Source organism: Arvicanthis niloticus, chromosome 2 (genome assembly GCF_011762505.2).
Source record: "Arvicanthis niloticus isolate mArvNil1 chromosome 2, mArvNil1.pat.X, whole genome shotgun sequence".
NCBI lineage: Eukaryota > Metazoa > Chordata > Mammalia > Rodentia > Muridae > Arvicanthis > Arvicanthis niloticus.
In genome coordinates, this window is record NC_047659.1 from 24474834 (window position 1) to 24546922 (window position 72089).

Genomic DNA, 72089 nt, shown 5'->3' on the forward strand with positions numbered 1-72089 from the left:
TTTTGTAATCTGGCATGTGCTCAGGAACTCCTCGTGTGGTTAAAGGGAATTAGACTTTGCAACAGTCAACTCAATCCTTATTTTAGTTTACCTTGGTTATGTCCCAGAGACCCATGGAAGATGATTAACATATAAACTTGAAAAATAACTCAATCAATTCTTCCTGTCTCTTCGATTCCCTTCACTCTCCACTTGTCCTTTCTCTCCCTTTTTCTTCTCTTTTTAGTCTTTTGTTTACTAACAACTGATGACTTCTGAGAGAAGAGATAGGCCTCTTAGGGATAGTTCTTAAATTGGTTTTCCAGTACAGAGTCACCAACCCTGAAACCATACAAACACAGACAACAAAACAGATTCAAAAAGTCATTTTTATGCATTTGTGCATATGCATCCATCACAATAATAACTGGGAAGACTTAAATTTGATGAATTTGAGAGTGGGAAGGTGTTGGAAGGGGCTGGTGGGTGCAAAGTGGTAAATTTGTATTTTAATGCAATATATAAAGAATATATAATGGAATTTATATATTTACAGTTTAAAACATATGAAGTATATAATAAAGTTAAGTTGTATTTTATATATACGTAGTCTTAACTGTATGTCAACTTATATTAATATCTAGCACAATCATATTAGCTGTGACCAACCATTTTCTTTTGAAATACAGTAAGTCCTAAATAAATTTGCTTTATATATATATGTATATATGCATATTTATACATATTATGTGATGTAATATATTCATACATAGTAATTCATATTTATACATAATTCTGAAGGTAAGATGTGGTATAGAACCTCATTGGGTAATAAGCTATTGCTATGGAAAACCCACTAATTTCCATATAAGCACTGTGACATGTATTGTTTTTCAGTTACATTGGGCAATACAAAAAAATCTGTACTTTAAAGGGCCCAATGTTGCTACTTTCTATGGAATTTCCTTATGCTGAATGATACATGAAGTATTCTTCTAAAAACTCATGTATTTTGTAGGAAAAATATTACAGAAATATATATATATTTCTATCATCTATGTACCTATGCATCAATGATAGAAAAGATAAAACTATTGTTGACTACAAAGCATTCATCACTTTGTTCATAACTAATGATCTCATACTGTTGATCTATTAGAAGCTGCAGATACTATAAATTTGAAAATAAATGTTGCACATTCTGAATTGTTAATAATTTTCTACCCTGTGTTTCTTAATATTATTTTTTTAATATTTAAAACCAGAGAAAATATCAACTTACTAATATTTTAAAATAACATGGAATTTTCTTGAGTTACTTCATGAGAACCCTGATTCCTCTGCTATAAGATGTCTAAACATGACCAGAAGAACCAGTCGACATGGCCTTTCTTCCATAGGTATCTGGTTGACTTTATTTAGCCCAATGTATACTGACATTGATAATCATTTGTTAAATGAAAATAGTGAAACTTTACTTCATCCAAAGTTTTAAAGTCCTATAATTAAAAAAAATAAATAAATAAATCTCACCTCTTTCTAGCTCAGATATTCAAAATTGCAAGTTTCACATCAGTGTTAAAGTGTAGGAGTGCAGTAATAATGTCACCTCTGGCTTCCCTTACAGTCACATCAAGGACCTCTATATAGGTTAAATGTATGTTAATTACAGCAATTGAAACACTAACCTCCTGAAATCTCACAGTATTGGAAACAAAAAGTTAGAAGCCTGTATGCTTTCCTTCATAGACAGAGCCTATATCCATAGCTGGTTTAGAGAAACTAAATGGAAGAAAATGGCTGTCTAAAACATCATGGGATTAAGGTTGGTCTCTCCACTGGTACTTGCAGAGGACGAGTATCTGAGGCTAGATGCAAGCATGAGTCAACAAGTAAGCGACCAGCATTTTATAGCAATTAACTGTTCATCCCTTGGCCTCCAGATAGCTACATTTTCATGCTGTAGATACCTAGGTCTTTATAAGGAAACTGATTTCTTTAGAAAAAAGAAACAGAAATACAGAGATGCTGTTGTTCTGTTCAGAAAAATATGTCTAGAACAGTGGCAACGCTCTAGGTAAAGCAGTAATTTGTGATTTTATAAAACTGAGGTTTCCAGACTTGCCAGAGAAAATTGGAATCAGCAGGAAGCAGCGTTTTAATCTTCAACACCTAGATTCAAATTACAGAGCTGGAGAACAAAGGAGTAGATAATAACAAGTCAGCCTACACAGTTTTACTGATATTGTTATTCAACTATACATGGCAAATGGAGTTTTGAATTGAAAATGTGAGTTCAAGTTAAATTAAAAACAACTTCAAATAATGGGCTGCATACCTTTAATCTCTCAATTAATACAAGTCAAACCAAGTAGATACTTTTATGTTAGCATTATTTATTACTGCTAAGATGTCGTGACATTAAGCTAGACCCAGTTAAAATGCCATTTATATACATTGGAAAGAGTTCTTATGGCAGTAAGTTGTGAGTGAATTTTGATCTTTTTTTAAGACCTGCTAAATCTGAGATTTCTTTAAATGTAAAATTTTAAAATTATGACATGTTTATTAATTTTATACTGCTCTAGCTCATGCGAGTTATCTTTTTTCCCTTTTTTTTTCTATTGCATTTGTGTACGGACAATACTAAAATGTACACTTAAAACAGAGCAGTTATTACATTTAGATCAAGGGCTGGATTGTTCCCAGGTGAAGGATTGAGTATGAAGAAAAACACCACGTGAGAACAGTGAAACTCTCAAGCTTGCAAGAAGTTGAAACATGACGCAAATCTTCAGTTCTTTAAATAAAAATGAAAAGTCCACAAATGATTAATCATTAAATTCGATTAAGTAACCATCCTTCTGATTTTTGAGTATCATTTGCTTTCCAGCATTGGAAACTGCTGCTGTAAGTAGCCCGAGCCCGGAAGCTCTGAAGCTCAGTAAACTGTGATTTGTTAGCAAAATGAATGCAAACTATCCAAAGAAGCCACCGTTCCAAGAGGACAGAGCTAGCACCGCTTGTTAATGAGGAGTCTCATGTACTGTTTGTGAGAGCTCAAGGGAAAAAAAATGGAAGCATTTTTGCATCTTCTTTCAAAATCCGTTGCTTACAAGCTTCTAAGTCCACTCCCCTTCTCCAGAACCATGAAAAACAGCAGTGTTTCTAACTTTTCACCTTTCAACCAACTTGTCCCTGCAGTATTCACAGTACTAATGAAAGAGAGTCTTGACAATGTCACTATGGACCACCCCAGAAGTGGAGTTCTGCCAATGTAAACCATTATTGCAGTCCTGACTGCTGGTCTCCTGCTGTGAGGTCATTCAGAAACTTCCTCTGCTTCCCTGTTGCTCACTGTGTCTCTGAAGAGTGACATCCCCGTTGAACCTCATGAACTGAGGAGAGCCCCCTGCTACTGATTCCCATCCAGATCGCCATGGACAGCATCCACTTTGATGCTACTGAATGAACTTTCCTTTCAGGACAAACCAAAGAACAGTCAAAGGGAAAACAACTTAGTGGTGGCTCAGAAAAGCCCTTAAACTAAGAAGGTTCTCACTTTCAAGTTCCCTCACATCCCAGGCTTGTAAAAGCAGTGGTGTCCTTGAGTGTTAGTTAATAATAAGAAGCTTCCAAATAATGTAAGATGTATGCTTTTAGCCATATTCACATTTAACTTTTGGAGAAAAAAAATATTTGATATAAATTTAGTCCTAGTTTGTGGCATTAGAAGAATTCAGAAAAATGGATTGTAAGAGTGTTATTCTATACTAAATAATTCTGACATGCCCCACACAATTTGTGTGGTGTACATAGTATTTAATTAATTTTAATACGTTTCAGCACACAGAGAATGTGAACAAGTGTTCAGCATAAATAAAATACAGTCTGTCTAATCATTTATTTCTTAAAATTACAGAGAACCATCAGACACGTCAATATAATTCCCACATCATGCCTGCTTACCTTTATTGAAGACAGAAACATGTTTACCTTCAAGTTTTAATAAAGATGTCTTCTCTCTCTGCTAAGTTAGACAATCTGGTCCTCAAGGTTTTTATTTCATTCACTGTATTCCGTTTCTTAGCATTATTAGTTGAGGCTTTATCCAAGTTGAAGGATTTTCTACCTTATTCATACATTAGAAGGAGAAAAGATAGACACATTTCATGTCTAAAATGCTATGGGGAGAAATGTATGGAATTTGTTTGGAAAAGGGCAATGATATGTTGGTAAAAATTTAAAAGGTAGCTTGTTAGTAATCAAAACCAATATAATGACATCAATGGCCCCCAAATTCAGAAAACAGCACTGGGAGGCCATCAGGGACCAACAGGATGAGTTAAAGATATAACTGCCAAGTAACTCTAGTTTCAGCTTTGTGTATATGCCTATGCCTGTATGTGTGTACATGTATATGCCTGTGTGAGTATGTGCATGTATGCGTGTGTGTCTGAGTGTTTACATCTGTGCATTCATGTGTATGCCTGTGTGTGTGCATGCATGTGTGTCTCTATGTGTATGCCTGTATGTGCCTATGTGTTGTGTGTGTGTGCATGTGTGTCTGTGCCTCCGTGTGTGTGTGTGTGTGTGTGTGTGTGCTCATGCTCGCATGCATGTTTGTGTGTGTGCATTGACACACGCATGTGGTATCCTTTACTACTGTGCTTACATTTAACAGTATCTTTGCTCAAGGCTAATGAAAATGTAACCAAGATTGTTAGGATAAAAGGTCAAATTAGAGTTTCTAAGACCAAGTTGGTGAACTTCTGTTGAATTTACTTTCTCATTTTTTCATGACTTGAAAGAATGACTCATACCAAATATTGCCCCATACATGAGATTACAGTGCATATATAGAAATATTTTAAGGAAGTCTATCACCTTTTATTTCTGGGAAAAAAATTAAAGCAGCAATAATAACAAACTATTCTTATTTTATTAACAGTAAGACAAGGTTGTGAATAGTGATAAGTCACTGAGGCAAAACCGTTGAGCTCAAATGAAAAGCAATACGAGGGTGAGAACAGAGAGAGAGAGAGAGCAGAAACTGAGACTGAGACTGAGACTGAGTAGGCAGCAAGTGATCAGGGTTCCAGTCTTACTGCAGCCTAACTTACAAAATGGGACTCTTTTAGGAACTTGGGTTTTGTGTCAACTTTTCTGAATCTTAGGGCTTGGCAATGAATTCATACTTTAAGCATTCTGTGTAGGCCAAATAAACCGTGAGAATGGGAAAGGTCTTTCCTATCAGCCATCGACTCCAAAGCGCCCCAGTCATTCATTTTAAATAATATGATGTGGCATGTAGTATGTTCAGTTGGCAGGCAGGTATTATGAGGGGCAAACATACCCAGATTTGTTTTACTGATTAACTAATTTATATCCTGCCTTGTTGCTATACGTATCTGAGATGATTTGTTAAAAAATATAGTATGATGGAATACTGATTTGAAAGAAAGAGTCGAGCTGGGCAGTGGTGGCGTATGCCTTTAATGCCAGCACTTGGGAAACAGAGGCAGGCAGATTTCTGAGTTCGAGGCCAGCCTGGCCTAGACTGAGTTCCAGGACAGCCAGGGTTATACAGAGAAACCCTGTCTTGAAAAACAAAACAACAACAAAAAGAAAGAAAGAAAAAGGAAAAAAAGAGTCCTGGAGAGGCGGTAAAGAGAAAGGACACGAAATATTTTAAGATTGCTTAAGAAGAAAGAAAGATTCACTGAGTTCCAAAGTAACTGCCAAAGCAAAGGATAAACAAACAAACAAACAAACAAAAAACACTCTCAAAGTTTATCTACATCAGGTAGATAAAGATGAAAGTTGGATAATAAGGTCTGCACAGGGTCTTCATGGGTCTCGTCAATCGAGTATCTTGTCCCTGTACAAATGGAAAACAGTAACATGTCCATTAACTGAGGCCCATGAGAAAATCTCAAAAGCACAATATCCACATACTCTTTCAAAGTACATTTGTCAGACTGTACTATCCCTTCCCTGTGTCTGCCCAGAAAACTCAGTGAAGAAAGCTGCTCATGATCTCACTAATGTGGGTAAAGTTTGTGGCCAGAATTTATGTTCATAACATGAAATCTATAAGAAACAAATCTAAGTTTATATTTCCTAAATGCATGTAATGTATGTGAGAAGTACTTAGCGATGTGTAAGATGTAATAAAAATGTAAAACCGTAGCATGCCTTCAGTGAACTTCTCTTTGAATAAAGAAAATATGCAACATCTTCTGAAGTGGGGGTAAGTGCTAAATCATACTGAAAAGACATTCAGAAGCCCAAAGGTAACTCAGAGAAGTAGTGAATATATATTTGAAATTATGAGGTGAAAATAGGTGTGTGTGTGTGTGTGTGTGTGTGTGTGTGAGAGAGAGAGAGAGAGAGAGAGAGAGAGAGAGAGACAGAGAGAGAGACAGACAGAGAGACAGAGACAAAGAGACCGAAAGAGACAGAGACAGAGAGAGAAGCAAGAAAGGGAGGAGAGAAAATCCCAAGCTATTTATGAAATGACAAAACTTGTTCACATCTCTGATTTAAACAACTGCTTGCTGTCCTTCTGTTTTATTAGCTGCCTATTTGGGGAGATGGACATGGTTTGCATTCTGAACTTAGCTTAGGACCTATGTTCTAAGCAAGGAGTACATGATCTCAGTTTTTAAAATTAAAGAAAATATATTCTTTTTAGAAGGAACATGCAGATCTTAAGAACAGAGATGGCTTGAACTTAGATTAAATAATGTTTCAGTGTTTTGCATAGATGTCTTTCTTCCTTCTAACCCAAATCTTACAAAGAAGCACCGCTGTCTAATGGATACATGCACTTAACATATAAAATTCAGTATTTTTCTAGCTATAGTGGTACCCATCTATAATTTAGAGTACAGGGTATTAGATAACTATAAATTCACAAGTTTGAGGGCATTTTAAACTAATTATTGAGTTTCTACCCACCCAAAGCTGCATATTAATACTCTGCCTCAGAGAAACAAAAATTGATTGAACCAACAAAACAAAGATAAACATCAAACAACAATAACCACAAAACTTGTAAAATGTTTTGATTTGAATTTTCATTACTTATACGTGGTCTCCAGAAACAAGAGGTAATTTCATCCTAGAACATGTTTCTAGAGAGAAACAAGGGTGTCAAACATATCAAAATCTCCATAGAAGAAGGTCAATGGATCAGACTGTGAGGACACAATAAAAGAAGATAGAGGCAGCACCCCTCATTTGTTTGTAATTTGACTAGATGATACTTTCAATCTCTCTCCCACATCCTCATCCCTTCCCACCAAAATCAGTACTAATCATTTTAATGGAGAGAAATAAAGCACCTGTGGTGCTTAAAAAAAAAAAATGCCCCACACAGTGATGCAGGGAGTGGTCCTAATAGGAGATGTGGCCTTGTTTCAGTAGTTATGGCCTTGTTGTAGGAAGCTTGTCACTTTTTCTTCCTGCTTCCAGTGGATCCAGATATAGAACTCTCAGCTTCGTCTCCAGCACTATGTCTGCCTGCATGGCCACCGTGCCTCCTATCATAAAGATAATGGATCAGATGTCTGAACTGAAACCCAGCCCTTTACTTATAAAACTATAAATGTTTTGTAAGAGTTATCTTGGTCATGGTGTTTCCTCACAGCAATAGAAGCCCCAGCTAAGTAAGTACCTGTCAAAAAGATGATGGGCAGGTGCTCCACCAGTGATAGCAGCCTCAGATTTCAGAACCAATGACGTTAGAAAGACATAATGTTCCTCCAGGTTTAAAGAATCAAGGACAAAATTTTCTGAATTATGAGAGACATGGAAGAGGCTTACATTGACCTGGGATTGGATTTAACTGAAACAAACAAAAACAATGTTAAAAATAAACCCATTAATTAAGGCTCACAACAATTCTTTAAGAACATCTTGGGTCTTTTCTTAATAACAGAGTTTTTAAAGCCTGCCATGAAAGAAACTAAAAGTAATGAACTTAGTTTTCCTTTTAGCATACAATTATCATCCTATTAAATGTAAATTTAATCCCTACTTGAGACACATCATTTTAATTGTGACCAAAAATATTACAGGCATGCTGAAGCCTTCTAATTAAATCAGGTGGCCTTATTTTAATGAAGAGAGAATTTGGAGGCGATACCAATTGTAATGACAAGCTGATGGCTTCTTTTTAAAAGTCAACATGTCGTTAGCTTTTGGACCAGAAAGTGTAATTATTCTTAAAGTAAACTTTAAAATTAAAGAGTATCTACACATGACATAACCCACCCCCCAAATCAATGTTTTCTTTTTTTAAGTGCTATTTGTAGGAGACATAGACTAAACAAATTAAAATATGTGAGAGCACACCTGGTCCTTATCTGACTAATAGCTAAATGTTGGGATAAGAGCTTCATAAACTTATCAACTACTTTCCTGGGGCAGTTAGTGTTGTCTTGTGGTTTATTTTTTAAGCATCAGGTTATTCTTAGTAACCACTTAGATGTTTGAAGGTTTGCTCTGTGGTTATGGAATAAAATATAAATTATTTACTGCATCAGGGTATGAAGAAAAGAGTTAAATTATCTCATTTGTAATAATTCTATTTGAAATCTGTCCTCCTGGACAGACATTTCAAGCAACAGTTCCCAGCAAGCATATGGGAAGGCCCAGTGGAAACACTCTAAGGTAAAGTAATAATGGCAGATGCTGCATGTCTGGATGGTGTTTATGCTGAAGAGTCCCCCATTCCTTGTGTTTTAAAATTATTCGGTTGTAACCATTTTCAGATCCGTTTACTTTGGCAATGTATTCTGCTCTCCAAAGGTGTCTGCATTTATTTGACTACAGCAAATATTTACTTTAGTAAAGGGCAGCTTAACCTTTGTTTAAATTTGAGGTGAGTTAAAGGTCATTGTAATTATTTGCTGTATTATTTGTGTCAGATTTGAATTACCATGAATACAGCACATGCATTGCCCTTTATTATGAAATAAGCTAAAGGAAACTCAACTTCTGCATCCAGCCAGCATATTTTATGGAACCAATCAGTGCTGCAGAACATTGTCAAGGTTCTCTCTTGGACTGTGATTGACTGAAAGTGCTTGAGGTTAAGGTCCTTTCCCAGAGGAAGGGAAGGCGGCAATTTAACATGGCAGTCCATTCCTACACCCCACCTCCAGTTATGTTTTTGATGGCTAGCAGCCAGCATCCGGACAGGGTTCAAGGCTATTAGTGAAAAACTGCAAGCAGTTACATTAGAAAAATAATGTGTATTCAAACAGGACAAGAGAGGTGGGCTGCAGACCAGAGGGCACTCTCAGCAGAGAAACATGGGAATCCTCAGATCTTCAAAGGAGACAATGAAAGCCAAAGCAAGGACAATAAAACATACAAAGTCAATGGGCAGTAAAAAGATACTGTGAACATTTTGTACCAAAGTGGGTTACTGTTTAGAAGTGAGTGAACCTTCACTCTTGATCTTCCGTCTTCAGTTATGAAGAAAAAAAAAATCATGTATCATGACACATTGTTCCTAACTTTAAACATAGACACATTAGGTCAACCATAGATATTTATATATGGTTCTGCCGATAAGAAAATATCAAAGTCCAGTTAATTACTGAGCTGCACTAACAGTGCAGGGTTTTTTACCTCGTGAGACACAGCAAAACACAACCTGCTTTTACTCATCGAAGGAGAGTATCATCCTTTCTGGTTTGTTATGTATAAAAACAAGTATTGTGTTTATAATACTTAGAAAATAACTGACATGGTTCAGAATTCATTATGTACTAGCCATAAAATGCCATTTCATTTCTCTGTGTGAGCTCATTGCCAGCAGGTACCTGTGAGAAGAGAAGTCAGGACCCACTGTGCCTCTCCGAGGCACAGCAGGAGGGTGAGTATAGACAGCCTGAGAAAAACAAAATGGAACCGGGAGTCTTGTTGAAGCAGGAAGTCACTTTATTACATCAGTCTCTCACTTTTAAAGAGCAGATGACGAGGGGTATGGGTGATCTGGTGGGACCTATGAGATTATTTTACATCAGTGGTTGCTGGTCAGGCAAGGGTTCAGCCAGGTCATTTGGGTCTTGCTGAGTCACTCCATAGTGGAAGTGATCAGGACAGGCTATAAAATTTGAGCCAGGCTCAAGCCGTTCCTCTAGGCCCAACAACTCTAGTACTAAAAAGTTAAAAGCATATTAAATACAAACTTCTTTTATAAGGTAAGGCATAGACAAAATTGAACTTCTCTTTATAGTATAAAAATTGAGAAAGAACAAGATTTGGTGGTCTTATCCAGCTATCAATTTGGTCCTGTTATGATTAATGTGGCTGCAAAAACCAAACATCTCCATATGAGAAACAGAAATCAAGACCATCTGAAAACACTGGTGCTAATGATGATTACTGTGATCCAACAGTTAACCAGCAGGTTGGTGCAACTGCAGGATAGATCTATATTTGTGTATAACCACAATTTTCTTTCCAAAGATTCTTCATCTTTCATTCTTTATTTTAATAAATAAGTTACCTGCAAATATGCTATTACTAATAGTTAACCTATTCTTAAAGTCATGATTTTGATGTTTATATTTATCATACTTTATAACAATGTACCTAGATATTGTAAATATTTAGTAATTTGTCCTTTCAATCCCAGAATCTCAATGGCTTTAGTAAGGCCTGCTCTACCTACTCTATCATTCCACACACAATGTCTAGAGTTTCTTTACACAGTTGTGCATATATCACAATATGATTCTAAGCATCATCAGCACTTCCAAAGGAAGCATTTTCTTGGCACCCATCCTATTCCCCAGATGGTCATGCTTTCAGTACTATGGTCTACATTTTTAACCTATAGCTTTGAGATAATGAGCAGTTTATATATTTCCAGTATATATACTTCAAAGATGTTTTCCACTAATATATATCCACAGCATCTATCAGTTCTATTTTTCTTCTTGTTGCTGATGAACACATTATTCCATTTTATTTAATGTATTGCATGGTGTTCTGTTTTAATTAATGGTAATTTGAGGGCTTTGCATGTTGAGTCTGTAGATGGCTTCCAGCATGTAATGAGAGCCTTGCAGTATGAAGATAAAGCCTTTTGGTACTATTTACTCTTTCTAGTATAGATAACTTTCTCTCTCTCTCTCTCTCTCTCTCTCTCTCTCTCTCTCTCTCTGTTTCTCTGTCTCTCTCATATATACATATATATAATGTATATGTATGTATATATTATATGTATATGTATGTATATATTATATGTATTCATATGTATATATTATATGTATATATATATGATGGCATGAATTTAAAAGTGAGTGGAGAACATGAATAGAAAAAACTGGAGGGGGAAATAGTAGAGGTATAAAAGATATCAATACAATATTCATGCTATTTATTTCTTAAATTCTCAAAAATTTAAAAAGGTTAAAAATGTAAGAACTATCCATTGAATATAATTGTGAGAAGTATAGAAAGGCATATATTCTTTTCTTGTAGGGATGTACTCTAATAAGGTTTGGTTGAGATCTTGTAGGAAGAAGGACTCCATGTTCTCAGATGCACCTGCTCAGACTATAGTTCCCATGATGTTCTGGAATTAGAGGCTGAACTATGTTACTTGGCTGAGACCAAAATGTGTTATTCTTTTAGAGAAATAGTAAGTTTTCCTGATTAAATGTTTTTAATTGCTTTATGTCCTTATTGCATTCTGAGTAATAGGAATTCTACCACATCTGACTAAATTACTGCCATAAAAGTTCTGGGCCATAGAATAATACTCACCTCATTTTACTAGAGGAAAATTGTGATTTTCATCTGCACTGTGACCCACAGATTCATGTCACAGATGAGTCTTGATAAAAATGTCATTGGCTTAACCTCTCCACCATCATGAGCATCTAAGATTTATGTAATACACGATTCTCTAGTTAGCTGTAGGAGAAATTATCTTTTAGAAGACTGAAAATTAAACAATAACCAAAAATAATATAACAAAAAGAACTTTGATATACAGTATCTGAGCAGGTCAATATATGTTTGGGCAACTTTATAGAAATGTATGCTGTGTCTGATTTTTATAAAAGATCCCTTCAAGTGGTTAAGAATGTTACTTTTTAATTTCTTTGAAAGTCTTATATGTGTGCTGGCTAGTTGTTTGTCAACTTGACACGAGGAATAATCAATTGAGAGGAGGAAGCATCAGTTGAGAAAATGCTTCCATAAAATTGTAGTCAAGGCTATAGGGCATTTTCTTCATTAGAAATTTGTTAGTGTCGACCCACCATATCATGCCGCTCTGAAGATGGTGGTTCTAGGTTATGTAAAACAGCAGGCTGAGAAAACCATGAAGAGCTACATAATAAGTAGCACTTCTCCATACATTTTTTTTTTTGTAATTACTGGCTCAAACTTGGCCAGGCAATTCTGTCATGTTCCTCCCAGGGATATAACAGGGGCTGATGGTATAACCTGCCACTATTGTCTGTCCATGCCAGTTGTGGCATTATCAGCTGGGATGCCTGGCAGGCACATGCCGAAGTATTCCCCTGAGAAATCATTCCATATAATAGGCCTGTCAAAAGGGAGGTTTATTTGGTTGAAGGGAGGGGAGGGAGGACTTGGAAAAGGGGTAGAGGCAGACAGATGGAAAAAGGACCATGAGGACAGTGAAGGGGAACAGAAAAGGACAGAAAGAAGGGCAGAACGAGAAGAATAAAGGCCTCTTAGGAACACACAGAACCAGAGAACTAGAAATAGAATGTGTGAGAGAGGGGTATAGTCTTTTTTATATGCTGCCACACTGGGCTCACATCTGGCATCAGCAGGCAATGGCAGGAGGTTATGATGTAAGCTGCTAGGTCCCTGGGAGGAGACCAGGGGAATCTCTTGGAATTTCCTGTAAGATGCTGCTTGAGTTCCGGTCTTGACTTTCTTCAATGATAAACAGTGATATAGAACATAAGCCAAATAACTTTTTTGCTACTCAAGTTTTTTTGATTATGTTATTTTATCACAAACAATAGTAACTCTAAGATAATATGAAAACAAAATGATCTATCTATTTTTTATACTGGTAACAGTTTATAATCCATGAAAATGGATCAGTCTCATGACTGAAGTAGCAGAATTCAAACCTCTGAATCTCTGCAGTTTATTAAGCTATACTTTTTTTTAAAAAAGAAACTTTGCTTAGATGTGGAAGTTTTTGCGTAAATCAAAAACTTCTGCATCTAAGTAAGAATAAAACAATTTCAGGCTTCATAGCACTCAGAGACATTTTTTCCACATCTACAAACCTTAGGGAATTGGATTCAGTACTACTAGGTCTTAAGTAAGGCTGCATTTTAAAATGCATCATCTAGTTTAAACTTTTACAGGTGAATCATCCTACACCACTAAGTGAGATGGATCAATTTTGTCAGAGGTATCCAGATAACTACTTCAATAGCAATACTGGGTTAGAGTGAGATGTGACACCCAATCAGAAAATATCTGCTTCCTAATAGAGGTGCCCTAAGCAACTTATATGAATTTAAGACAATGTGTTGGTTTAATGCAAAATCATACAGTGTGTTTGTTTATCTTTCTGTCCATACCAAAGCATGTGTATCATAATTAAAGGGATAAAAGAGAAAAGTAGAAATATGTGTGAAAATGAACTAATGGCTTTCATATGAGCATATCAGATTCATGTGATTCCTTCCTCTTAACCCCAATTAAACTGTACTTGTAATGAAAAGATTCATGTGATGTTTAACTCTGTTAACTTTTAGGATAAGAAGCAAAGAATACATTTGACAGACAGTGGCTTACTTTCACTGACAGACAACTGAAGACTTCTTTTATCTTTCTCATCAAGGTCATGTCCTGTCCTGAGAAGAGAATCCCCGAACAGCAGTGCAGCTGAGCACATGTGTGGCTACAGTGTGGGTTCTCATACTGTATATCAGCTTTGGTAACACAACAATTGTGAAAATGCAGTAGAGCACTATGGACTGGAACTTGAGGTAAAGAATACCAAATAAACACAATGAAGAGCTCTCAGCAGATGGAAGCCCATTTTGAATTTATATGGATGCCCAAGTAGTATTAAAGAAGCAAAAATGATAAACTTAAGAGCCCCAGATGTTTTATTGCTAACCTAGTGAAAAGAAAACAACCCAGCTTACATGGTAATGGTAAAATGCAAGTAGCATGAGTTAGCTATTGTAGAACTCTTTCAAATTATTTCTGCATCACATAGATATGTTCATAACAGAACATAGAGAACATAGAAATTTATTGAATAAGCAAATTATTAGCTACTGAAATAATCTCATTTTGGAAGGTCTTGTGAATCAAGAGGGGTCAAAAGGTTACATTTAAGCCAAATGGTGCCTTCATGCCAACATCAAATAATTACAATGGTACTGGACTATACTCTTTTCTCTTATCAACAAAGAAAGCCCATCTGTCAAAGCATATGTCAGTTTGGCCAGCCTTTAAAAATTAAAACAAGATAGGACACAAAACAAGTCATATCACACCAAGTATATCTTTCTAGACTTTAGTGATCAAGTTGCCACTTATTGCATCAAACATTGCATTTTATCGTTTAAGCAGTAAAGTCCTCATAGTAACACAGCTTCTGACAATGATTATAACCTCAAAACTGGAAATAGAATTTTAGTTCTGGTAAATGATGAAGCTGATCAAATCATTGGCTAGCCAACTCTGTTGCCCACTTACCACATTTTTCTTTTTTTCCAACAGTGAAGAAAAACAAATACTAACCAAAATGTATCAGGGGATATCTAGAAAAGCCTCAGCACTGGCCAGCTATCTAATCAGCGGGAGGCTCTGCTTAGTTCTGGCCTCAACGTTTCTCACTAGAAGCAGCCAGAAGCCATGCACACCACAGCTAGTAGTGGCCAGAGGCCAGGCATGCCACAACTAGACCCACCAGACATGAGCATCCACAAAGCTCAGCTGAACCCCAGACAATATCTTCCATACTCACAATACCCAGTAGAATGAAGACTCTTAATGTTTAAAGATTATTCGATAGATTTATATATTTGGAAATGCTCAATTAACAAGATGCCCACACAATTAGAATTGTTACCCAATATCTAACCTTTTGATAAGTTGCTATCCAGGACTGCTCTCCTACTATCCATCCTCCTCCATGATCGATAACCTTTTCCTCCCTCCCCTTCCTCTTTTTCTCCCCTCCCCTTACTCTCTTCTTCTCCCAGCTCCACCTCCTCTTCTACTGCCTAATCACAAAGCTCCACTGTGAATACAATGTAGCAAAATAAATATTCTGCTACACCAAGTCTTGACCCTTGTATACATCAATTTGTCTTAGAAGAGAGATTGTGTTCTCTTGATGAATTCCTCTCTATTCTACTCTATTTTATCATCTTTAATCCTAACAATTCTATTTGATAAATAAGAGCTAAATTACATATTTTGGTTCACAAATATGTCCTAAAATGATTTTCTGGATGAAATAGATGTTCTTTCTTTACAAATATCTCATACACTAATACACTGTTCAAAAATCAAATGTTTATGTCAATCCCCAATGCTAGTCTAGATCCTTTTAGAAATATCTCAGCACTTAACATTTCTCAGGCCATTGTTCAATACTTGATAGATTAGGAGAGTCTTTCTTTAAACAAATAATAGCATGTTAACCTATTACAACTGTTAGAAAAACAGAGTTATGTAGGGGGTGATTCTAATGCTAAGGTCTTGTTTCCCAAATGGTTCTCCATCCATCAGTAAAAAAAACCCATAAGCCAATTGCTGAGTGGAAGATACAAGCAGGACTTCCAGGTCCCTGGAGGAAAAGGGAGATGGAAGAAAAGAGAGACAGAGTTCACCATGCTTTGGAGAGAGGAGAACTAGGCATCCATGTGAGGTCTCAGGAGGAGCAGTGGGCTGTGGCCCCTCCCATAGGCAGGTGGTCAGAGATGTTTAGCATGGGTTAGATTCAACTGGCCAACTGAAGTTTAGGGCAGGTAGGGGAAGTGGAGATAAAAATATTAAGGGAAAACTTTTCTAGGCAAGAGAAAGTATTGTTTAGCAATAATGTCATAAGGCAAGTTGAAAAGTAACAATTGTGTGTGTGTGTTTTATTTGTGAATTCAAGGGAAGTTGGGAGGGGGTTGGTAGCATGGCTGCTTCCCAGAGATAAAAAGGGGGTATGGGAAAGCTACACACAACAGAGTTACTTTGGATGGGTAGACATGAATAAGGTAACTTATTGCTGACAAGAGGGTGATATTTAGAAATTCATGTTCAGTATCAACTTTGGATGCCTTAAATTGAAATTGCTTAAGTACAAGTCTTTAGGTGTACTTAACACTGTGAGGGGTTCTCCATCAATAATATTAATACTTATGGTGCTTATTTGATTATATTTCTTAAAATATAACCACAAACATTTCCTAATATGACTTATAAGGCCTTTAAATTATAACTTTCTCTATTAAGATTATACTGCTAGGAGGATCTTTGATGTTCCATAGGTAATGGGGTAATAGGAATTGGGATCAAATCATTTGGATACTGTCAACACAGGTAAATACTCAAGATGGATACTAGTCATTTTGACATGCTTAATTAAGGTAAGTCTAATTATGGCCTACATGGTGGTTTGAATTAAAATGACTCCAGTAGGCATGTATAGAGTGTCCATTATAGGAGGTATGACCTGGTTAGAGTAAGTATGGCTTTGTTGGATGAAGTGTGTCACTGGGAATGGTCTTTAGGGTTCCAAATCTCAAGCCAGGCACACTGTCACTTTCTTCCTGCTGCTTACAGATTGAGATGTAGAACTCTCAGCTATGTCTCCATCCCTATGTCTGCCTGCATGTTGACATGCTTCCTACCAATGATGATATTGGGCTAAACCTCTGAACTATAAGACAGCCCAGTTAAATGCTTTCTTTTAGAAGGATGGTCATAATTATGATGTCATTTCAGATCAATAGAAACCCTAATGAAGATAGCCTATCATGTAGTTTATTGAAAAATTTACTTTCAAAGGTATATCAATTTCTGCTTTTAAGCAATATAAACACCCACCTCTTACTACCTTATAGTGACCAGTTATATTCAGTTTGTAAGTTATTTTAGTTGAATATGTTTGAAAGTTTAAAAAAATAGTTTAATTAATCTGGTGGGGATTATGAAGGGGAGAGTTCAGTCAGTACAGAATTTATCTTGTAAACATAGGACCTTGAGTTCAATACAAAGAATTCATATGAAAGTTGGTTATTGTGCTACAGACTTTCAAACCCAGTTGTAGAAAAACAGACAGGAAGATTTCATGGATTGACTGGCTAGTCATCATACCTACTTGTTTAGTTCAAAGCCAGTGAGAAAAATTTCTTCCATGAGACATAGCACCAGAAAAATGACCCCCAAATTTGTCCTCATGTTTGTGTTCATGCATGTGCATAGATTTGTCCCTTGAAAACACACACACACATACACACACACACACACACACACACACACACACCTCTAAATCTCTAAATATTGACCTCCCCTTTTTTATTTCTTTAAATTTAAAGAATGTGATAGGAATCATGAATTAAATATGTATGCATAAGTCAACATTTTAAAAGAAGTGCAAGTATTTCACTGACCAAGGGATGATTAATTTGGATGCCACTTATTTTATTGAAAGAAAATAATTTATAGTAATGATGCATTTGTGTTAGGAATCCAATTAACTTGCAAATGTTTTCATTTTAAAATATGTGAAAAAGTTTTCAAACATGTTCTTCCAGTGACTAGACTAGTAAGGTGGAACATATACATGTAGTTATAGTTTCTTGCAAACAGAAGCAAGAAGGCCACATTCTTTGTCACAAAGCTGAAAGTCTGCCTGGACAACATGGTAAGACCTAGTTCCAGAAAAGGAAGCAAAGTTTGGGAAGAACAAGGGACAGGAAGGGAAGTTGGTTTAATTGAAAATATACGTTGCCTTCTCTTTCTCTTATGACATAAACAAAGATCAACTTTTAACCATTAACAAAAAAATTTTAAATGAAAGTGCCTATTACAGCATCCTAGAAATTGTTTGCTGAAATAATACTAGTTACTTTTTGAAACAGGATTTTTTTTTTAAATAAAATGCTCTAAGGTCGAATGAATGAAAGAACATGATGCACTCACATTTCAGTACAATATGAAGCAGAGATATCTACCTATAACTAGCTTGATTGTAGGTTTATTTTATCTGAATTAATCACGATGACAAGTTCCTGTCTAGTTTTGAAAGATAAAAAGTTAGTGAATTTATAGTGAATAGTCTGTTTACTCACAAATGAATGGAGATCCAGAATTTTAACATCCTCTTCTTAAACTATGAGCTGTGTATCTGCTTTATGAGATGTTCCTACACAAGCTGGCTGTTCATCAATTTGGTGTCCATACATTTCTTTGAAAGCTATATTATAATTAGAGTTTAGGTTAATACTATTCAGTAACCATAAAACAGACATAAAATAATTATAACTCATTTAGTGAAATTAGAAAAAGAGCAATTATTAGACTCCCATTGTGAAGCTTTGCTGTGAGGGATAGATAATCTATCTGCAAGATGTACTTTAAGAACACCATTTTCAAAGAAATAAACGAGATAGATTACCACTTTGTTTTTGTGCACTTGAGGCAGAAGGGGTGGGGCAGAAAACTTCTGTTATATTTATGAGTTGCCAGAACTTTTGTGCTGTTTTAGACAAAGAAAAAAAAAAAAACAACATAGCCTTCTAAAGCATCGCTTCTCAGTCTAATATTTGTGAAGCTATGGAACGATGTCTGAGTCTGATATATATATATATATATATATATATATATATATATATTCCTAAGAATAAAAAAAAAATTGTCAGAAGTCCTGAAGACCAGTCTTTCATTTCCATTTGCTCCAGAGGTGCTTATTATCTTAACCATCAAGAGACCTGTACTGGGGTTAAGTACTGCTGTACTGCTGTCATTATGCAAGGGTACTCCTCCTGGCATAGGTGTGTTCACCGCACTAAAGGCAAATGAGAAGAGATAATGTAGAACTAAAATGCAATTTACTGAAAAGGCTTTTCCTGTATTCCCTTATATAATACTTGGTTTTTCAACAATTTTTTTTTTTTTTGTGATAAGAAGACTCTAATGTTGACTGAAGAAACAAAACTAAAATAATAAAAAAATAAATAAAAATAAAATGTCTTCTCTGTTTGTATCTATGTATCCACTGATCAATATCTCTGTGCAACTACCATTAACCTATCTTTTTTATAAAAGTTATGATTGATCTAATATATTTATATATTTTATTTTCTGTAGCTGCTGTTGAGAAGCAAGTTCATGGTAAAGATGTCATATTTTTAGACTGAGAAGTATAACAATAAAACAGAAAGACCTTGAGACACAGCTTCACCAACTTCATGTGGCAAAAAGAAGGAAAATAAAATCTCTTCGTCTTGGCATAAAGTGTTGAACAGACTGGAGAGATGTTTCACTGGCTAAGAGTTCTTACGTCCTTCCCAGAAGACCTGAGTTCAGTTCACAGCATCCACACTGGGAAACTCATAACAACCTGTAACTCCAACTCCAGAAGATCTGATGCTGTCTTCTGCCTATGTGGACACCTACACACATCTGTCATACCCATTCAGAAACACTCTCGTAAAAATAACTTTAAAACGATGAGAATTATGATGTCCTATTACCCTTCCTTACTGTTAATTATCTGCTAATATTTGCCTTATGCTACACAGTTGTAAAATCTATGATATGATTTCATTGTAACAGGAAAAATGACAGGCATTACAGCTGGGAAAATGTTGTAAACAAAAACAAAATTAAAAATATAGTGAGAAACTATGTAAAAGCTTACCACTAATTTTACTTTTAGAACAATATATATAATTTCTATTTTGATATCTTGTACAAGGAAAGCAACAATACAATCAGAGAATATCTCTGCCAACTCTAAGCAAACAAACAAACAAACAAACAATGTGAGGGTGCGGGTATTTTTCAGAGAGGACATTTGTGTCACTTCATCTATTTGCATGTGTATCTTTTTTTTCATACTCACACTTTCTGACACTCAGGAGTCCTATATTAACACAGGGTCACAATGATCACTAGACAGATGCTGTTGAAGTCAGGATGCTGTGTTAAGATATTCCCCAAAGGCACTGATGAATTCTGCAACAATGGTTACCGGTGACATTTAAGAGAATGTAAAGCAAGTCATTGGTTAATTTCACCATTCACTACTGTTTCTTGGAGGGTATGAGCTGCTTTTGTTTTTCCACCTCCACATACCAGTGCCTCAGCACTGGGCCATGTTAATTCATCCTGGAAATGAATTTCAGGCATCATAATTTATTCTGAACCCAAAGAAATTGAGACTTTTAAGATGAGTTCAGTCTTGCCAGACAAGTAAGGGGAATTAATTGCATGAAAATGCAAAATTAAAAGGAAATGATGAATTTGGCTAATTTCCTCGCTTTCCCATGTTCCAATATTTCCCCCTGACCACTCTCCAGGAGTGGTGCTGAACTAACAGCTCTGAATCATAGGTTTCAGAAAACTGGAGAGCGTTTATTTTAATTCTTATAGAAAAAAAAAAAAAAACAGACTGATGAACAGTCGTCCCAAAGATTTAGAGGACTCATTCAAGTTTTTAATAATCCCATGTGGCTTTAAAATATTTTAATAGTTTCTCTCAACATGTTTCCAAGTTTGCAGCTGTGAAATTAGTAGGCAAGTGGCACAGGGTGTTCTTATTTGTTTATTTATTTAATATTTATTTATTTGTAACAGAAATATTTTTAGAGACCAGGTAAGAATTTAATAAGAAACAGAATTGCACTAATAGGAACTGTTTATTATTTGTTTAATCAATCAAATCTATCAATTATTTATTTAAAACAATAAATTTGTTTGATTTAAAAATTGAAAACACTGTATGTCTATAAAATGTCAAGGCAATTACTCCAAAATTATCAAATTATATATTGTGTTTTAGAAGTATAAAAGGCACATCATAAAATAACAAACTAACTCATCGTGACAAGTTCTTCCATATTTTCTGTGTCTTTCCTGCCTTGCTTCTCCAAAAGATAATTGCAGATATAGCCAAAAATTGAAGGTTTTTAGATAAGTAACTATTTTTCATTTTTATATTTATTTTCTTTATTTTTCAAATAAGTTGATGCCCTGTCCACAGAATAGCAAATATTTTAAAATTATATCATATATTTTATGTGATATATACTTGTAAAATTTAAAATGTACATAATTTATTTGTATATAACTAGGTACCAGGCACTTAGATTATATTATCAGGCATTCATAAAGTTTATATAGAAATTAACTTTTACATGCACAATAAAATCTAATGTGAAAAAATCTAATGTGAAAGAATTAAAAACCTACAACTTAATATGTTCTTAGAATATTTTAAATATTGGCATCTGTCTTCAGACATGACTGAGACTTTATTATAAAATGACACACGTTTCATTGTGTGAGATATGTGGTCTCTATGTATAACAAAACATCCTAACATGATCTTACAATTTTCTTTGTTGTACATGCAAATAAGGACCATACCTTTCAAAAATTTATGTTTTCAAAATTTTGATTAGTTTTATTTCTAAAAAAACCTCAATAAAATATTTTGAGATGAAAGAAGTAAACTCCTGAATCCCACACATATGCTGTAAAAAGCTAATTAATAAATTTGTGTTATTATTAAAAATCACATAATGTACCCATTTCTTTGATGTAGAAAAAACTTTGCTCTTTCAAAACAATCTTGCCTTCTATATTTACTGAATCAGGACATAGTATGACTTTTAAGCTAAAGCAAGTCAAGAAATAACCCACTTGTTAGATGCAAACACATATCTAAATGCCATCCCTTTATAATCACTTGCCAGTTTAAAAGGTCAAAACTTTTTATTTTAGAATAAATTTCACCTATAACATGGATAGTGACATGAAAATTTAAAATTAGCTAAGCTAATTAACATTTAAAACTACAAATGAAATAAATGTTCAGAAACATCTAGAAAAATTTTATGCATGGGACCATATAAATAACCTTTGAAAAATATAGTTAGGTTTGCAAATTTTTAATATATTAGTTTATGCTTTTATTAAGACACAGTATAATCTTAGTTGTTTACAATTATATCAACTGCAAAAAAAATTAAATAAAAATAGAGTGTTAAAGAGAATAGGGGGAAAGAAAAGAAACAAGAAAATTGAAATGGTGAGACAAAAATCCAGGAATTGGGTAAGTACTTCTATTATATATCTCTATCTAAATAATGTAGACATATACGTAAATATACATGTAAATGTATAATATATATTTATCAAAAGTATTTTATTTATGTCTGAACCAAAACCAAATCATGTTAAAAATTTGTGTATTCTCAATTTTCCTTGTATCTCAAAAACAATGTGTTCGTTGTCTCAAGCACTGTTTGTGGTACTGGGATTACTCATGTGAACTACCATGCTTGCCTCCATCTTTGTTTGAAGTAAATGTTTCACTTGACACATTGCCAAAACCAATCTTGTCATTAATTCAGAACATTCAAATCGTCTCCTTTGTATGAATGGTGTAGAAGATGAATGTCTTGAATTCATCAGTTCCACCTGGTAAGTAATATGCACTGGCAGACTGAAGCTGACAAACACACACAGGCACACGCATGCGCGTGAACACCCCCCCCCCACCCCCCGCCAAACACACACATCTTTAAATCTCCTCAAAATAAAGACATCAATTAACCATTTGTTTTATAAGCAGGAATATATGTATTTGAAGCAGTGAATAACTTTTCTGCATCATGAATATTTCCTTGGGTCATTATTTAGCATACTGAATTCCTGTCCTAACATTCTTCACATTTCACTTGAAATGCTTGGTCCAATCTATATTATCTCTTACCTTTGCCAATTAACATCAATAGTAGTTCTGTTTATTAGCCTCTCGGTACTTGCTGATGTTTCATGCATAGCGATACTTACATTTAATTGATCTGTAAGTTTCAGTTTAATTATGAGGATCCATGTACCTTCAGTACTTTTTCCTCCTGTGATTACTGCAACATTTTTCTCCATAACCTCTTCAAAATTCTTAATAATTTAATCCCTTAATAGATGGTATGTTTTAGGAAAAAGACTTAGAGAATATTGTGAATATTCTAATGTGTTTTGATAATATTTTATTAATTCCTTCAGAGTTTCATATAGTGTATTCTTTTCATATTTATTCCCCGCTTTCCAAACTCCACCAGATCCAAACTGCCAGCCTCCCTGCCACAAAATTACCTGATCTCTTATTTTTTGTTTTATTTTAAGTGCACTGAGTCCAAATGATGTGGTTGCCCAAATACTCTTGGGTGGGGGGGGGGTCAACCTAAGAGTGTCTTTGACCTACTAGGGGATATACCTTTATACAAACTGATTCTCCCACAGTAGCTTTTTTTTTCTTTTTTTATTAGATATTTTATTTACACTTCAGATGGCATCCCCTTTCCCCATTCCCCCACCCCCACCCCCCTTAGGAAACCCTTATCCCATGCCCCCTTTTCCTTTTTGCATTTATACATTTTTTAAAAATAGTGTTAATCATAGGCTTTATAAGTTTGGAATTGTTCAATCAGAGGTGTAACCCACTGACCAACCTAGATATAAATCTATCTTTGACTGGTGGAGATACTTGAACCTCTGCCTCCCTGTCTCCCCCCTTTCTCTCTTTCTTCACCTAGCTTCTCCTCTCTTTCTTCTTCTCCTCTTCTTACTCCTTTTCTTCCTCTCCGTACTCCTCCTACCTTAGCTCCTCCTACACATCACCCTTCCTGTTAAAATGAAACCACTTTCCTTCTACAGACAAATTACTGTCCAGAAAAGGACACACTTGCAGAATAGTCGACTGATTATATCTGCCTAGACAGAGTAATCAGCCCTTAATAATTCTGCAGCACTAAGGTCTGTCAGATGATCCTGGGCCAGAAGGCGGAAGAACAGATGCTCCAACATTTTGTAGTAGAGCGAGTGTCCAGGTGTTCAGAGGTCTCTATAAATTGGCTAAGTTTTAGAAACTATGATTTGTGCTTCCCACAATTATAGTTAACTCAGTCATTCTGGATTTCTGATGGGGTTGAAAACATATAGCCATTGACCTTAAGAGAAAAGACTTGAGTGGATGGTTGTCAGCTGACATTCATCCTAAAGCCAGGTTCAGAACTACATGTTTTAGTTAGAATAGATGACAGAGGAGCTGGTTAGTCAACAAAAGGATGGACTGGGTATTAGGACTATCCTGTACCTCACTGGTACAAATTGGCATAATTATGTTCTAATTGTATTTTGAGAGAAAAGTTTCATTCCACAGTAGCTTTCAATTGTCAATATCTCCCCAGTCAGATACAGAATACGTGTTCATCCTGCCCTTGCCCTGTGCTGAGTTTTGTCTGGATTGAGCTTGTACAAGTCATGTGTCTAACTATGTCTAGAAAACACTATTTCTACAAAATTTTTAAAGTATATCTTGTAAAATAACTGAAACACTGGCAATGTGATGAAATAGATTTTACTGAGAAGAAAATACTTTGGTTTGAAAACCACAGTTTGTGTATACATAAAAAGAAAGTATCTAAAGAATGCTAAGAACTTTTCATAATTTCTATTTCAATGTGAAAGAGCTAATATGACATCTGAAATAATTGCAGTTTGCAACTGTGACATGTATCAACATATATATTTGTGATCTACCCATATGAATTTCCACCAGGATTGCTGCATTATCTAGCCAATTTTATCATTTGAACCCTGAACAACCACCATCACATTCACTATGCATTCCACTCTTTGGATATCTTAATAGTCATCAGAATTTCAGAAGGAACGATGTTTTCTGTCTTCTTTCATTCTAAGACACAATTCAATTTTTATTCATGTATATTCATTCTATACTTGGACACTTTTGTCCAACGGTGGAGTAATATAGAGTAGGTGATTCCATAATAAAATATCTAGAGATTCTTATGTGAGCTATAATTCACTATAAATTTATGTTTTTAGATAAAACTTCATAAATATATAAATAATGGTGATTCTCATGTACCAAGTGGGGAAAATCTGGTGACAAGAAAGGCTCGTAGAATAATTTTTACTTTGGGTCTTGAATTATATCCTAGAACCTACTCCTTCATATCTTGTTTTCTCTTTTGGTAGCTCTTCCATTTCTTCTCTTGTATTAGAGCCTGTTTCTTTGGGACTCCAAAGTATATTGAAGACTAGCTGAGACATCCAGCCTCATAGACAATTACTAGATTCCTGGACTTTTATTTATAGCCAGCCATTGTTGAATTAGCTGGACTACAGCCTGTAAGTTATTCTAATAAATCCCTTTCTATATATAAAGAGAGATTCATTTTACAAGTCCTATTACTTTGGGTCACCCTAACTAAAACATATGGGTTGTCTTTCTGGTCTTGGCTGGCCCCACTCTATAGCTGCCACGGGTCTTGGGCATCTGACATGATACTGGCATCTCTAAAATACTGAGGTCTCTCGCTACAACTGGGCTACACATTCAGTAATAACTTCTGGGCTGTCTTCATGGTTCCAAGCCTCAAATTCTCTGCATGACTCCTTCAATTCTGGGCCTTCACCTTCTACTGAGGCTCCACCTTTACCAGTGACATTTACTAATCTCTCACAGTGCCACACTTCAAGTATTCTCCATGACTCTTTCTTGCTTTCAAAACCAGTACCACTTGGTTGATTCTTATACTGTGAAAGTTCTGCTTCCAGCATGAGGTACAAACTTGGAAACCTCAGGCACACGGCTCCTGTAAAATGACTCTTATAAAACATCTTGCAGAAACTTTCATCTTAATGATTCTGGTCCCCTGTTAATCACTATTAATTTTCTTGTATCCACCTGACCAGCATTCATTTACTTCCAGTAGTTCTTGCTTCTTGCTAATCATAGCTGATTCTTTAGACCCAATTATCCAGAACTAGAGACTTTGAGAAGTCTCTAGTCAAAACTGAAAACAGCCCTGAGTATTTACAGAACTCTCAAACTTTCTCTACACATTCAAATTCCAGGCATCTATCTGCACTGAGCTCAACATTATTTTCCAAGCTCAACATTATTTTCCAATTTTATGAGAAGCTCATAAAATTGGAGCAGTTGGCTATTTTAGGCCAAAGTTCCAAAATCTTTTCACAATTCTCTCCCAAACTACATGGTCAGTTCAGTCACATCAATACTCAATAATCCTGGTACCAATTTCTGTTTTAGTAAGGATAATTATTACTATGATGAAACAATGTCACTAAAAGTAAGTTAGGGAGAAAAGAGTTTATTTGGCTTATAATTCCTCTTAGAAGACAGATATGCTAGACTCCTATCTGCAAGTATAACAGTATCATTAAGATATCAGGAGTTGGAGCTTGCCCAAGGGATGGGTACGTTATTGTTTAGCTCGTTCCTCAGTTTTCTGTTCTATCCCCTTCCCCACTACTATCTTCCTTTTATTTATTTTATACTGGATAAATTTTGGGTTGAAAATTGTGAGTCGGTTAGTGTCCCTATTGCTCTATTGGCATTTCTTCCTGACTATAGAAAGTGGTCTCTTCAGGTTCCACATTCCCACTGCTATGAGTCTCAGCTAAGGTCACCCCGATTGATTCTTGGGTGCCTCCTCTAACCTAGGTCTCTGGTATGTCCTCTAGCTGCCCACCCTGTCAGTTGGAGATTTCTATTCATTCTCATGTCATCTGGCCACCTTTCCTGTTCCTCCCCACACCTAATCTGAACTCCCATCTCCTTCCTCATCCTGTCTCCCAATCAGTTCCCTCCACCAGTCTTCCTCTTATTACTATTTTATTCATCCTTCTAAGTGAGATTTAAGCATTCTTGCTTGGTCCTTCTCTCTTATTTAGCTTCTTTGGGTCTGTGGAGTATTTAATAGGAATTCTGTATTTTAGGGCAAATATACACTTTAAGTATGTACATACCATGCATGTCCTTTTGGGTCTAAGTTACCTCACTCAGGATGATATTCTCATGATCCACCCACTTGCTGCAAAATTCATGATGTCTCTTGAATGTCTGAGAAGCACTTAAAAATGTTCAAAGTCCTTAGTTACCAAGGAAATGAAAATCAAAACAACTCTGAGGTTCCACCTTCTACTTACTGGTCAGAATGGTTGCAATTAAAAATCAAATGATAGCACATGCTGGTGAGGATGTAGAACAAGAGGAACATCCCGCCATTGTTGGAGCAATTGCAACCATGCACAACCACTTTGAAAATCAATTTGGTATATTTTCAGAAAACTTGAAATAATTCTTCCTCAAAACCCAGCTATATCACTCCTAGGAATATACTCAAAACATGACCCACCATCTTACAAAGACACTTTCTAAACTATGTTCATAGCAGCTTTATTTGCAATAGCCAGAAACTGGAAACAACCTAGATGTTCCTCAGCTGAAGTATGGATAATGAAAATGTGTCACATCTACAAAATAAAATACTCCTCGGCTATTAAAAAAAGATATCATGGAAATATTTTTTTTAATTGAGGGTCTCTCTTCTCAGATGACTTAAGCTTCTTCTAACTTGCAATGTAACTACTCAGCACAATGATAATCTCCAAATGTTAAAAAAAAAATCTTCTTTAGTGAGGAGTATAAACTACACTTGTGTGTATATATAATTATAAGTATTTAGAATATTCAGCATTGTTATATTAGGAAAATATAAAGTCAAACAATTGAATAAGATGCATAAGTATAATAATTGAATGAGATGAATATAATTAGGATGGGATTGATAATATGAATTGTTAGTAAAGATTTAGAAGATATACCATCTAAAAACTAAAGCCACACTTGGAAATAGGTCACCAGAATCTATATTTATATCTTTATCTACATCTATACCCAGATTATCTATCTCTCTTTATTTACATATAGAGATATAGCTACCAACAAATATGTCAGCAAAAATAAGGTAACACTTCATCCAGAAAGGGCAACATATAGAATTTAAGAACATAATATTTTGTTCATCTGGTCTAGAAGGTAACTCATAAGAGGTAGACTGATATATTGACACAGTATTCCAACATGTTTTAGAGAATAATTTATATTGCATGTTTTAAAAATCTTTATTAAAATGTATAAAACATATAAAATATAAAAACATTTAAAGAACTCAAAACACTAGACATTACTAAACCAAATAATCCAATTAAAAAGAAGTACTGATCTAAACAGAGAATTCTCAACAAAGGCATCTCAAATGATAGAGAAGCACTTACAGAAATGTTCAACATCCTTGGCCATCAGGGAAATGCAAATCAAAACAACTCTAAGATTCTATCTTATACCCATTAGAATGGCTAAGATCAAAGGCCCAAGTAACAGCTCATGCTGCCAAAGATGTGGAGTAAGAGGAATATTACTCCATTGATAGCTGGAGTTCAACCTTATGTATAGCAATTTAAAAATCAATACGATGATTTCTCAGAAAATTGGGACTCCATCTACCTCAAGACCCAGCTGTACCACTCCTTGACATATACCAAAGGATGCTCCCAACATACCACAAGGACATTTTCTCAACTCTGTTTATAGCAATTTTATTCATAATAGACAGATACTGAGAACAGTAGAGATGTCTCCAGCCTATGAGTTAATTAAAGTAAATGTGGTACATTTATACTATAGACTATTACTCACTATAAAATTCAACATCACGACATTTGCTGGTAAATTGATAGAACTAGAAAAGATCACTTTAGTGACAACCAACATTCAGAAAGACAACAAAGGTATATGCTCACATACAAGTCAATACTAGCTGTAAAAGATAAACATGATGGCCTTGTCAGGCATCAATGAGAGGAGAGGCCATTGGTCTTATGAACACTCTATGCCTCAGTGTAGGAGAATGTCAAAGTTAGGAAGTGGGAATGAGTGGATAGGAGGAGGAACATCCTCATAGAAGCAGGGGAGGAGGGATGGGATCGGGGTTTTGTTGGGGGAGGCTACCAGGAATGGGGATAACAATTGAAATGTAAAGAAAATATCCAAAAAAAATAAAACCCAAAGTGGACCTATAGAAGATAAGTGACAAGTAAGGCTCAAGGTGGGGACATATGAATCTTCCTGGGAAGGAAAAATAAAATAGACCATGTTGAGTAAGGGAATGGAGAAGACAGGAGGGATCCTGTGTGGTCTGGGGGTAGGGGTGCAGGGAGAGAGTATGGGGAAAGACGACTAGAATCAGAGGTCATCTCAGGGAATAGCTAAAAATCTAGTGCAACAGAAACTTCCAGAAATCTACAAAGATCACCTTAACTAAGACTCTTTAGCAGTGTGGGATACACAGCCTGAAACAGTTATTTTCTATAACCAGGAAAAATTGTCAGTGGTGGGGTTAGGACACCAACTCAGCCACATAACCTTCAACAATTTGTCTTGCTGACAAGATGTGCCTGGGTAAATATGGTACAAGAATTGTGAATAGTCAACCAGTAAGTGGTCCTTCTTGAGACCCATGTAACAAGAAGGAGCCCATCCCTGACACTGCCTGGAGGGATAAGACCCAGAGGCTAGATTGCCCAGAGAACTAGGAAGAAACAAACGTGAATGGGCAAACAAAAACTCAATGGATATGATTTATAATGTTATTCTCCTAGACTCATAATTTGGTCCCTAGGTCAATTGTCATCAGGGAAGCTTCATTCAGTAACTGGAAAAAAATAGATGCAGAGACCTACAGCCAAACATTAAGCTAAGCTCTGCAAATACTGTAGAAAGGCGGTAAAAGGATTATGTCAGCCAAGGGTTGGGGAGGGCTGCATCAAGAACACCACAGGAAAACCCATAAAATCAAGTAACCTAGGTTCCTAGGGATGACACAGTTTGAACTGACAACCAGAGAGCCTTCATGGGCCTGACCTAGGCCCTACTCACATATGTTAGAGTTGTGTAGCTTGGTCTTTGTGGGATTCCTAACAGTGGGAGCAAGAACTGTCTCTGACTCTTTTACCCTATGGGTTTCCTTGAATAGCCTTATCAGAATAGGAATTTCCTGGTCTTACAGAAAATTAATATGACATAGTTGGTTGATATCCACCAATACATTGACAATATCACACCAGCAAATCAAATTCAGAACATAGAAGGCAGCCTTTGTTTACTGTATTGTACTAAAATTTGGTGATAAACATACTAATTATATTGCATACTTTATCAATAATCTATTATAAAAATATTGATACTAGTTGTTTATGTATTAGTGGTAACTTTTTGTAATTCACTGTGGAGACCAAGTTGGTTCAAATTCAGAGATCTTTTCCCTCAGTGTCATAATTTAAAATGTGTGCTGTTAAACCTACCTATCTGCCTTTAGTAACATGAATGAAAAAGTCAAGCCACCAACCCAAGTAACTAAAGAATCATAGAAAATGAAACAATCCTTATATTCCATAGCTTTATGTGTTGGTAGATTCTAAATATTTGGTACTTTAAGAATGCCAACTGGTTTTAACATGAGAAATAATTACTCTCCATTTAATTTAATTGTGTGTGTGTGTGTGTGTGTTTGTGTGTATGAATAGCGTACCTACATGTCAATCTGTGAAGCACAAACATGCATGTTGAGGCCAGAAATGATATCATTATCCCCTGGAACTGGAGTTACAGACTGTTATGAACCAAATGTATGTGCTGGGAATCTAATCTAGATCTTCTAGAAGAGCAGCTGCTATGTGTAACTACAGAGTCACCTCTTTGTTTGTTTGTTTGTTTGTTTATGTATTTATTCATAGACAAGTTATCTCTGTATAGCCCTGCCTGTTCTGGAACTAATTTTCTATGTAGACATATACAAAAAATACATAATAATAGTGAACTTATTTTTAAAGCTTAAAAAGTCACATTTGTAAGGTTCTTGGAATTATTCCTGGCATACACACACTACACAACACTTTAATGTTATTAAAAAAATAATAAAGTACATCTTGACATTACCAGTTTAATTCATTATTCTTTCTTACAAGTCCTAACCTTTTGGTAATATATTAAAAATTATTTCAATATGAACATTCAAAACGCAAATTTCATCATAACGATGTTTTACTATCAAATACAGTTTAAATAAACTGTTATAAATATATGTGATGACTAATTAATTAAATAAAGGATATTATAAAACAAACAAATACTTGGCATGAAAAACCTGAATGAGTTAAGACATATTCACATATGCAAATGATGGGAGATAAAATAACCCCAACATAAATTAGGGTGTTGCACTATAAATGATTAGGGGTTCTTGTTTACATAGTACATTTATGATTACATTTTACCAAAAGTTTTTGTAAAAGAAGGAAAAAAGAAGAAAAGCAAAGAAAGAAACCCCAGTAATTTATCTATGTGGATCCTGCCCTTTCTGACAACTTAAAAGCTTCTAGCAATTCTTTTCTCATGTACATTCCTTGGTGATGTTGCAATAGAACAATTTGGTTTCGTTGCTTTGATGATCAATATTTTACTCTAGTTCTCTTTAGGTCAAGGGTAGCTGAGAGGATGAGCTAACCACACTGAAGCACATCATCAAGAAGTGAAAAGAGTAAGAAGCTGCCTTACAAATTGTGCTTGTTATTAAAATACCCAAGATAAATTAGGAGGACTACTCATAAAACAAGGGTATTTGACATTGGCTGGGAATGGCTTGAAGACAGTCAATGAAAAGGAAAGAAACCCATCCTATGATTTAGAAGAGTGTCTGTGTTTCCATATTGAAAGAGGTGCACTCATCATATCAGTCTCAGGGAGCCTTATGGTAACACCATGAAGGTCATAGGACGAAGTCTTCACTTTTTCTTTTATATAATCAACCCCTATGTGCTTGAACTACAGGACACATCTTGATTTTAATTTGTTTTTCTCATTAATTGCCCTGACACAAATTCAATTACTTCTTAGAATGGTGATCCATTTGATTTAGCATCTCAGTGCAATCACTCTTATTGTTCCCATATGGTTATTACATGTTTTAAGAAGTGTAAAAGGACAAGAGACTTTAGACAATATCCTTATAATCAAAAGATTATTTCCTAGAAGATAACTTTCAAAGCCCAGTATCTTTACTACTTTAGTGTTACCATGACTGCTGTTTTACACTATGTGAATTGTGATCCTTCTTTGCCTTTTGTATTTCTATTACAGGTCAAAGAAATAGTCCAGTTCTAGAACATACTGCTAGGGAAAAGACAATGGCTGATCCATTTAGTAAGTCATTGATGTCTGTGCAGATGGCATAGCACTTTTGCTCTGTGGTCAAATAAATTCCCATGGCACACTTTGTGCTGCCAAGACATGGAGGCAAATACCTATTTAATGGAGTCCCCCTTGCATATCTATCAGGAGGAAAATGTGATGATTAACATTATGTCAACTTGACAGTGTTGATAAATGTCTAATTTAATAGTAGTACTCTTTCGGGGAGTTTATGTTATTTGAAAGACAAGCATTTGAACTAATCAGCTGAGGGAAAAGATTCCTCTCATGAACATGACTCCACTGAGTTCATATTGTCCACTGAGAATCTATAAAGTACATGAAGGTGTAGGAAGGGTAAGTGCCATCTTTTTGAGCTGCAGCATAGACTCTAAATGTGGCTATCCATGCTCCTAGCTCTCAGGTCTCTCAAGCATATAGTAAAGTTTTTCTAATTCACAGACTCTCAGAGCTGCACTGAATTACACCACTCTTTTTCCCCAGTGTACAACTTGCAGAGAGAATACAAAGCAGGATTTCATAGTAATCCAGAATCAAGTGAGATAGCTCCTTTAGTGAATTATTGATCACACGGACATGCATGTGTGCACACATGAGCAGGTGTACACACTCACACACAGTCACACACACACACATGAGCCATGCAGATATTTTTTTAGAGAAATTTAATAAAGATGAGGTCCATCTTGATCTTATAAAGGAAAAAGAATGACTGAGAATAAATATAGCCTACCAGAATCTATCCCCATGGATACATATGTACATTTACTTTCTGTATATACACAAAATAATATTCATCTTTCATAGACAAAAGTATCTTTTAAAAATCTCAGCACTTGAAAGACAGAACTAGGAAGATGGCACTTTTCAGGACCACCTGTGTTACAGTGCACAACCCTGTCTCAAAACCACAAGTATCCACCAACCATTACATAAAATTTGGGTCCAATCTTATTGCTCATAATAGATTACTGTTCATTGTTATTTTATGTTAGGGAGAGCATTAATGTAAGTTTATGAAATTCTCAAAGCAACCAATGAAAAAACAGCAGAGCATCCTGAATGAACACAAAGCTCAGAATTAAGACTCTTTAGATTTGATAACAAAGAATGCCTGATTTTTTTCATTTGTGTATGTGTAGAATCTATATAATACAGATGAAATGTTTAAAACTTACTAAATACCTTGTTGATATAGTTTTACAAAACCAAAAATGTTTAACATCTTCAAACTGCATACCTTCTGTGCCACCCAGACAGATGTGCCATAGGAACAGAAGAACATTCAGGATTACATTCAATTAAACTTCTCCCTAATAAAAAGAACTTCAGTCTTTTCCCCTCCATGCACCAGCTGCCTGAAGTGTTAAAAAATGTCCACAAATGGAAAAAAAGTGACTCCGGAGCCTGATTTTGGTGAGAGCACCTATGGGGCTTATTCTCTCTAACCTTGCTAAGAACTACTATATATAGTTTCAGAGTTCTGAGCATAGGCTGATGCAGTCCCAACAAGAAAGCACACCCAATTTTATGAAATCAGCTTCAGAGTCTGTACAATCATGGTTCAGAGATCAAAGTTATTAAACTGTTCTTTGTAGTATAGTAACAAGGAGGGGAAATGAGCCTGTATGATGACATATGGGGTTTACAAACAAACGGTAGCATCCTTCATTGTGTATGAATGCTGATAGTTGAGTTTTATAGAATTTTACACCTATGCAAGGTTGAAAGAAAATTTGGGCATTATCTTTTGCAAAAAAAAAACCTTTCTGATAATTTCAAGCTTTGTAATGTGAAAAAATTAGTATTTTTTATGGTGCTTCAGATTCAGAATAGTGAAAGATTATAGAAAATAGAAGCACTATTTACACTGATAGATAATACAATAGAGATCTGTAAAGACATCAAATCTAAATGAATAACCCACCCCAATACTTCCCATAATCTAAAGATGGGTAAGACCAAAGAAGATGCTTCTGTATAAATGCTGCAGCAAAGAACAGATGGAATTAACGAACTTGATATGCTACTACAACTAATGTCTTTAACTGAATAGGCTCTTTCCTTATGTGATGCTCCTGTGCCAGCTTCCTACAGTTTTCTCTGGCGTATAAAGCCAATGCTAGCCAACTGAAAGGCAAGAAGAACTAATGACTTCCCTTTCATTACCTTCGATGCTTCAAGAACTGAGACCAGGCAGTCCACCCTACATTATCTTGTCAACAGCACTGCATGTCTTCTGTCTCTGTAATGCAGCTTCCTAATATGTTGTAGTCCTTCACAGAAGAAGTTAATCATCCTACACTAGCAAAAGGTAGAAAAACATGGAGAGCCAAACAGGCCTGTTGTGAATTCTGATTATTCCCACTTACACCTATGCCTTTTTTAGTTCTATTTCCACAAACTCTATGTAAGCCCTTTGCTAGATGGGCATTCTGGTTTTGCTGTCCCGCCTCACAACCTTTCAATACTGTGTCTTTTGAGGTTTCAGTACTTTGCCCACTTAAATAACCTCCTATTCTTTGTGGTTTCAGCTGTGATTTGACTGGTTAGGCTTTGGGTATACAAGCAAAAGTGAGAGGGCTGGAAAGCACAGAGTACAGATGTCTTTTAACCACAGTAAAATGTCTAGCCTTGGAAGGACATTCTGTCTCAACACTTCTCTAAGTATAAGTGTGACAGAGTTCCTCACTCCTAACTCACTGTCCCTGGTGGATGTCTGAGACTCTACCTAGTCATTTGAATTAATCTGTTTATCAAGTAACTGAAAAGTCTTAATTTGTATGTGACATCTGTTTCCTTTAGAGATGATAATTGCCAAAGAAGGTATTTCTCCCTAGATTTTCTAAAGCATGCCAATCAATATGTGTATATACTATTCTTAACACATAGTGTAAAAGTTTTACATTACATTTTCAGTACATTTTCAATGAATCAATTAATTAATCAATTAAGCTAGACATAAAACTGTAGTGATGTCAGAAATATCATACAGGGCATATTCTATTTCCTAACATATTCATCTGCTATAACCAATTCATGATTTTCACATCAGGAGGATCATTTACTCTTAGATGATCCATAAAATCCAGTGCCTTCTGCTCATTTTTGTTTGATAAATTAATCCAAAATTATTAGTGCAAATTTGGTTATGAGTGCCTTGCCTTTATTTTTATCCATCGATCTTAACTGAATTTAGAGAATTGCATTAAAAAATTCATATCAGTCTAGAGTGACAAATCTTCATGTCTCTGCCAGTGTCCCTACATTTGCAATCTATGGTGTAGTTTCCCACCAGTGTGCTGTAAGAACCATCACTATCCTGTGACGCGTCCAGATTGGAAGCCTTTTCTCAATGTTGAAATTGAGTTACAGTTAAGTAATTGCCATTTGTGATTCTGTTATTTTCCTAAGTAATCAGAGACATGCAATTTCTTGATAATGTTAATATGTAGGAAATTATACTATCATTTCACATCAAAGACTATTAAGTATAAAGAAATTCAGTTTGCAATTATAATCTGTATATTACAGAAATAATTTGTCAAAAATGAATTGTCTTGTCACAGTTGATTTTTACAAGTTTTTTGCCAAACTACATATGCATTATGGAAAAAGAATTAATGGAGCCATTAACTCAAAAAGTTTTAAGTGTCTACTTATCTGAATATCCTACAAAATATTTAAAAGTGACAATAACACAGTAAATACTCCAAATGATTATGAAATAATTAAGTTAATTTAAAAGAAAAAAACATATTCCCAAGCTGTCATATGTCAGCTTCGTCATTTCAACGAAATCTCAATTTCTGCAAACAACATAGTGAGCACCATTAATGGCACAGATAAAGAGTCATCAAACTTTATAACTTGAACATTAAACAGTGAAATGCACTTAACAGTAAAGTTCTGCCTTTCATTTGTAACTTAAAAATACTTTAACTGACATGATCTAGTGAGGTTACACACACGCACACACACATATATAATTTGTATAGGTATATTACATATAAATTTAACATTTATACACTTACCAACATGTTTGCTTGGTTTGTTATCTTAATATTCATTCTTTTTTTTTATTTTTTTAATTTACATTTAAGATGCCATCCCCTTTCCCCATTTCCCCTCCCTAGAAAACCCCTGTCCCATGCCCCCCTTTCCTTTTTGCTTTTATACAATTTTTTAAAAATGTTAATCAAAGGATTTATAAGTTTGGTAATGCTCAATCAGAAGGGTAATCCAATACCCAACCTAGATATAAAGACTATCTTTGACTGGTGGAGACCTGTGAACATCTGCCTCCATGCCCCCTCTCTCTCATCACCTAGCTTCTCCTCTCCTTCATCTTCTCTCCTTACTCCATCTCTTCCTCTCAGTACTCCTTCCCACTTAGCTCTTCCTACATATCACTCTTCCTGTTAAAGTAAAACTTTTCTCTCAAAATACAATTAGAGCATACTTATTCCTAATTGTACCAGTGAGGTATAAGATAGTTCTAATACCCAGTCCATCATTTTGTTGACTAACCAGAACCTCTGTCATCTCTTCTAACTAAAACACTTACTTTTGATCCTGGCTTTTTTTTTTTTTTTTTTTTTTTTTTTTTTTTTTTTTTTTTTTTTTTTGCTTTATAATGAATGTCAGCTGAAAACTATCTACTCAGATCTTTTCTCTCAAAGTAAATAGCCCGGATTGGCTATGAGACTATGGGTCTTCAACCCCGTCAGAAATCCAGAATGACTGAGTTAACTGAAGTTATAGGAAGCACTAAACATAGCTTCTAAAACTTAGCCAATTTATAGAGACCTCTGAACACCTGAGAAGCCCCTATACTACCGAATGTTCGAGCATCAAATCTTCAGCCTTCTGGCCCAGAGTCATCTGACAGACCTTAGTGATGCAGGATTATTAAGGGCTGATTACACTGTCTGGGCAGATATAATCAGTCGACTATTCTGCATGTGTGTCCTCTTCAGGACAGTAGTTAGTCTGTAGATGGAAAGAGGCAATTCTTGCCTAGTGGCTGTCACCACACAACTGGCATAACTCCAAGGATGCTCAATTTCTTCTTAGAATCCACAACAGGAAGCTGTCAGGAGCAGACAGATCTCTAATCAGAATGGACATTTATATAAATTTTTGTAGCGTCAATTCTATGGACTTCTGACGTTTTGAAAACCAACTATCCATGTAAGGTCACCTGGACTGTTGTCTGTTCGGAAATCCATCAATGTAATCCACTACATTAATATTCATTCTTAATGAAACAAGATGTAGTCTTACTTTACATATATTTTTGATATGTATAATATGTGTATATATAAATATAGATATTCTTTAAAAATATTTACCTCAAAAGCATTATCTCCTTTTATTATACCAACTAATAGAAAGAACTCCCTAATTGTAAATATTTCTACAATGTGTCTCATTTTTAAATAATTATATAACTTGAAACTCTAAGCCAAATATCACTGATAGAATGAACATCATAAACATTTTAGTCAACTTTCAAGATTATCTTCCAAACTATTCTGAGAGTTGTTTTTCTGTTATTATTTATTTATTGTATACTAATTGCACAGTAAACACCTTTCTATAGAATGACTTAGATTATACTGACCTTTATCATCTTCTCTTTCTCCCCATCTCTTTTTTTTAAAGAATTATTTTATTTATTTTATGTATGTGAGTACACTCTTGCACCAGAACAAGGCATCAGATTCCATTACAGATGGTTGTAAGCAACCATGCAGTTGCTGGGAATTGAATTCAAGAACTCTGGAAGAGCAGTCAGTGCTCTTCACCACTGAGACATCTCCCCATTTCTTCTTTTAATAACCTATCCTATTCACAAATAGTTCTCTATCTATATTTCTCTGTGTGGTTGTGTGGTTGTGTATGTGTGTTTATATTTTACATATGAGAAAAATCAAGACATACTTACCTATCTAAATCTACCATTTTTCAACTAACATAGTATCTCCTGTTTCATATATTTTCTTGAAAATGACACAATTTTATTCTTCTAAATCATGCTGCAGTAACATATATCTATATATATTTTCTTTTTCCAATGACAACCAATCAACATGAAAACTGACTTTGTTTGGTTGTGGTATATTTTACACATTTGTGGTATATCTTAAACAAAGAGCATTTCTGTTTTTTTGGTTTTTGAAACTTTGTATAGATTCTTCATACATAATTCCTTTACTGAGGGATGATAGGCTCTCTCAGCCAGAACACATAAAATTTCTTTTAATCCTTGCAACCTTACCAATATTTTTTCTTTGTTTGCTATGTTAATGATATCCATTCTTAATGAAATGAGATGTAGTCTAGAATGTCCTTCTTTATGATGGTTCAGTCATTGTTAGACTTACATTTGTTTGTACTGTTTTGTTGTTTATTCATTCATTTATTTCTTTTTAGCTTCTGTAAGTGCTTTGCTTTGCAATGGTCTAGTTGAGGCAATATCACTCATCAGTTTATATTTCTTTGGCTATTAGAGTCCTATTCAACCTGTGTTTACATTTTGACCTATTTTTTTATGCTTACTACTCTGAGTTTCAAGGGTTCTGAGTGTACATTAAAATGAAATCTCTTTTGTACAATTTTTGTACTAAATGCCAAACATGGATCTCATATCTTTTTTTTCTTGTGTCAATACTTGGTTTTCTGACACCATTAATATCGAGGCTACCTTTCTCTTAAATATAATTTCATAGGTTTGGTTTTAGCTTCTCAAGTATATCTCACTGAATATGAAAGAACCTGTTCAATTTGGAAGTTAATACTATGCTGAGAATACTGAATCAGGCAAGAAATAATTCTCTGTTCTTCACAAATACATGAACAGCTACAGAAAACCCCACATGCCATATATGCTATGATATAAGATGCTTGCAACTAGTTGTGTTTAAAAGTATTTTCATTGTTATAGGAAACAGCTGTAAATGTCTAAGTCATGAGAACAGTGTTTGCAATATGTGCTCAGATATGGAGAATCAATATGCATTCAAAAACATGTAGTAAAGAAGTTAAAACGGTAAACAAATGACACAAAAACATAAAAATATCCAGTGTTTTAAAAAATCCAACAAACCTTTGTTATTTATAGGTTACATAGTAGAGAAGTAGCAGAAGTATAAACGTAAGAAAGATGTGATTTTTTAAAAACTTTATTCTGTAAGTAACAAGAATTGAAGACTTTCCCACAGGAAAACAAAAGAGCAGGATTTTTGTACACTGAGAAGAAAGTTTATTAGAAAGTGCTTATTAAGAAGACTAAGGTGTGCTAGTAAATAATCCCACACAAGAGTAACAGAAATTAATGTCCTGCTCTTCTATGTCCCAGGGACTCCTGGTACTTTTGCAGACACAGTCAGAGATCAGAGACTCTACCACCAACACGTGGTTTTCTGAGATATGATAAGTAGTAATCTTTTTTTTTTTTGAGATTAGGATATAATTACATGTTTTCCTCTTTTCAAAACCCCTTCAAACTCATGGCATGTTTTTGTTTTAATTGCAGTTACTGCTATTGTTTTTGTGGTGGTGGTATGTATATGTACATGTGCAAGCACACATGAGCACATGTTCATGGGTATTTGTGTGTGCAACCATATACATAAATACAAGCTCAGTCTTTATATTATAACTTCTAAGCACATGTTTTCAGGGCTGACCACTCTGACAACATAAGGCAAAAGGTAGGATGAACATACTTGGGAACTTGTATGAAAGTGGCAAATGTCATACCCATGTCCTTTCCAATGGTAGAACTTTGTCCTATATTGGAACTCATTGAATTGGAGATTGACTTCCATGGCAGAATTGTTCCTAGTACAATGATTACCATAAAGAACCAATGAGCTCAGAGTATCTTGGATAACTAGCAGGGTACAAGCATTCACATTTCCTCTCTTTCCAACAAACTCCCTTTGATAATATAAACCTGAAAAAAAAATTGAGATCCTCCCATCCACTTATTCTGTTAATGAAATTATAAGGACTGCTTTTCTCTTCCAGCAAAGACTGTTGTTATACCTCCTCACACCCTATCAGTAAAGAAGCTAAAACCATTGATAAAATGTAATTAAAACTACCAAGAAATAGTTTTGATTCTATCAGAGTCCATAGCCTGTACTTTTCATGGCTTGGTGTTTTTGAGACATTGTTTCCCTATGTATCCCTGCATCAATGGGACTGCTTGTTTAGACAGTGCTGCCTCCCCAGTGCTGAGATTAAAAGCATGTGCCACCACACGTGGCCTTACAACTCTCTTATTGCATTTATCCAAATAATGTGCTGTACTAATGCCTCCACACTGTCCCCATTTTTAGATAAGTTAATACATTCTAACTCTTTCTTTGGGGACAGGGACTTATATAGGTCCTTTCTATAAAAGGTGTGTCATGTGATTAGAAGTATGGGCATCAGGCTGATGAATACTTGTTACTACAGCATAACAATGTAGAACTTGACTATTATTCTGTAAATATATCCTGGATGTCCTGAATTTTGATTAACTCATAGAAAGTGAATTTCCTCATATTTTAAGATATAGGCTCTGCTGAATAGATTGAACACTGAGACAACAGAAAGATGCTGTACTTTAAATGGAAATGCTATGAGACAACTGACAAAACCGGAAAGAGAACTTTTCACAGAAAATTCATTCCTCTCATTTACTTCTAAATTAACAATATTTTCAAAGTTTCTGTGTGTATTACAATTCTGTCATCCTGCAAATGAGCAAAATTCTGATCTTACTCTACTCTTGCTGCTTACAGATATTTAGTCACATTCCTTTATTGGCTTAATGAAAATTTAATTTTATTATCTGAAATTGAAGCGTATAACTTGTGTTATTTTTCTTTTACTTGTGATTTTTCCCTTCTCTTCTAACATATTCATATCATACAAACGGGTTTTTTTTTGAACACATGATACTTTTACCTCACTATGTGGCTTTTTTGTGAAATATCATTCTCGTAATTTTTTGATTAAAAGACTTCTGAACAGTATGGTGGTTATGCCTCAGTTCCATGAACTTCCTAAGAAACAATTCCTATGACCATCTCTTGAAAATTTCTTGTCACTGAGTCATTTTGCATTCCTTGGATCAACTTTATAAAGCAGTGAAAACAATGTTATGCCTTTAGATAATATGGATTACCAATCTAGTGCCTTCTACAAATAGCTGCTGCATTTCAGAGACTATAAATGTCACTTTAGTCTATTGGAAAAAAAATTTGAATACATCACAAAATGTTTAAAGTCATTACTCATACCAGAACAATATAAGCAACATCTATGAATGAGTAGTTATTGAATAAATCATCCACAGACATTATTGAAATGAGGTCTCTCACACAAGTTTAATATCTTATTGGAACTTCTTTGCATTTAATTAATCTAATTTTGAATGATCCTGAGTTTTCATTCAGTTAAATTCTTTATGCTTTCTGTTTAGCCACACTTTACTGATCTGTAGTTTATTTGTTGAATGTGCCAAAGAATAATAGTTCCATTCATTCTTAAAAGCTATATTTCTTTCATGTTATATGCATAAGTCTATAATATAAGATATTTTGTGTATGTATATGAATGCTTATGAAGAATGCTGGGTTACTGTAAATGAGAACTCTGAGAAAACTATGCTTCTGTTATAGAAAACAGTTTCATATTTCTTCCTCTTTTCTTACAGTTGGTAACTTAAGAATTTTTCTATATTCAGAATTTATATTTATGACTTTGTGGTAATACAATATTGCATTGTGTCAGCTGATAATTATTGATAGAATTTGCTGTTGGAAAATTATCTTTCATACATTTTATTATTCATATTATCTTATCACATAGATTTTAAAACCAATAACTAAAAGAAAATTAGTTTAACAAAGGTTAAATTACAAGTAGAAAATTGAATTATCTATAAATGACCATGGTCCTCTTTTTCTATTTAATGTATTGAGATTTTGTTCTGAGTTATGCAAAAATTCTTGAAGAGTTCACAAATTTTAAAGCAGAAAATATGAAATTACATATAGTTGCCCAATATACTGTATATTCTTTAAAATAAATCTTCTATTCATAATTTAAAAATTATATTCTAATGAAATAGTCTCCTTTTATATAGAGTTCTTTATCATTGATGCCCACTGATGAGTTGTATTCTTTTCTAAACCAGTTTTTCTCTACAGCTTATAATAAAGCTGCATGCTTTAGTTATATGTTTTACAATATTTGAGATGCCTAAAACAGGTTACAAGTTTAATTAATGTTTACTTGTCATGAATTTCACATGAAAATTAAACTTTAACTGAGATCTTATATTTATTCAGAATAAGTATATTAATTTGGGTGGAGCAGCTCCCTCCTTTTCTTATGTGCATGGTTTTTCTTCAAATCACTAATTCAAAAGAATAAGAGCTTTCTGTAGGCATGATTTATATCCATTGGGTAATAGTGAGTTAAGTTTTATTTACTCTTTGCAATGATAGATTTCCTTGAAACACAGCAGCACCCACACCCACATTCCCCCAATTCCATGCAATCAAACAAAAAAATCTCCTGAAAACCTCATCCAATAATAAACTTTCCTAATACTTTCCTGCTAAAGATTAATAAACTTCTCTTGAAACTTATATCTAATTTATGTGACTTTAAGGGTCATGCTTTAATAACAATGATGAAACACGATTATTACTTCCTAATGCTGAAATTACAGTTTTTACATTGTAAATTTTTCCTGCTATGCGCCCTGTGGCACTAACATCTTTATCACTCCATGTGTTTCTAGTTTTAAAACCTTTACCCCTGCTGTTTGAAAAATATTTCTCATTTTCGTTCCCTATGGAGTACAGAAATCCCTAAAGGCAAAGCCATTAGTGATCTCTCTGCCTCTTCCCAAACACGTATTACGATCACCAGTGTTGCTCCCCCTGCCTCATTGGCTTTTGGTAAAGTATGCAAATGAGATGTTCAAAATACACACTTTTTGCAACCGTGCAAGTTCATACTGATTTATAAAATGGGAAGGCTATTAAAGTGACTGAAAATGTCAGCAAGATTTATGCATGGGTGACAAATTGTATTGGAAATGTTCATTTTTAACAGACTGCCCTAGGTTTTTTTTTCTTCTCTAAAACAACCTAGATATGTCTCAGAGATACATTTGTTTTAGTGCTGTTTTTCCTACCCAAACACACATTTGACAGTGACTTTTTGACTGGAAAAATAAACAATGTTACTTCACCATCATACAAATTGTATTTTATCACTGAAAGGAATATTGGGAAGATGAAATTTCTCCTTTGACACTCATTTTTCCTGCATGTCATTAGTCCATGAACAATTGAGGTTTCCCTTGATAACAGATGACTTAAATTTTACACATAAACACTTCATCACTAAGATCCAAAATTATTTAACTATCAAAACAATTACCCAATGACTCTTGAAGTAAATATTCATTCATGTAAAAATGCACAATTTAGGAAACAAAAGATAAGATTGCTGGGTGATATATGTTTACTAGTGTTCATAATTTCGTCTTTTACAAGTGTTAGAGCAAAAAAAAAAAAAATGGCCTTGGCCAGAGTAAGATTGCATTTCTTTATTGCATGTGAATTTGTTTCAGGGGCTCCAACTCTGTAATTCAAGTAACTAGTGTAGTTCTCTTGCCAGCCCTGAGCAGAGGTCTTAGTGTGCATATCTGAATGGCAGCCATTCATTTAGTGAATGAAACAAACAAACAAACAAAAAAAGACATGATACTGGAGCCATTTTATGCAATGTCATTTCAGATCATCCTAGCATGCATCAAACATACATATAGACACAGCAGAAATGTCTCAAGGAGAATAACATGGTATGTCATATTCACAGATAAATAGATTACAGAAATCAGATGCTGTGAAGGAAGAACCACTTACAATTAATTTTACGAAGAGCATGTCTTGAAATGGCATTATCACATAGCTTGTTTAGATGGAAAACTTTGGTAGTAGAATTTTAATTCTACTTTTTATATTCAGATCAGTGTGTACCAATACTATTATTGCAACTGATTTTCCTAATTAGTTCATTAAGTTGCATAAAAATTGGTTTACAAGTAACAACTCTTCTTGATGTTAAAACCATGAAGATAAAATTGATTTAAAGCCCACTTCTGATCAGTCAGTCTTCCACATTCATATGTCCTGGTGTTTGATAAAGTTCTCCATAAGCTGGTGCCAGTCTTTCCCTGTTTCACTTAAGTGCCATGGTAACATTTTTGCCTATTAAAGAGGCTTAATGTTATTCATTGTACGGAAAAACTAGAATAATGTAAAAGGGCAAAAGAAACAAAAGCATATGCTTTTCATCAAGAAGTGTCATCTTATAACTTATGGGAGGATGGAAGTGTTTAAGAAAAGGCAATAGAGTAATGAATATTTTTTTGACAGTGGAAAGACAATTGGAAGAAATAATTTGGTCATTTTTTTAATTGATCATATCTGTCTAAAATATTGCTTTTTCTTAAACAAAACAAAAGCTAAGTTAGATATTGAAGATATTGAAATATTTAGTTATTTTCTAAGATAATTATCATACATATATAATTTTAACACCGAAACAACTTCATAGTTGTCTTTCTCTGTTTCTGATCTTGCTTTTGTAAATGTTAAGAAGTCTGTGTCTATGCTCAATCATGATAGCTTGCCTTCAATTTATTATCAAGAAATATACTTATGTTATATAAGTTATTTTATTTTTATTGTATATGTATTTGTCCTTTACCTGTACATATATAAGTATGTATGTGCATCACCGTTGGGATGCTCTCTATGAAAGCAAATGGAGAACATCAGCTTCCATAGAATTGGAAGTATAGATACTTTTGAGCTTCCATATGAGTTAAGGACTTGAACCCATGTGTTAGAAGCCATTACATTTAATAGCTGAGCCATCACTCTGTCCTTAAGAAACATACATTCTTGACTCATAGTTATTCTCATATTTTATTTTAACCCATAATATACAACAGACCTTGACAAAAGACAGGAACAGAGAATAAATTCCATATCTATTATAATATCAAAAAGAGAAAAAATCCCATCTTTATCTTGACCTCTATATCAAGATATATTGAAGGAATAATCTACTAAAATTTTACATTTGAAAATCCAAACCATGAAGCTTAAATGAAAAAATAATAAACCCATGGCATAGGGCATTTAGGAGTATATTTTACACAAATTGTAACTATGTGGACACAGTATTTTAAAGTTTAACTTTAAAATAAATCTTTGTTCTCCCTATCCCCCAAAGTAAATTAAAACAATCAAGACTATTTTGCATATTGAGTATAAGCAGGCTTTTTACAGTCATATTAGTAACTGTTCCTTTAACACAATTATAAGTACGTCAAATTTGCTATTTTATTCTGTGTGACCTCTCTCTGCCAAGGTTGTTTTTATATAAGTACACCAATAAAAAGACCTTGTTTACAGAGTTTAATTAACCTAAAAAAAGTATTGGTTTAGTTGAAGAAATATTCAGGATTGACCTAGGCTATTGAGGTTACAATGGTTAAAGGTGCATACATCATACTAGAATGGCATATGACCTTAAGTAAAGGAACTATCTTCAAAACATCATGTGCCAAAATGGCCATTGGTCTCTGAAGTCAATGGAATGAAGGAAGCATATGAAGTGTTAGAATTTGCTTTTTGGTTTATCTTTCTCACAATGCAGGGCAGTCCCTTGAATCCATCTGTTTATCTTTTAATGGGAGCATCTTTTTGTTTTTGACCGTTTAAGGTACACAATGCTTCTAGAGCTGATTCTCTAAGAAAATGGATAAACTTCTAATTTTTCTCAAGTCAGTTCATATAAAACATGTTATTTAATTAACTTTAACCTTCCTTAGAGCATGTTCATTTACTTTCTGAAAACTCAGCTTTGCTGTTACTGGACAGTAAAGACACTGAAATGTGACACTGTCTAAAGACAATTTTCTTTCTTGAGTGATAAGCAAGGGGACATTTAAGAACAAAAAGGCAACTGATTAATGGCATGCAATCCATCTACAATTATCTTGCCCATGTTACACTGTCATTGTATAGATTGGACTAGATCATTAAGTTATGTGACAGCAATCAGCCATCTAACGTTAAAAGAGGTGGGAAGAGCCAATTTAAAAACTTAATATCTCAGGATGATACAGTAGCCTGAGCAAAGGAGCCAATTTAGAGAAAATTACCATATGTACCAACTGAAGTGATAGATGTGAGCCTTAGCTAAGCATTTGTTCTTGTGCTGACAATGTTTGAGAACGAGTAAAGAGCACCACTTCAAACATGTTTGAGAATGGTGGCCCTCCAAGGCATCTTATACTTAGAAAAGTAAAATACTGACTCTAGGAGGAAATATGGACTCACGATCTCAGTCTACCTGCTTTGATTCCCAGTTACAGTAAAACAGCCACTTGTTATCAGCCACAACCCCAATGACAAATGCGATGATTTGCATGATTTGGATTTCAGTGCAAATATTCAGGTGATAAGACAGAAGTGTCAGAACAGTCTATCTAGTTTGTCTTTTATGATAATTTCATTATATCTCGTTTTAAATGAATATTTTTTATATCTCACGTGTTCAATTGAACCCATAGTGAATGTTTCTCTCAAATACTTTACATTTTATTAGTGGTATCAAGCAAGATTTTTAATGTATACACGGCTCTGTTATGAAGACATGATTATCGGGATGATAACAAATACAATTTTAAGGTTTAAACAAATACAACTTAACAAATACAGCTTTAAACTTTAATTATATTTGAATAGTTTGACAATAAGAAAGATATTATATAATAAGGTTTCTTTATATCTTTAACATGAGAATAATTTTTTTCTCTTGATTCCAAGTGGTTGACAACTGACTTCAAATTTTTCCTCAGATTGAAAATAATCCAAATTCTAGAGAAAAAAAAAATACCTGCAAGACAATTCTCTCAAGTTGCTGTACCATGAGAGGCACATGAGGTTATGCTCCTTCTTCTCAAATATCATTAAAACATGCTTTTAAAAGCTTTCAAAATAATTTTGTAATATTTGAGATTGGGATTCTCGCAATCTACCTATTGTGTTTGTTTATCTTTATTGAATTATGTTATTTACATTTTGGGTTAATGATAACGCTGATAATAATAGTAATATTATCCAGTCCTTCCTGGGGTTTTATTCACAAGCTGTTCTATGAGTTATAATGCAGTAATTATCACATTTAATCCTGACAACATTCCTACTGATTCCACTGAAGCAAGAAAAAAGATGCAATCCTCTACTGCAAGCTATAATGGCAAAAAGAAAATGGGGCAAACTGCCACAGTGGAAGGATGCTAGTCCTTGACTTAGAAAGCATACCTCATGTTTGCTTACTTTGAAGAAAGACCAAGTACAGTACCAAGTAACCTTACAAATTTCTAAATAATTCTCATGCTAACATATTAAGCCTTGGATTTTATATCATTGGTACTCCTCTTTACGAAGAACCACATATTATGCAAATACAAGCATTTGTTTAAAACTAGGACACACAAATATCATTCTCAAATATCATGTGATAAATGAAATCTTTAAAAAATTCCTCCTATATTTTAGGATTGTATTTTTAATGATAATATCTTCACATGGTCACAATTGATTCTTATTTTTAATATAGTGAAGTGATGAATGAATATTTACTCTAGGATATTGGGTCTTTAATTTAGAAAACTTATTTCCTAAATCAAAATTTTCTCTTTTGGAGGATATAACATGTAAATTTTAGAGACTGTTTGCAAAGACAGAGCATTTCTAACAGCTGGTTTTATTTTGTTTTTCCTATTATTAAAATTGTAAAACTAGGAAAGTCTTCTGCAGATGTGCTTTTGCCTTAGGAAGTACTGAATCCTGTTCTCCATCATACTTACTGCTTCCAGTAGCAGGCACCATAGACCATAGTCATTTTGTGTTTTAACCTCTGGAACTGCACCTTTATATTGCTCTTGTTGAATGGAGAAAGTAAGGCTTCCTGAATTAGTATAGCTGGCAGTAATTAAACACAGAATTGTTCAGTTCTAAGACTCAGCAAATAAAAATGGGGTGCCCACTTAAATTTAAATTTCTAATGAACAACAAAGATAATATTAAAAATCTTTTAATGCTTACTGTTATAAGTTGAATGTGAAAGAGCCTCCAAAGTCTCATGTGATTGAACAGTTTGAAAAGTTGAACAGCTGGGAACCATTTTTTTTTTTTAGAGATGTGAAACCTTTTGAGATGTAGGATTATACTAGTTAGGTTTCTTGTTAAGGCAATAAAATACCCTGACAGAGCAATGTAAGGAAGGAGGGGTTTATTTGTGCTCCCAGTTCAAGGGTGCAATCTGTCATGGTGGGAAAGCTAAGTAGTTTAAATCATCTGGTTGCCTTGTGTCTGTAGTCAGGAAGAAGAGAAATGGATGATTCTGCTGAGCCCACTTTCTCTTGTTTCTGTGTTTCAGGCTCTCAGGCCAGGGGATGCTGCGACATTCAGTGAGTGGGGCTTCTTAACTCAATTGACCTGATAAACATACTCTCCGAAAAATAGCTTTTATAAAAAAATAATAATTGAAATTACTCATTACAAACCCAGCTCCTGTCAACTTGACAACAAACATTTGTCATCTTTTAGTCATAACATGCGATGTCTTGAGACGATGGTGTCATAATCTTCTCATAATATAAAATATACTCCAACTTCTAAGGTCCCTATAGTCTTCTAATAGTTCTAACACTTAAAAGTGCTATCTATGTCCATACCTCATCTATAATCTATCATTTGTGATTATAATAAGAAAATCAAGATTTGCAACCAATGCACAATGTAAACGTCTTTCTTCTACATTGGAAAACTCTTTGTGCAAGGAATAATTCCAAAAAAGACAAAATAAAATCCAGCAGTTCAAACACAAACTCTAGTGACTCCATTTCCAGCACCTGAGGCTCGTGATAAAATAGCTCGACCCATTGAATTTAAGTAGCTACTTTCTCTTGCAACTGTAGCACATAGCCTCTCTTGAACAAGCTCGCCTCCATGTTTGTAACATGCCTCAGAAGACATGTGATGGTCCTTGCCTCTATTGTATAATGAGACCTCCTTCACAATTTGGGTTTAACCACCATAGCTTTGAACAATGGCTTCTCAGGACTCCTTTAGAGATTCGGTCTCGGTAACTAATTACCTGACTTCAGCTGCTCTCTGAAACCATGAGCATAGATTTCATGACACCCTCTGTCTTTCATCCCCCATGCCTGCAAAACCAATATTATATGAATGTCATCGCCAAGTAAGTTATGTCTCCAGCTTGAGATACATCCTGTGTAAATTACAGGTGCACCACCTTCTTTGTGTTGATGCAACAGAAACACTTCCCTATGTAGTTCCTTTTGAACAGCAGCAGATTCCTTTGATTTAGGCTTTTTACTACAAGTGAATGACAGTCTTAGCAAATGAAGCCTCAGATGGGGTTAGCCCTCAGGATACTGTTCCTATTGTCCCAATGAAGCACAAGGAAATCTCTCTTCAATGATGCTCATCTCTTTAATAGAAATTTTCTCTTCATCTGCCTAACAGGTCTTGTTTTGAAATTTATTCTGCCAATAAATAAATAAATGTAAATAAGAAAATATTTTGTTCATTACTTTTTTTTTACATTATCTCATGGTTATTAGTACCTTGTATGGTCTTACTACACACAGTGTAGTTTTGCATATCAAGATTTAAATCTTCTCAAAATATTGGGAGAACATTCCTACCTCTCTTCCATGTGCTTCCTAGAGTTACCTAAATAAGATTTGAAGAGAAAAAAGTCACAAGATATTTAGTGTTTGTCTGATAAGGTTTAAATATACCACCAGACATTAGTTGCAAGTGTTTGTCTTAAGAGAGAAGAAAATTAGAATGTCATGGAGTACTGCATCATTGGGACTATTCTTTTTATTGTTCTGAGACACAAACTGCTTCCAGAAACTTGCTCAGGCTTCCTCTCTGATTTGGTTTTATTTCTTCTCATTCATGCTTCCAGTATGATGCTCTCAACTATCAGGGCTCAACAGAGGCTACACTGATGGCAGTGTCTGGACTTCGATTTTTCAAGATCTTAATGCCTTTTTATACTTGGTAAGTACATGGCCTCAGGTGGTTGGTTATAGCGATAGAAAATAGATTAATAGAAATGTATTGGTATTTTTGTAGTTAGGTGGGTATATAATTTATTAATTTTCTTTTTCTTTTTTGGTTTTTCAAGACAGGGTTTCTCTGTGTAGTCCTAGCTATCCTGGAACTCACTCTGTAGACCAGGCTGGCCTTGAACTCAGAAATCTGCCTGCTTCTGTTTCCCAAACGCTGGGATTAAAGGCATGTGCCACCACTGCCCGGTGAGTATATAATTTATACTAGAGGACACTAATTGTTGGCTAGACAATTTTCTAAAAGTTTTTGTAAATTGTTCAGCACTGTCCATCAGTCTTTACTGTGAGGAAAACAGAGACTACACATGATGAGTGATTCTATGTAATTGCCAAATAAAAGAAGGTTACTTCCCAAAGGAGCCCAGCTAGAAAAGGTAATGGAATAGTAAGGTAAAGGAAAAGTTGAATAAATTCAGAATATTACCTGAGAAAAGTTTCATATGAAGAGAGCAGAGGTTTATATATCTGTAAGATATTAGTAATATTTTTCTGATCAAGGTAAAGAAAGCTTAAAGCATATCTAAGTAACCACATATTTAATATGAAATTTTAATATTTTTATACAGAAAATGCAAATAAATATTAAATAATCATTTTTTTTTCAGTTGTGTTCTAGTACATCAAGCAAATCTGATCTAGTATTACTTTGGAGGAACAAAAGAGGAAAATTAAGCTACTGTAGGACAGAATGTACTATGGAAACAGAAGGTCGAATTTAACTGCAAAGTAACTACCTTCTCAAAGCCGAGTCAATTTTCTGTGGGCAGGTTGACAATAAAGGTCTATTTGAAATCAATGGAAAAATTGATTGAGATAAAAAAAAAAACAGAAACACACAACAAACACACACACACACATACACCACACACACACTGTAATATTTATCTAGAACTATTATAAATACTGTTGTATAAACAGAAATCTGAAAACACAGAGGTTATGAAGATATTACCATGTTAATGATACAAACAGCCTATGCTTATTGGCATACCAGTGGTCCATTCTCTATGTTACCTGTTTTACTCCTGTTTAACCTGTTGTTACTTGGTTTTGTCTTTTCCTCATCATCCAGCAGTTACTTGAGTGAAAAGTCAAAGGCCTTTGCTAGCCCAGGACACTTCAAGCAGCATCTTTCCAACACATTTCTACATTCTTGACCATCTTGAGTATGTTTTGTTTTCTTTCTGCATTTTACTTGCATAACTTTCAGCTACATATTTGATACAGGTAGCAATGTCAAATATAAACTCTGATTTCCTAGCCTGTTGTCCAAATGATCATAAAGAGAGCACTTTCAGTTCGTCATATGTCCTGTGTGCCCAAGCTATTTTTGTGATCGGAGTCTGAGCAGCCTTCCATCACAGCTTCAAGAGCTTGGAGTAGCATGGCAAAACTATAAAATAAAGAGGCCACATGGAGCAGAACATGTAGCCCTAAAATTCTGTATGGCAATGACTCTATCATACAAGTAAATGTTCGACTCATTACAGAAGTTACAGGCCTGAGTTAGTTGTGCTTAATATTAAGGCCAAGGTCAGATGTCAGTTTTCATGATTCATGAATAAATATTTGTCAATGTAAGCTAGAATTTATTTTAAAATATAATGTTTTTTAGAGATAAACATTTATAGAAAAGTCTATTGTGACACAAAATGGACTGTAGCAAAGGAGAGTGCATGTGAGAAAGACTTAAAAGCCTTTTTAAAAGATGCAGTGAAAAGGAGTTTCAAAGGAAATTCTTAAGGGTAGTTTTATATTTATTGCACTTAATTTAACAAATTATTGCAGGAAACACATAGACAGCACTTTCCCAGTAAAATTATTATACTTAAATGAACTTTTGACAATGTATTAATTACAAGGACATGACCACATTTATTCTGCTGATCCAGTAATTACACACATTAAAGAAATATTTATCCACAAACCGTGCAGTGTACTTCGAAAACAGCATTTATTGCCAAATTACATTTCCTGGATCTCTGTGTCCTTTTTCCAGTTACTAGTAATTTTTTTTAACTTTAAGCAAATGAGGGAAATGATGAGAAACTTGAAAAGTACTGTATAAATAAATGCTTATTGATGTGGAAAAATTGAAATGTTGATCTTTACAACAGAAGACAACTTTTACTTGGAAAAATAATCCTGCAACATCTAAATTCATGTTGTTCAGATAGAAACAAAACATTAACAATCCTTCTAGATCTTTCTTCTTTCCTGTTGGTTCCACAGATTTAATAAGGAATGAAAACCCCAAATTTTAAATAATGTTAGAACATCATCACACTAGGTAATAGTAGGAAAAATGTTACTATAACATGCAGAATACTGAAAGATATGCAGAGAATCTCAGAAAGCATGAAAATATATTGTTCATGACACAATGTGGAAAGTTCTATTGTAGCAATTCATATATACAACTAACTTCACTGAAAATGTTGTAAAGCATTATTAAAGCAAGTAATGAAGAAAGGAGGCCTTCCTTTTAATTCACAGATGGAGAGGGAGAGTGAATTGTGAAATAAAGTGCTGGGGCTTTGAAATTAACCAAAGGCATTCTTTGCTTCCCAAGGGCATATTTTACTAAGCTTAATAAATATAGTGAATGCTTTTTCTCTGCTAAGACATTCTGATTGCTGATACTCAATCCACTTCTTTGGAAGAATTCTTAATTGAACATCCTGAGTACATCGTTTAGAGGTTATTTTTAAGCCCGTGGGTAATTGGGGGAAAATGCACTACATGCATTGATTTTAAATTTTATTTAAAATGAAAATCTCAAATTTTAAAGTCTCTTATTACTAGTGAAAAGGGAAGCAATGCTATTAATAGCTCATCATTTAATACGACAAAGATAATAACACTGGACCTATAAATAATAATAGACAATTCTTTAGTAAGTCCTTTTGGACCTAGAATTTTAAAACTAATTACATTATACAAACTTCATAAATTCTAAACATTGGCATTAAGTGAGGAAAATCTACCTATGGCTTAAAAATAGCACATTCCATGTTGTGACCTAATCTGAAAGTGTCTCTTAAATATTACAAAAAAAACTTGTTTTTATATTCAAATTTTTATACATTAATATAGACATCACCAAATTGATGTTTCTATTGAATGTGATGAATGTTCCTCAGTCAGTCTTATGTGAATTCCCAAAGCAATCTAAGCATTTTAGTGTCAGTAGAATAGAGTTTCAAATGCACAGAAGAGACTAAAATACAGAAATTGAGATGCTAATGATCATAATTAGAAAGCACTAACCTTTGCCTGCTGTTTTAGACCCTATTGAACACATCTAATGGATTGACTAATTTGTTTCTAGTGGGTCTATATCAGAACAAGGACCATAGGATAACAAGATTCTTCTAAGGTTTTCAATGTAGAAGGTAACTTCTATTTTGATTTTCTTTCATGATAAGAATGCAAATAATTTTGTACAGAAGAAAACTACACTGAAAAAAAATATTGTCTGAATTATAACACACACACACACACACACATACACACTAATAAAATCGCACAGACAACCTGTAATACACTTTAAAGCACAGGAGCCCCCTGCCACGCTTATGTTTACTTGCTGAATAAATCAGTGGTGGAAGTATTTAAAAAATCCTGTACATAACATAAGTAGTCATTTTGTTGATCATATTTTAAAGAGTAGATATTAGCAACTATTTGTATAGTTGTTATGTGCTTTTCACATTGTATGTAGTCTAGAGATACCTGACAATAGAAACAGGTTCAGAAGTTGTAGATACATAATAAACTATTTTATATAAAGCACTCAAAGAGCCATGGATTTTGGCATCAACAGGGGATTTAGCACTAACATCCTCTAAATACCAAGGGATAACTTTCTTATTTTTACCAAAACACAAACATAATCTGTTATTTAAAAACATGCTTAAGAATAACTTAATTCAATTGATGGGAAAGGCTATTTTTGCTATGGAAAAAGGAGAGGATTAAAAGAAAAATGAATACTATTCTTATGTCCAGAATTATAATTATTAACATTAGGACATGTCCCTGAAAGCAAACCTTAGTAGACCACTTTCACTGTATTTTTATCTGAGCTTCTGTATAATTTGGTTTAATGCTCCTATTGATTGAAAGACAGTATAAATTAAAATTAATTAGATCAAAATACACACATGTATATGGAAAATTGAAATATTGATATGAATTGTATTTATTTATTTTAAAATCCTCTGTTTGATAATTTACCTTTCTTTAACATTAGATAATAAAGAGCAGACAGGAAAAATATTAGTATAAAAGGTATTTTTGATACTTCTTCTTGATGAGCCTGTTTGCTTCTCTTGACTTATATAATTACTGATATTACTGCATTTCACACACTCTGAGAAGTTCAGAGATTAATTCTGTGCTTTGAATCCATATACTAAATCTTTTATTTCCTGTCCAAAATGTTAGCTTTGTAGATTTGTGGCTATGAAAGTTAGACTTCTCTGTTTGACTGTGATCCAAGACTCAGAAAGAGTGCTCAGAGAAAACATCTTGCTAGAAATAGAATCCTACTTTGGTGCAACTGACTTAGAAAGATAGACTTGCCTTCCAAATCAATCATGCCACCTCACAAACCTCTGTATCCACAGTTTCTCTTTGCATCACTCTTTGTCATCATCCATCACAGCAGAGACAAATATATTCGAAGAAAACAGGAATAAAAATGAGTAATTGAATTCTAATTCTGTATATCAATGTACACACAAAAAATCAAACAAACCAAAAATGTGTAATTATTATTCTCAGTACAGAATATATATATAATATATATAATAATTAGAGGTTTAGTGTTGGCCCTAAAGGTTCTAAAAACAATATAGAATATGGTTAGTTTCTTAGTTAGGATTTTCATTGCTGTGAAGCAATACCATTACCAAGGTGACTCCTATAAAGAAAAGCATTTAATTCGAGGTTCAATCCACTATCATCATGATGGAAAACATGGCAGAATCAAGGTAGACATGATGATGGAGAAAAAGTTGTGAGCTCTACATCTTGACTTGAAGGCAGGAGAATAAGACTGTGTGACAGGGTGTTAACTCTGGGCAAAGCTTGAGCAAATATGTCACCTCAATTCTGCTCCCACAGTGACACTTTCTTGAACAAGGTTACACCTACTCCAAAAAAGCTATACATTCTAATAGTGCCACTCTCCATTGGCCAATCACTCAAACACAGGAGTATATAGAGTCCATATTTATTCAAACCACCACATTCTTCATTCTGGCCACCATAGGCATGTATAATACAGTACAAAATGCAATTAGTCCAACTTCAAAAGTCTCCAAAGCCTATCATAATTCCAAAGTTCAATTTTCTTCTGAGATTCATGCAATCCTTTAGCTGTAATCCCTATAATATAAAAACTATAAAACAGATCACCTATGTCTAATATATCATGGCACAGGTTATATATTACCATTCTAAAACAGAAAAGGGAGCATAGTAAGGAAATAGTGGACCAAGGCAAGACCAAAAGCCAGCAAGACAATCTACGAAGTATCCATGTCTGGTGTCAAAATGCTCTTCAGATCTCCAACTATTTTCACCTTTGTTGGCTGCAATACACTCCTTTCTTTTGGGCTGGTTCCACATCCAGTTAGCAGCTTTTTTGACAGGTGTCCCAGACTCTAAGGCATTTCAGGATTCATCTTTAGAGCATCCCATAATGGCCCCTTTTGGGCAACATCCAGGGCCACTTATATCCACACACCTGGCCCCTGAAACTTTCTTAGTTGTGGAGGGATGTTTCATATCCCCTTTCACAAAATGGCCTCTCTGGGCCTCCATGCAAGGATATTCTTAACACATTCTTAGTCTGGGAAAATTCATAATTCATTTCTTCTGTTCTTGACTTTAAAGTCAGAACCACATATTAAAGCTTCCAAGTTCTGCTGCTTGCCTGGATTGAAACATGGCCCTCTTGTTCTATTACATCTTTACCAGCTTTGGGTTTTCAAAGGTTTTCTTCACTGCCTAAGCTTAGCTGTACTAGAACTTAATAGGTAGACCACATGACCTTGAAATCAGAGATCTATATTATTCTATCTCCTGAGTGCAAGATTAGAGACTCCTTAAAGGCTTGTACCACCATACTTGGATATAAACTTTTCGTTAATTCCTTTGCAGAATATAGAAATTTATCTGGGTTATCCTACCATGGTCACCACTCCCTTACTTCCATTTAATATCTTTAATCTGTTTAATCTTCTTAAACAGTATTTAGCTTTATTCTGCTTCCTAGTGCCCCTTTAACTCTTGAACCATCTTTTTTTTAATTTCCTTATGTTTAGCTGGCTGCCTTTCATCAAGATACTCTTCATAGAAGTGAACCACAGGAAAGAGTCTGTGCTAGGCTGTTTTGAGATTTCCTAGCTAATTCAATTAATCTAAATCTCTTTACCTTAGATTGAGGCAGACTCTTCTAACAAGGCCTAAAAGCAGCCACATTCTTCACCAAAATATCACACAAATGATGTCTAGGCCACAAACTAAAATTTGTCTCTTCTGAAACCTCTTGGGTTCCACAGTTCAAATCACACTCAGCACCATGTTTCTACCAATGTGGAACATTAAGCCCCGCTTAAAGTATTTCACTGCTTTCCTAATCCAAAGTCCTCAAATCACACTCCTAAAACCAAAGCATGGTCAAGCCTATCACAACACCCAAATTTCTGGTAGCTACTTCTTTCTTAGTTGGCTTATATATTGCTGTGAAATGCCAGGTCTTACATGACCTTGGGTACAAATGCCATGGTTCCCACTCCTGGGACAAGGCTAGCAGGCATGGGCCTCTACAATTGTCTGAGACTGCTGTGGGCATATAAAGCTTGTTTGTACAATAATGTATATATTTTATGTTCCTCTTTCAAGGCATGTCCTCCCTGTTAATGACTCCATGATAGTCAGAAACAGCATGAGTATAGGAGCTGAAGGTGTGGCTAATGTCTCTGTAAAATGGTAAATGCTGGGATCTTCAGGATATCCTCTTAAGGCCATGGACAACAACTTTAAAAACATTGGTTCAAAAGTATACGATTTCTCAACTATGCAAAAAATAATGCAATATTAAACATATAAGGGGCTTTCTCAAATCTAAAGGAACAGAGGCAACTACACTATGAGCCAGCTTGTCAGAAAGATACTAAGGAAGAAGACAAAGAGATTTAGGGAGTGGTGATTGAAGGAGATCCCACACAGCTAAGTTTTTGGGTCTATGCTTACAAATTCCTCAGCTCATGGTATTCTGGAACAGATTAATGTGAGGCCCAGGTGTGGTAGAAATAATAATTTCAAGATGGGGTCTCACCCAACTGTGGGACATGTGCTTATTGTCTGAACATAACAGAGGCAAGCAAATCTCTGAATTCTTTTGCAATGTAAAAAGAAAATGTGTACTTGCTGTATCCTACAGAATTAAGGGGCTGGGGTCATAATATAACTATGGATGCTGATTCATAGTATAACCAAAAGTCAACCTGAAATAAGTAATTGAATTGATACATAAATAAAAAAACTAGGCTTTTGTTCTGCATGAGATGAGCTAGCAGAAGGTGACAACAGTACTTTAGAGTTTTTCTCTAGTGAGAGCTGAGATTTCTGGAGATCTCTAGAGAGCAAAAACAGCTCTTTAAGAGTTTTTATAGCAGGATTTATGGTTTTTAATCTGGAAAACTATAGAAAGCAAACATAGCTCTTTTAGAATATTTTCATAGCTCTTTTAGACTCTGAAGCCCCAAGAATTACTTAGAGATCTGGCATACCTCTTTTAGAATATTTTCTAGTAGCTATCAAGAGAAAGCTGTCTAAAGAACAAACACAGCTCTTTTAGAATTCTTTGTGGCTTTTCTGATTTTGACTGGAAAACCCAAGAATTAATTTTAGAATTTTTCTAACAGGATTTCTGACTTTGATGCTAAAGAAGGACCTGAGAGTTCTACATCTTGGTCTAAAGGCAGGAGAAAAAGACTGTGTGACATTGTATCAGCATTGGGTATAGTTTGAGCATATATATGACTTCAAAGTTCACCTGTACAGGAACACACTTTTTCCACCAAGACCACACTTACCCCAACAAGGCCACACCTCCTAATAATGCCACTCTGTTCAGAGCCAAGCACTCAAACACATGAGTCTGTGGAGGCCATACCTCTTCAAACCACCATAGTCAGTCATTTTGGCTTCCCCAAATCAGTAGAAGATAAAATGCTATTTCTGGGTACACCAAACCTCAGTTGCAACATCTATCAAAGCATCCTCAAATTGAATAGGACACCTCCTTCTTGCAGGCTAGCTTTCAACGTTTCAAAAAAGAAGACTGAAGTATTCATGTTACTAGTGAAAGTAAAATCAACACTCTGTTTACCCAACATCTGTTTACCCTAAGGACTATAAAAATATCCTACGTTCTTAATTATACAACAGTGACATGATTTTTTCCAACATAATATTTTTATTGATTCTTTGGGGGTTTCACATCATAAACCCATATCACAATTACTTCCCTGTCTTTCTCCCCCCCACAACTTTTTTTTACCTTGCTCCAGGGGGGAAAAACAGTTCAATTTATGTTACTCTCATGTAGGAATGATGGCAAGCCTCACTGACAAGGTGGTAGCTGCTTCTGCATAAACTTCCATAAACAGTGAGTGAGGCCATGCAGCCACCGAGGTGATTTCCACAGGAGGGCCAAACTGAAGCTTGACTGACAGTCACTCGAGAACTGGGACTTGGAGAACATACTTGCTTGTGACCAATGAAACTCAGGTGGAGGGTATAAATGGTGCTTCCTGAGAATTAATAAAGGGGCTTGCTTCAGCATTCTCAAGTGCTCCTGGAGGAGTCTATGTCATTGATTTTACTCCTTTTTTCCCACTGTCCCCAAGAGACACCCCAGGCAGGACAGAGGACTCAGGCAATATTTGCATATTCACTGAGGCATGGTCAAACTTTCAATGGCCTTCTCCCCTAAATGTAGCTGAGTCTTTCCCCTCATACTTCCATGCTGAAACTCATCTACTGTGGAGGACAACGTCCCAGCATCCTATCACAGTTTGTAAGTGTTCTCTGGGATGGCTTTCTGTCTAGACAGTTACTATTTATGTATGTGTATTGTGTGTGTGTGTGTGTGTGTGTGTGTGTGTGTGTGTGTGTGTGTGTGTGTGTGTGTGTAGTGGGGTAGGAGGTGAGTGGAGGTGTATTAAAGTGTAGGTAGTACTATCAACAAAGTCTTCTATATCCCTCTATCTCAACTGTGCCTCTGAACTCGTCTATATGAGTGTAAAAGTAGCTTATTTGCTCCAGTAGGGCTATGTAACTGCATAAAGCCCCCCAGTGCAGATGGGATCACTAAGAACAGCATGCTTTCAAGCTGCAGCACAGACCATCAACAACCATGGTCTTTGGTGATAGCTCTGGCTATAGCCATCAAGGCAGACACAGCCACATTAAAGGCCATGGGTGTTGACATGGCCCTCAACAGCAGGCCAGACCTGATCACCACTAAGGTATCAAGGGGCAGCAAAGGTGACTCCCATCAGTATATTCCCTGGTGGCAAACATGAACACATACTCAGGTTATAGCACAGATCATGAACTTTCACATGTCATCAGATGACAACATGGTTTTCAGACATCAAACAGAACCTCTGCCCCATGGGAGTCACTGACCCACACATGGCCCTCAGCAGTACCACAGGACACAGTGATCTTTTAGAGATATCTAATCTAGAGAGTGGACTATTTCTTATCTTGGGCCTCTGTCATTGCCAAGATCTCACATCTGGGCAGCTTGTTTGGGACTATGCCTCCATTTTTTTTTAAGCTCTGGGCTGAGTGTAGCACACCATCAACTTCATTGGGCAAAGGCACAATCCACCATTGATCTCAGCCCTGTCTCATCCATCACTGTTGTCATGCCACCAGATTCACCTTTCCACAGAGTAGACAGTGCTCCATTATTCCATCTCTCCTCTCTTTCCATCACCTGTTCTCTCCTCACTGTGGTATGAGCTGGGGCAGGCCTACCAAGAGCTCATGTGAGCTGGGCAGGCAGGTAGCCTGACTCAGCCAGCTTTAAGGTAACCAACTGCTTTGAGGTAACTGTGATGATTTGTATATGCTCAACCAAGCAAGTGACACTATTTGAAGGTGTGGCCCTGTTAGAGTAGGTATGTCACTGTGGGTGTGGGCTATAAAAGCCTTATCCTAGCTGCCAGGAAGCCAGTAGTCTGCTAGCAGCCTTCAGATGAAGATGTAGAACTCTCAGCTTCTCTTAGATGCTTACATGTTTCTGCCTTGATGATAATGAACTCAACCTCTGAACCAGGCCCAGGTAAGTCTTGTCCTTGTAAGAGTTACCTTGGTCATGGTGTCTGTTCACTGCAGTAAAACCCTAACTAAGACAGTAACCAATTACCCTGCTCAAGTTTAGAATTTAATCCACAGGTGACAATCTGTGACTGTTAGTATAAGCCCAATCAACAATCATACCTGTGTATAAATAAGTCCAAAGAAAGAACTTCTTAGTGTCATTTAATTAGATTGGTATATCATCAAATTGGCTTTTAAATATTTGTCAACAAATATTTAAATATTTGTTTAATAAATATTTAATAGCTAAGATAATAATAGCCAAAGATAATAGCTATTCTCAGCCTTGGTTAGAGAAGTATCTTGTAATGAATTGCAGTAAGTTAAAGAATCCTGCCTGCTCAAGACATTGAAACCTAATGGCCTCTGAATGTTTAGCCCTAAAAAACCCTTGTATACCACCCTGTCTAAAGTTCAGGGAATACACAGTAGTGGAGTTGTGAAGAATATAAATGATGGAATATAAAGAGAATGGAGAAATGTGATCCTCTGGACAGTATACATCCCTTGCAATCATGAGGTAATCACAAATATAGTTACATCACCAGGCTATAACAAAACTAGCCCTGCCAACCATCAGTCATGGATTGAAGAGCTGCTCCTGCAAACTCTCTCCTTTCTACTGAATCAATGACTAGTAGTAGTTACAAGGAAATTACTATTATGTTTAGTTTTGTACTTTTTTCAGAACCCCATCAGGTTTCAGTGAATGTCTTCAAACCGATGGTCACACAGATTTCCCTGATTAAACTCAGAGGCTCACAAAACAAAATAATTAGACATGAATGTGAGAGAGATTTGTAGACAAGAAGGAGGGCTATGGGTATAGGAAGTGGACATTAAGAACTTGGGGTGGGAATAATTATTATAAATTATATAGATAAATGAAGAACAAATTTTAAAAGAGCATAAACTAAAAATGAATAGAAGACAAATATAATTTAATAACCAGCCTTAAAAAAACAAAATCTACTATAAGACAATCGGTTTATTTTACTGTTTGAAAAAGTAGTGCACTCAGCAATTCTTCTGAAACACTAAAACTGAGCACAGTTTTATGTGAATATAATTTTAAATATTGCTTTGGAAATACTCATCATATGGAAACATCATGAAATTTAAAGAAAATCAGAGATAGAAGAAATTATGGGAAAGTATTTCTCTCATAAGTGTTCACTACACTAAAAATGATAGTTTGGTAATAAGAACCATAACCTAAAATAGCAAAATTTAGAAATAAACAGAGAAGATTATTTTACCAACAATCATAAACATGTGTATATATGACCAAGTTACGATTTTGAGAAGGCTCCCATAAAATCTAATGTGTAGATTTCAGTAGGTAGAAATCAGAATGTGGTTTTTAGGAAAAAATATGTACATATAAAATTAATTTTTTTCTAAAACTTTAAAGTAAAATATCATAGAAATTAAAATCTTTATGGGACTGCATTATGGCTATTAACAAAACAGTTCTAAAATGAAGGAGAAAAAAAGCAAATTGTGTTTATAATGTGCAAGGGCATGTTTCAATACAGCAGAAATACTTAATGTACAGCAAGATAATTGTGACTAAGTGATCTGTCAGGAGCCAAAGGACAGATTATTTGTCTTTGTACTAAAAGAACACAGAAGAAAACAGACAGTTTCTCACACTTGAAAAATTTGGAGACTAGTGAAAATCCAAGAACTATCAAAGACATAGCAAAACACTTTTGCTCAACACTTCCTGTCACCAATAAGTGGACTTTGAATTTCATATAAACAGTTTTATGAAAGGTTAAAAATGACGTTGGTATAGACTGAAAGAGTGAAAAGAAGAGCATATTACTACTTGCTCTGCACAATAAGTAGGAATATGAACAAACATATCCCTAAAGACACTCTTTCATCTTCAAAAATTCCCAGTAATTTTATGTATACATGTTTAGTGAAAACAAAAGAGCTAAATGAAAAAGGATTCTCAAAACCTACCTTATTCCCTCCACCAAGTTATACATGCACTAAAAATTTACCACGGGTCGAATTCTAGTCTAAGTAATTTATCAGAATCAACACATTCAGTAATTTACTTGTTATACATACAGGTTGGAAAACTGAGTTCTTGCTTCTCCTAGGCTATATGGAAAAAGCAGAACATAGTTATTCTATAGGTATCTTGTGCCTCTCAGAAGCCAGCCTTGATTGGTTTTGCTTTCAATATCAGGAGTTTTGGTGCTTTATTTATATTACATTTATGCACACTTTAAAAAATGTATTAATTCATTATTTGCTCTGCTTTTATGGAAATTGTAAATAGTACTATGCATGCACACATGATTAATTGATCTGAGTGAATACACATGTCTCAGTTTTTATTTTATTTCTGTGAAGACACACTATGACCTAGGTAACTCTCAGGAAAGAAAACGTTTATTTTGGGATGGCTTACAGTTTCAGAGGTTTAGTCCATTTCCATCATGGTGCGAAGCATGGTAGGCAGTGCTGGAGAAGGAGCTGAGAGTTCTTCAGGAAGCCAAAAGTAGACTATTTCTCTATAGGCAGCCAGAAAGCATCTAAGCATAGGAGACCCCAAAGCCTATGTACAATAAAATCATGTCTCCTAGTAGTACCAATCTCTATGGCCAAGTATTCAAATACATGAGTCTGTGGAAGACAACTGTATTCAAACCACCACAACATATAACCTAAATTTACTGAATTCCAAAATAAGTAACAATATAGACCCCAATTGAAAGGCATAATTTAAGTTTACATTAATATACCTTCAGTTTTTCATTATTATATGCTACAGACAAGAACCAGTCCTCAGCCATGGTAAGAAAATTACCTACATCAAGAAAAAAATACTAATTCAAAAATAAATATTTCCATTGTGACATAAAGATGAAATCACTCTGAGTTAGTATATCAGCAAGAAACATGACATCTATGTTGCCATAGCCTTACCCCACCTCGGGCAGCAACATACCCTAAGATTCTAGTCACTTAGTTACTTTGGCTAAGAGCAATTATCAACAGGAAAGGCTGAGATCCTGAATGTAGTACTCATCAAGTAATAACGCTACAAAACTTTTGAGTTTTATGGAAGAAAATTAGTTTTTCCTAAAAGCCAAAGCTGCCTGTTGCTTTTCTTTCCTGGACCAAATTCTTTTAAAAATTGTTTTACATAGTAAATAATTATAACTTCGAGCTTTTAACTCATTGAAACATCATGCTGAACACTATTAATATGTAAATATATATATATATATATATATATATATATATATATATATATGTATTATTGTGCCTGATTTTTGTAAACACAAATATACAATTTGACCTCTCAGACAATGAGTGAATCTAATGTCTAGAGAAAACATGGAGAGCACATGTATTTTATTTAATGCATCCTGGGATATAATGTTCAAATCTGTAAAGTCCTAAAATGTTGAAACCTTGGCAAAATACATGCTATTTTAATATAGACTTTATTCCTTGGTTTATTGCTTAATACATTCGACTACATTATGGGTGTTATTATTTGTCAGCTTTATCTGGACTCTTTGGAAACCAAGCATTTGTATTTTATCAAAATATTTTTCTACTTTATATTAAATGGGTAATTCTCTTGACTCTTGAGAAAAACATTTGTTTTCATAAATGTAGTTTATCTATAGTCTGTCATCATTATACCACATTTTGTGTTGAGTTTTACATGTTCTTTTGTCACTCCTGCTTAGAAGATACAAAACATTTACTGTTTTGCCAGCTGCCCTATATGCCCTCAAATGCTCTTTCCTTTCCCAGATCATATATTAACTCTAGAGTATTATGAGTTATTTTGAAGTGAGTATACCTTTGATGCCTCATAGAAAGAAAACCAATTCTGACATGCATTCAACAGCACAATTGTACACAATAATGTTACTTTCCATGACAAACCAGAAAAAAAGTTAAATTTTACAGCTTATTCTCTTTAACTCCAAAGTCCAGAACATCTCATTAAATATTTATTTTGATTCTGTTTATAAACCAGCTTTTCTCTCTGGTTTCTGAGTTAAATACAGTAGGCCCACAACCAACACCTTATTAAGTAGAAAAAAAGTCAAGTCATTTACTCAGGAATAAGAAATAGATGTCAGTTATACCCTATTCTATTCAATAAATTATTAGAATTTTAGCTAGATAATGAGATAAGTAAAGGAGATAAACATATTATAAATAGCATATGAAAAAGTCAAAGTATAATTATTTGATTGTAAATATAAACACCCTAACAACTCCATTATAAATATCTTATAGCTGATAACTATCTTTTAAAAAGATCTGGTTACAAAATAAACACACAAAATTCAGTAGCCTTATTATACTCAAAGAAAAAACATGCCAAAAAGAAAGTAGAGGAACAGTTTATTGTATTACAATAGCCTCAAAAATAAAATATCATAAAATAACCATAATCAAAGAAGTGAAAGACTTGTACAATGAAGACTTTAAGACAGTTTAAGAAATTATAGACAATATCAGAAGATGGAAAGACTTACATGATGAAACAAGACTAATATCATGAAAATGGTTGTTCTATCAGAAGACATATATGAATTCAATTTAAAATTCAACAAAATTCTAACACAAATCACATAATTTGAAAAAAATTAATTTTATATCGAAACAGAGCATACTCATTGGTTAGAGCTAAAAAAAAAAAACCCTTAACAATAAATAAAATATCTAAAGATAGTACCTTTTTAGTTTTCAAGTTACACTACATTACAGAAGTTTAGTAATAAAAGCACCACTGTACCAGCATTACAAAGAGACTCAATGCCCAATGGAATAAAATTGAGGACCCACATATGCCAATTGGTATAGCTATTTGGATTTTAATATTGAGGCCATAAATAAACATTGTGAAAAATACAGCATCTACAACAAATAGTGTTAGTCAAACTGGTTAGTGACACACCAAAGAATAAAACTATATTCTCCTTTCTTTACAAAACTTAAACATAAATGGATCAAGTGTCCAGTTCTGGGTTTCTGTATTAACTCCCATCTATTCCAAACAGCTTCACTAATGAAGATTTGGTGTACAGATCTATAAGAATACCAATATGGCATTAGAAGTCATTTCTTTGCTATGATCCTGTGATGGATAATTTCATGCCAACTTTACACAAGCTATAGTTATCTGAAAGGAGAGACCTCAATTGAGAAAATGCCTTCATAAGATCTAGATGCAGGGCATTATCAGAGATAATGATTGAATGGGGGAGGTCCCAGCACATTTTCAGTGGTGCTGGGTTCCATAAGAAAGCCCAGGTGATAGTCTCTCTTGTCTGACTTAAGTGGATAGGATGCACATATCCCTGCAGACTTGATGTGCCAGGGTGGGGGAATAACCATGGAAGCCTCCACTCTTACATAAGAGAAGGAATGGGAGGATAGGGGAGAGACTTGAGAGAGGGATATTGAGGATCAGTAGTGACTGGGATGTAAAGTGAATTAATAATAATAATAATAATAATAATAATAATAATAATAATAATAAAGCCCAGCTAAGCAAGCCATGAAAACCAAGCCAGTATGCATCATCCCCCCTTGTGTTCTACATCAGCTCCTGCCTCCAGTTTTCTTCCCTGCTTGACTTCCTGCCTTCACTAACTTGATGATGAACTATGATGGAACTGGGATTGAGATGGGCCCTTTTCTCTGTGAATTTCTTTTGGTCATTGTGTTTCATCACAGCAATACTAACCCTAAGACAGTTCTCTTAGATGAGTTATCCTCAGGCTTCTTAATGCTGTAACTCTTTAACATAATTCCTCATGTTTCGGAGACCCCCAAATATAAGATTATTTCATTGTTATTTTCTGACTGTAATTTTGCAAGTTGGAAATTGTAATGTAAATATCTTATATGTAACCCTCAAAGGAGGCACTACTCAAACATGAGTACAAGTGCTTTAGAGGAATAATACCAGTAGGTTTTCCCCAAGGCCCCTGACCAATCTAGACTCAGGCTCCTGATCAATTTAGCATTGTTGGGTATGAGTTTCAATTAATACTGTAGGACTTAAATTCAAACAAAAGACAGCTGTGCCCATGAATTTTTTTTGCCACGAATGCACCGGTTTATCTTGCAGGCAGATTACTGTTGTAGGTCACAGGATTTGTACCTGGGTGATAGTGATGAATCTCTTTTGCCTCTGTTAGTGTACAGCGTGGCCTCCTACACCATAAATGCTAGCCAGCAATGGAAATGCGTCTAGTTATGCTGGAGAGATGGCTCAACGGTTAAGAGCACTGACTGCTTTCCCAGACATCCTGACTTCAATTTCCAGCAACCACATGGTGGCTCACAACCATCTGTAATGGGATCTGATTCCCTCTTCTGTTATGTCTGAAGACAGCTACAGTGTAACTCACATACAATAAATAAATAAATAAATAAATAAATAAATAAATCTTTTTTTTTTTAAAAAAAAAAAAGCTTCTAGTTGATCAATAGCTTGGTTTCTCTGTGTTCAATAATACGAATATTGTCCTTTCAGTACGGCCTTGCTATCATCAGAATAAAGCAATTGGGCCTCATTACCATCAGGATGAAGAAGATTGAGATGGTACATAACTCCAAGGGATTTGGGTCTTACGAATGCAACAGTACTAGTGTACAAATGAATTCAGGGACACTGTGGTAGCAGACAAAAGACCTTGAGAAGTTCAAGCCAGACAAAATCAATCTCAGCACTGAAAAAGAAAGTGGCTGCACAGTTTCTTCTCTCACCAAGAAGCTCTTTGCAAATGATACCTGCTGGGAAAGAGAAGTGTCACTGGATAGGAGTATCAGCCAACTACATTCTAGGGCATAGGAGTAATGGCCAATACAAAACAAAACAAAAACCCTACATCTGTGTGTCAGAGGCTTTTAATTTTGTCATTGTTGTGGGGTTTTTTGTTTGTTTTGTTTGACTTGACATTGTCATGTTTGGTTTTTCTGTGTTTTGAATTTTGTTCATTTTGTTTTGTTTTGTTTTGTTTTGCTTCTGGAGAGGGGATATACAGGGGGAGGGGAGGGTAAGGGGAGAGAGAGGGAGGATATGATGATGATAGGGATGATGAATTTGGGTACTTGGATGGGGAAGGAAGTTGAAAAGGTCTAGAAGTTTGGGCAGTAGAAAATATAACCAAAATATATTTCATGAAAATATTTTAATTAAAAACCTTAATACTTGTACTTAAACTTAATAAAAAATAAAAAAACTTAATAACTTGTACCTGATAGATAAGTATGTAGAGAATACATTTGAGTTCAGGGTGGCATGAAAAGACTTTATGAACAGAAACTCAATAGCACAGGGATTAATAGAAACAATCACTGATACTTCTGGAAACTAAAAGGCTTTTGTACAGCAAAATTCATCATTTTTGAGTGAATGGACAACCTACAGAATAGGAAAAAGCTATTTAATATTACATATCAGTCTTGGGTCACTATCTAGAATATACAAATAACTCAAAAGTCTAAACAACAGGAAAACAAACCACCCAATGAAAATGAAGAATGGAACTAAAAATACAGTTTTCAAGGAAAAATATATATGGCACAAAAACATCTTTTTACATTAAAAACCTCTAGGTTCAGTTCACTATCATCAAGACAGGGACATGGCAGAGTCAAGTCAGGCATAGATCTGAGAGTTCTACATCTTCATCTAAAGGCTTCTAGCAGAATACTCACTCCCAGGCATATAAGACTAAGTTCACACCCACCCTGCCACTTCCTGGTCCAAGGTTATACAAACCATCACATTCCACTCTCTGGCCCCAATAAGCTTCCTCAAACACGAATCTATAGGGAACATAGAATAATAACAAATACATTTAGTCCAACTTCCAAAGTCCCCATAGTCTATAGCAGTCTCAACAATGTTAAAAGTCCAAAGTTCAGGTTTGTTCTCAAATCCATCCAATCACTTAACTTTAATACCCAAAGCAAGATAGGAAACCAGCTGAGCAGACTCCAAACTCTGCATCTCCCTGTCTGATGTTAAAGCAATTTTCAGATCTCTACTGCTTTTTTATCTTTGTTGACTACAACAATCTTCTTTCTCCTGGGCTGGTTCCACTTCCTGTTAGCAGCATTTCTCAGAAAATATTCTATGGCTTTAGCATCTCAAAAATCTTGGGGTCTCCAAAGCAACTTCAATGTTAAAACTTCTTGTTTCAATGTCTGGGATCTACACATGATCTTCTGGGCTTCTCCAAAGGCCATGTGTCTTGAACTCTGCTCTTTGTAGCAACCTCCTTGTCTTCTTGGCTCTAGCTGCCTGCACTCCACTGCTGCTTCTGTTCTTGATGGTCATTGCATGAACCTCTGACATGTAAGCCAGCTCCATTACATGTTGTTCTTTATAAGACTTGCATTAATCATGGTATCTGTTCACAGCAGTAAAACACTAACTAAGACAGAAGTTGGTACCAGGAGTGAGATATTCCTGTGACAACCTGACCATGTTTTGGGGAAGACTGTGGAAGTACATTGGAACTTTGGGCTAGAAAAGCCATTGGGTCTTAAGAACTCTGTGTGATGTTCTGTAGGAACTTAGAAGATAATGTTGAGAACAGTCCAAACAATGGAGGCCTGGCTTATGAAACTTCAGAGGAAATTTTAAAGACTCTTATCAGGGCGATTGTTCATTTTATTACGAAGATTCTGTGGTTATTGTTAGCTGGATTCTGTGGTTATGGTTAGCTAGGGTGGAAGAATTATCTGTGATTAACAAGATACCAGAACTACTAAAGTGAAATCTTCGCATTACTGGGACTATTGATGCTGGTTAGCTGGAACTAAGAAATTAGTGATGATTAAGAGGAGACAAGCATTGTTGAGGTGAAATCTTCTGGGAAGTGTTTTCTTTCTTTCTTTCTTTTTTTTTTTTTTTTTGTTTTTTTGTTTGTTTGTTTGTTTTGTTTTTTCAAGACAGGTTTTCTCTGTCCTGGAACTCACTCTGTAGACCAGGCTGGCCTCGAACTCAGAAATCCGCCTGCCTCTGCCTCCCAAATGCTGGGATTAAAGGCATGTGCCACCACCACCCAGCAGGAAGTGTTTTCTGAGAGCACAAAGAGGCTGTGTTCCAGAAATAGCCAAGTTTGTACCTTATGCTTCAGCTTTAGTTGGTAATGAGTAAGAGTCACCCAGGTGGTACTGATTTTGAAGCCTGAAGGGGTCATGAAGAGCAGCTGAGGCTTGGCACTGTGAGAAGCCATGGAAGGCCATTGGTGAAGGTACAGCCTCAGTTGCAGTGGATGGCCCAGAACTGAAGGAAGGGGTCATGCAAAGAACTTGAGGCTTGACCCCATGTGGTTGGTGCCATCCCTGGGCTGGTAGCCTTGGGTTCTATAAGAAAGCAAGTGGAGCAAGCCAGGGGAAGCAAACCAGTAAGTAACATCCCTCCATGGCCTCTGCATCAACTCATTTCCTGATGTGCTTGAGTTCCACTACTAACTTCCTATGATGATGAACAGCAATGTGGAAATGTAAGATGAATAAACCCTTTCCTCCCCAACTTGCTTCTTGGTCATGACGGTTTTTTGCGGGAATAGAAACCCTGACTAAGACAACTCCATTATGAGGTTTTTGTTGTTGTTGTTGTTTTGTTTTGTTTGTTTGTTTGTTTTAGGTATTTATGTTATTATTTCATCCTTCTCACTCCTTCTTTATCTTTCTCCTCCCTAAAGACCTTCATTTGTCCCTTTCTCCCTTGGACCCTGCATTTTAGTTGCTTCCATTTCTTAGTTATCATGAATAAAGCAGCAACATATGTTGGGCTGTAGGGTGCACATGGCTGTGGGTCTGGTAGGGCTGAATTGTGGGTCCTGCATCTGCTGCCCCAAAAAGCTAAGGGCAGAAGCACGGGAGACTGAGTTCATGCTGTGTGGAAGCTGGGTTGTAAGAAACCAAGTGACTCTGCTCCAGGTGTGGGGAGAACACAGCCTTGCATCTTGCATGGGCCAGAGGGCCAGGTAGAGGCTGGACACCAGCTGGTCTCAAACTGGTCGTTTCTCAGGTGCTGCTGAGAGGCTGCAGAAGGACCGAGATGGGGTGTACAGACTGGACCAACCAGCAGCCAAAGAGAAGATGAGCTCTGGCAGCACTCCCGCGGAGAATGAGACTTTTGGTCATGGTGACTCCCTTGGCTGGGTCATGGCTGGCTCACCTAGCTCACTTGAGTGGGACATTTTCCTGGCTGGAACTCAGAGAGGTCATTGGTGGGAGATTAGGTGGTGGCTTTGTAGTTGAAGACCTTCTCCACGGTTCCCAAAGATGAGAGTTAGTCCATGGTTTTAACATGTTTATTGTCACTTCAGAAAGTGTATGAAGCTGTACCCTGTGTCCTCAGGGCAGGCCTGAAGTTAAATACCTTTTGCAAGTGGGAAGAGGGTATGGGAAGGAATGCTTAATTGGATGTGCCTTCTGGCCTTTAGGTATCTCGTGAATATGGAGATCTCTTGAGGCTCTGCGGCCTGTAGTCATGCCCTCTACCTGCGCTACGTGATCAATGTCCACAAATTTCTCTTTGAGAGGGGCTGTGGAGGGCTGTTCTACATGCCTGAAAGGCACAGATCGATGGAGGTCTTTGGCCTCATGTCAGGAGCCTGAAGTCTGGGAGTATGGTGAAATGCATGTCGTCCCTTGCAGGGAAACCTGTGAGGTCTCCAACCTGCTCGGTCTGTAGCCATTTCTAGCCAGTGCTTGACCATAAACCATGCTGTCCTTTCATGGTCCTACAAATGAGCATGTACAACCAATAATTTGTAGGACATGTTGGACTGAGCTGCCAGACAGTCATAAGAACTGGTAAGTTTGGTAAACTGAAACCCTGGGAATGTCAGAGATTTAAGAATGTCAAAGGGGAGCTGCTTCCTACCAGTCTGTGAACCTGCTCTGGAACAGGTAACCACAACACCCAATTGAGAAGACCATGAACAGTCAATCAAGCAGTTTAGCACCTGGAGTTCTTCTTCATGCTAATGAAGTTTCTAGATAGCCTTAGCCTTC